The 60948-nt window shown below is 31.5% G+C and overlaps 7 protein-coding genes across 23 annotated transcripts; 5 read left to right on the top strand and 2 right to left on the bottom strand.

Moving 5' to 3' along the window:
* Positions 1 to 11491: 11491 nt before the first annotated feature.
* On the top strand, positions 11492 to 15486 carry LOC105630156 (PIN domain-like family protein). 9 transcript variants are annotated; one of them, XM_020677927.3, is made up of 12 exons: positions 11492 to 11738; positions 11853 to 11966; positions 12057 to 12139; positions 12856 to 12980; positions 13063 to 13128; positions 13255 to 13360; positions 13673 to 13715; positions 13971 to 14043; positions 14206 to 14293; positions 14759 to 14815; positions 14896 to 14974; positions 15095 to 15486. In XM_020677927.3, the coding sequence occupies exons 4-12, from the start codon at positions 12910 to 12912 to the stop codon at positions 15106 to 15108; spliced, it is 597 nt and encodes a 198-aa protein (XP_020533586.1). In that variant the 5' UTR covers positions 11492 to 11738; positions 11853 to 11966; positions 12057 to 12139; positions 12856 to 12909; the 3' UTR covers positions 15109 to 15486. The 9 variants fall into 9 exon arrangements, with proteins under 9 accessions (XP_020533586.1, XP_012067268.1, XP_012067272.1 ...); XM_012211878.4 differs by having other exon boundaries at positions 12902 to 12980; XM_012211882.4 differs by having other exon boundaries at positions 12907 to 12980.
* Positions 15487 to 20640: 5154 nt separating this feature from the next.
* Positions 20641 to 30729, top strand: ABCI11 (non-intrinsic ABC protein 14). Of its 8 annotated transcripts, XM_089720923.1 has the most exons (14): positions 20641 to 20830; positions 20911 to 20998; positions 21141 to 21220; positions 21310 to 21361; positions 21460 to 21593; positions 22240 to 22354; positions 22520 to 22606; positions 22746 to 22794; positions 23348 to 23432; positions 24024 to 24244; positions 28287 to 28362; positions 28506 to 28616; positions 30005 to 30210; positions 30308 to 30729. In XM_089720923.1, the coding sequence occupies exons 1-10, from the start codon at positions 20742 to 20744 to the stop codon at positions 24100 to 24102; spliced, it is 858 nt and encodes a 285-aa protein (XP_089577049.1). In that variant the 5' UTR covers positions 20641 to 20741; the 3' UTR covers positions 24103 to 24244; positions 28287 to 28362; positions 28506 to 28616; positions 30005 to 30210; positions 30308 to 30729. The 8 variants fall into 8 exon arrangements, with proteins under 8 accessions (XP_089577049.1, XP_089577052.1, XP_089577047.1 ...); XM_089720926.1 differs by lacking the exon at positions 28506 to 28616; XM_089720921.1 differs by lacking the exons at positions 28287 to 28362; positions 28506 to 28616.
* LOC105630360 (regulator of nonsense transcript protein) lies at positions 25072 to 29087 on the bottom strand. The gene is made up of 5 exons (XM_020677887.3): positions 28896 to 29087; positions 28749 to 28815; positions 27264 to 28012; positions 26440 to 26710; positions 25072 to 25280 (listed from the first exon to the last, which is right to left on the bottom strand). The coding sequence occupies exons 1-5, from the start codon at positions 28899 to 28901 to the stop codon at positions 25261 to 25263; spliced, it is 1113 nt and encodes a 370-aa protein (XP_020533546.1). The 5' UTR covers positions 28902 to 29087; the 3' UTR covers positions 25072 to 25260.
* Positions 30730 to 32613: 1884 nt separating the features above from the next.
* On the top strand, positions 32614 to 35649 carry LOC105630158 (neuronal acetylcholine receptor subunit alpha-5). Its single transcript, XM_012211885.3, has 2 exons — positions 32614 to 32902; positions 35403 to 35649. Exons 1-2 carry the CDS (start codon positions 32735 to 32737, stop codon positions 35448 to 35450), a joined length of 216 nt encoding a protein of 71 aa, XP_012067275.2. The 5' UTR covers positions 32614 to 32734; the 3' UTR covers positions 35451 to 35649.
* A 2486-nt stretch (positions 35650 to 38135) lies between these two features.
* Positions 38136 to 42526, top strand: YSL6 (YELLOW STRIPE like 6). Its single transcript, XM_012211886.4, has 7 exons — positions 38136 to 38770; positions 38852 to 39024; positions 39123 to 39220; positions 39502 to 39639; positions 39943 to 40132; positions 40581 to 40713; positions 41393 to 42526. The coding sequence occupies exons 1-7, from the start codon at positions 38428 to 38430 to the stop codon at positions 42328 to 42330; spliced, it is 2013 nt and encodes a 670-aa protein (XP_012067276.1). The 5' UTR covers positions 38136 to 38427; the 3' UTR covers positions 42331 to 42526.
* Positions 42527 to 50097: 7571 nt separating this feature from the next.
* TCP20 (TEOSINTE BRANCHED 1, cycloidea, PCF (TCP)-domain family protein 20) lies at positions 50098 to 51989 on the top strand. Its single transcript, XM_012211887.4, has 2 exons — positions 50098 to 51554; positions 51656 to 51989. Exon 1 carries the CDS (start codon positions 50397 to 50399, stop codon positions 51336 to 51338), a length of 942 nt encoding a protein of 313 aa, XP_012067277.1. The 5' UTR covers positions 50098 to 50396; the 3' UTR covers positions 51339 to 51554; positions 51656 to 51989.
* A 3962-nt stretch (positions 51990 to 55951) lies between these two features.
* Positions 55952 to 59727, bottom strand: LOC105630161 (dehydrodolichyl diphosphate synthase CPT3). 2 transcript variants are annotated; one of them, XM_089715891.1, is made up of 3 exons: positions 59415 to 59727; positions 57155 to 58273; positions 55952 to 57023 (listed from the first exon to the last, which is right to left on the bottom strand). In XM_089715891.1, the coding sequence occupies exons 2-3, from the start codon at positions 57552 to 57554 to the stop codon at positions 56509 to 56511; spliced, it is 915 nt and encodes a 304-aa protein (XP_089572017.1). In that variant the 5' UTR covers positions 57555 to 58273; positions 59415 to 59727; the 3' UTR covers positions 55952 to 56508. The 2 variants fall into 2 exon arrangements, with proteins under 2 accessions (XP_089572017.1, XP_089572015.1); XM_089715889.1 differs by having other exon boundaries at positions 55952 to 57056.
* Positions 59728 to 60948: the final 1221 nt, after the last annotated feature.

Raw genomic sequence — 60948 nt, forward strand, 5'->3', positions numbered from 1 at the left:
CTTCTGATGTGGATGATATAAATGTTGAGGTAGCTAGTAGTGTGCTTGAAGCATAGGGAAAGTTAAAAGGAATTTCAAATTTATCAAAAGTCAAAAAGGAAAAGCAGATACTAGAACTTGGAGATTCAACAACCTGACGTTTCATACCAATATGTACAGATATCACCTCTCTTCTTTTTGTTAATGCTGCTTGACATCTGTATAGTTTACTGTATACATATAATATATATATATATCCCTAATCCCTAATTTTGTGGATAGAGGATTCGTTTTCCCATGAAAATAATAATAATTATTATAATAATACAGTGCCGCGCAATATTTTTTTTTTCTTTTGAATCAGGAGACGTAATCCATTTCAGATTGCAGAGTGAAAATTTTTTTTTTCACTTATAGCAAATGCTGTTTCGAAAAAATTCAAAAGATAAACTGACATGATAATCATAATTGATAAATTAGTTGACTTAGTATATTGATTTGCTAATCTTTCAATTAATTAATAAGGCTTTTAATTTTTGATTTGTAGTATTCCTCACAAAATAGAAAGATTAGTTACTAGTGCAATATAACACAATTAAATTAAATAGAAAATTTTACAAATAAATTATGGGGTGACTGAAATTTAATTTACTTATGATGATAGTATATATGACTGTAGATGAACCTAATTAAGTCAACCAAAATATTTGAGATTAATTTGGTAGGATATGATTTGAGTTCGAGCTAAATTTGATCTTCATATCAACATTATCTGAAAATCTATTTTATAAAATAATAGTTGATTATTTGACCTTGTATCAAATATAATAATAGCTATATTTGACCCTCTATGCTGGTTTTGCTTTAATGAAAATACTAAATTTTCTATTTCGAATGGTGAGATGGGATGCAAGAATTCTTAACCAGAGGTCTTGAGTTTGAACTCTGAATATAAATCCCTTAAACTCTTGACAGGCTCCTTTTGTAAATCTGTCCGGAACGAATTCGAATTAGTTGAATCAATGGACTTCGAGACTTCGAACACCGGATGATCAAAAAAAAAAAAAAAACTAAATTTTCTAATATGTACGAGATTTTGATTGGTTAACCTAATTACTCCTTATTTGATCGAAATTTGTGCCACAGATTGTTATTTCAGGCACACGACATGCAATCGTACAATCATGCTATGGAGAAAAGGTCAAAAATGGATATAAGATTTACGTGGTTCGATTGTAAAATTTATGTTTGTTTACTAGTACGTTATTAGAAATTTCACTATAATAATAATAATAATAATAATAATAATAGCCAACGAATAGGCATTTCTTGAAGGCGATCAAAATAGAAAAGCAATAGAATTTTTTTTTGTTCAAAAACCTAATTAGATAAGAGGTTATAACCCATGAGGCGAAAATATAGATATAGGATTACTTAAACTTGGATCAATCAATGCTAAAAAGTTAGTACTAACCAATTAGCTAGTTAGTTTGCCACACTTATATGCCTATTGTGAATTTATTATTTAGTCAACGTGGGATTCTTAACTCTCATTTTGGTCTTTTGGTATTTTTAATAATTTTTCATTTCATATTTTTCTTCATACTATAATTAAATAAAGAAATTGATTTTCCATGAACTACAATTTTTATTTCATGTTGAATATCAAACATTTACCTATTTCCATTCCCATTCTATTTTGTCCCATATTATATATATTTTTTTATTTCTTTTTATTGCGCTTACAAAATGTATGCTTACTTCTTAATCAAGTAGGTGTCTAACTTAAAATTCGGATATGTGTGAAAACTAGTTGGAAATTATTCCATATAGAAATCTTGAATATATTTTCTGGGATCTCGATTTGCTTGCTTCAAGCATTTTTCAATATTTCATGAATATCATTATTCATTAATCCATATAGAGCTCTATAATATTAGTTAAATAAATTTTTCGAGAATTTAACTTTATGCTTCAAGTAACTAGAATCCTTTAGAGATTTCATATAGATATCTACATCAAGTTAACATATAAATAGGCAACTATTAATTCATTAGATGCATTTAAAATTTTCATAAATTGTTAGACTAATCAAATATTAAATTATAATTGCATCCACCACATGAGGGTATTTATCCTCATAATCAATACCGATTATTTGCGGAAAAAAACTTGTGCAATAAGTTTGCTTTATATCTCATGACCCATTTCAATGTCGCATAAATACATATTTGTATTCTACTAGCTTGACATCTCTTGATGCCCATATTAAAATTTCAAATTTTACTTTCCAAATAAATTAAATGCCACATGCGTCGTCCTATTTTGGCCAATCAATTCTACGTCTACATTCGCAATAGACAGTTTTCAAGATCCCCATAATCTTTCAGAAAATTTAGCACTGTATCATAAAAATATTATCGGCATTTTTTTTATATTGGTTCCATCTTGTCCTGACATGACATAATTTATAGAGATCACATAATGTTCATTCATTTCAGATACCTAAGTTTCTTCGGCAAACTTATTAGTAATGTCTAGGATCTCTTCTAAAATTTACTTTTCTAAAACTTGACCATCTTGAATATTTGCTCCATTTCTTTCAGTTCATGTTTTTTATCTTTTGAAACAGATATACCATGCTTCAGGCATACCGGCATACCGTAGATTCATTAGCATAGACAATTTACAGCTAGTATGTGAGGTTTAGTTATCTCCTTTTGGATTAGTGAATATATCTAGCAACTAATTTGCAATATTTTGTGAATGAATTATCTTTTAAATTTTTTTAAATCACACTGCCTTGAATGAGGATTAAAATATAATAATAATAATTCTTTTACAATCAATTATTCTTCTAACTACTTATTTTCTCCCCCCTATCCATAATAATTAGCAAATTTGGTGTTTGATAAATGTCTCATAAAAAAAAAAATCTAGACTTTCAACTAGAGACAGAAATTTATACCCGATATATTTTCCAACTCCCTTTGAGGACCCATCTTACTACGTTATGGTGGAGCAATTAGAATATATACTGCACATTTAAAAATTTATTAATGGGTAACTGATCCAAAATCAATTATAAAGGGGAGAACATACAGTAACTTATTGGCCTGATGCGAGTAAATGCTACTTATATAATAACATGTCCCTCTACAACAATAAGGAGTTTTGTTCTCATAATAATTGTCTTGCAATTAATTGCAATTATTTAATAAATGATTATACTAAATCATTTTGAGCATAAATAAAAGCAACAATTGGTTGTCTATAATTATAACACATGTCATAATCATTAAATGTCAGATGTGTAAATCATTCTCAAGATTAATTAGCTTAATAGCATAATCTGAAAATTGTGTGCTTAATCAAATTATTTTCGCAAATAATCTTGCAAACTTCAGGTTGCAAGTTAAGAATAATATTTGTGACCTCCAGGTTGCACATTAATAATCATGTAACTATCTTTTGAATGCATCCATAATATTTCCAAATAAATTGATCAATAATTCTGTTTATATATTCTAGAAAATACAAACAGTTCAATTTGAACTCTTGGTGATTACTCAATAATTAATTTGCGTTGAGAACAAACTAAGCATGGATAATTCAATAAATTTGAAGGAACTTATGGTTTTTCAATAAATATCTACATAAGGATCAAATTTTCTTTTTTCGCATCATTGATCGAAATGATCTAACCGATCATGCCAAATAATATAAGTACTTAGATTTATAAACTTCCAGTTTACAATCATATTTATTTCAATCATTATCTCGACATGATATGCATTTTGATGAATATCTTTAAAGTGATGTATTATGCATAAAATTCATTCCTCTAGGTAGTAATACTTGCTCTTCCGGAACTTTTAAATATTTTTTACTACCAATGCCAAATTTGCCTTTCAATATTTTGGTGTACAACAAGTACATAATCAATATCCATATATGCCACCTTATTTGTATCACTTCTGGTGATAAAATCTTTACTTAATTTTGTGGTCACTATAATTGTTAAGATCATCACTTCAATTGTGATCTTATTGATATTCTGAATGACAAGTACATCTCTTTCATTGTTCATGTGCACACCTAATATAATATATTATTACATTCACTTCAAGAAACACATCAAATCTAGTTGGGTGGATTTCAATAATCTCATGTCCAGTATTATATGTCACTCCATTCACTTCAAGGAATAGAGAAAATTTAATTAGACAAGCTTCATGATATTAATTAAGAGCTCAATACTTTGCTCAATGATAAAAGGACATGAAATAAATTCAAAGTTTATTGTAAAACTTTTTCTCTCAGTATTACTACTTCAAGAACATGTTCGAGGTATAAATATCATTGACAATTCTAGATTAATGGCCAGTATAGCTCCAAATATAATTATGATAATATCTTAATTATATTTAAAAATAAATAAATCAATTCTCAAAATTTATAAGACATTAAAAATATATGCCAATATATAATAATAATTATAATAATAAAATAATAATTTTAATGTTGCATAATCAAAATAACTTACAATTTTACGATCTTGCAATAATACATCCATTTATGTGAGTTTTTAGTCGTTGTACCTTTCTTTCAAACCATTCCAAAGAAAAAACGGATTTTTAATTATCAAATATACAATGAAAGAAAGTTATTGCCTTTGTGATATTTTTTATTAGATCCTTAACTTCTTTCTTTAATTATCTATAGGATCCATCCCATCTAAATATAATAATTCTTGCCCGAAATACAAAAGGTCATAAATTCAAGATCTATATATTTAATATCATGAAAGTTATTATAATAAAATAACATAATTATATTAGATAACAAAATCATAAAAAAATAAATAATTGAATAATAATAGATCTTATTGGAAATTTAAATTCAATAAATTAAAAAAACAATAAAACTTAAGATCTAAATATAATAAAAACAATATTATTTTTATAATGGACAAATAAATTATCACGATGTATTCCAATATAAATATACATATCAAATAATATAAACTGATAAAAAATAAAACATCAGTTTATAAATTAATATATGCTAAAACTGTCATTATTTATCAATTAATTCAAAAACTTTACAAACTGATGCAACGAATATGTATTTTCACATCAGTTATATATTTGTTCTTGATCTTTATGCTCTATATAAAACTTTATAAATAAAAATATAAACTCGTAAAACGTGATCTAACCATGACTGAGGATTCTCAAAGCAAGCACGCAGAATAACATAATTATGTTCAATCAATAGTAATTATTCATGCATGTCAAAAATAAGTGTTTTGGCGTAGAAGCAATCGAATTTTCATATTCCGGATTTGAATGTAATTCTAAAAAAATTAGAGGACACATACGTAAATATGAACTTATAAATTCTAAAGAAATCGATTCCGTGGCTTACAGTTTCTACAGTCTCAAATTACAAGATGAACTCCGTTTTCTTCAACCCATATCTAATAACGCCACAATAACTTAATAAATCTTGCTATCTCAATGATTCATAATATATTATCATTGGATCAATTCATAATAAATATACCTTTAAAACTTAACAAATTAAAATACTTCGATCTTAATTTTAGTTGTTGCAGATCATACGTTATCCTTTTAATTATGAAAATGGTAAAACGAAATTGTGGTAAAACAATGATACTGATAACATGTTATAAAATAATAGAAAAAGAGGGAGAGAAGCAAAGAGAATAGAGACAGAATACAAGAGTATATTTATTATTAATGATTACATAAGTGGAACTCTAGTAGAGATCTATCCAAAACAGAAAGATAGAGTTCGCAGTAATTAAGAATACAGATTTCTAGCTCATACAGTACATCTATTTATTTCATAACAATTTTCTAATTTTCATAACTTAATATTATGTAGATAAAGTCTTATAAAATGTTAATTAATCACATAAAATATTATATTTTTTATTTTTTATATATTGATGACTTAATTTTTTAACCAATCAAGTATTTTGGCAGTTTTCATGAGTTAGTTTACTTGACATGTCTGCCACATGGGTTGCAACAAATATTTGTATTTCTTCACTCAACAAAAAGCATCCATATGTGATTATCTTAGTAGCTCTTTATCCTTATCCACTCCAATACTCCATTATTATTTGTTGGAGTGAAAATGAAATTGTCTGTCAATGTACAAGAAAACAAGTTATCATATTCATGAATCCTATTTTCCACAAATTTTTAGGGAAACATGAAAAATATGAACATTAAAAGAAATATGAACGTGCACATTAGTTGTCCTTTTTTTTTATGCACTATCTAGTTGAAGAAGTATATGCTTTTTTCACAATATTATTTGAATAGTTATAGAAAAAAATAAGTATTATGTCAAAAATATTTATTAAAAATAGTTAAAATTCATTTTAGAAATAAATTTTATGGGTTTAATTATACAATTTTTTAAATGTTTCAAATTATTGTTTTTAACTGATTGTCATTTACTGAAAAAGATTTTAAGAACAATCTCTCTTTAAACCGTAAAGTGTAAAAGTTTTTTGTCCTTCCATCCCAACAAAAGTATTTCTCAAGGATCGAACTTGTGTATTCACCCTTATAGATATTGAGATTGCTTATCACCCAACTAAAATTGCTTTGGTCGGGATCGTTTATCCCCTTAGTAGCTCTCCTAGCTAAATGTGCTTGTCGAAAATTAAAATCGCGTATCAACCTAATCAATAGGTTCTTGGTAACTCTTAGTTACACTAATTACATTATACATTATCAAATCAATGAGTAAAAATTAATTCTAATAAAGTGGCACTATCTTTTTTTTTTTTCCTCTTAAACAACATTTATAATTTTATACCGTCGATATCTTAATATTAGATTAGACGTACGTGAGATTTTCTCTAACAACTTATGCCCTGTAATATTTCTTTTGGTAAGGTTAGGCAATAAGTGGGTCTCACCACAATTGGAACCTTTTTGAGGGCCCAAACAAACCCAGCTGGCTCTTGAATTTGGGCCTCTAGAGTGGTGTAAGGTAATGTGGCATCTTTTCGGCAGACTATCCAGTTGAAAAAAATAAAAGAAAAGAAAAAGCTACTGAAAGCAACGTATCATTCCCTGATTTCCACGTTTGGACCCCACAATTTTGTGGAACGTCAGTAACCATTAAATTCATCCACTTATGACTTATCTAGCAGCAGCCTTCCCTTTTGTTTTTATTATTTTTTTTAATACTTAATATACTATCTATTCAATAAAATTAATTATTTTAATATTATTTAATTATTAACTGTTTTAATAAATTTTTTTTAATACTTAATTCATGATCTATTTAATAAAATTAATTATTTTAGTGTCATTTAATTATTAGCTGTTTGAATAGTTTTCATAAAATATTAAAAGTTAAATGTTACACGAGTTAACTTTTCACAAAGTATTACTCTGACATCTAAAAATTAGTCTAAACACTATGTTATCGGATTGATTTGATTAGTCAAAACAATAAAATTACTTTGTCAAACATAACCTTAATTTTACATCATTTAAAACCAGTTAGGAGGATTAAAAAAATTAAATTGGTTTAATATGATATTTGAGAGCTCTTTTCTATTAACTTAAAATAATTGGTTGACAAAATGTGTAAATATATTCATGAATTTCTCCTGAAAGTGTATAGTCTCTTGCAATTTATAGTTATTAACATGTGTCAACTTTAACTATTAAAAGAAAGTTAGGTTCATGAATAGAGCTGGATTTAGAGATGTTTGACAATAGAAAGCAAGAACTAGCCTTACATTGCTTACTCATAAAGCGATTCATGTCCCTTCTCCTTAAAGAGACCCTTTCTATGCATCACAGCAAACAGAGGAGAAAAAAAAGGAAGTAATCATTGATGAACAAAACCTATATATGTATTTCCTAATAATTGGTGAACAAAACCTTTATTTATTAAGAATGAGAGTTATTGTTTTTTTCATCAATTGGAATTTAACTTCAATAAAGTGTCTTTTAGAAATAATATGCTGAGTATAATAAGTTTTTGGTATTATCAATGGTATTCTACTATTTCCATTTAATGATTGGACGAGAGATTAATCATTTTCAGATCAAGAAACAATCTATATTATATATAAACTAGACGGTACAAATATGTGATATTTTTATTTTATTTGAATTATAAAATAGGTGTAATAAGAAAATACAAATATTAATAATAGTTATCGTTTTGAAAACAATAACAATAATAATAAAATGAACTATTTTAATAACTAATAATGTAACAGCTGCATTTTTCGATATGTAAATTTCTTTTTTTTGAGAATATATATATATTACTTGAATTTCTTTTTTTTTTTTTGGAGAAGAATTTATTCAAATTTCATGACTTGAAAATCAAAATTTAAAGATTTTAATCAATACAAAAAATAGTAATATAATAAAACATAATACAAAATAAAAAAAATAAAAGTGCACTTTGAATTGTTCAGAAAAATAAATTGAACTTAAGAATCGGTATGAGATAAAAGACGTGATAGATAAAGAAAAGAGAGGGAGGAAAAATACGAATGGAAGAAATAAAAGAGTTTCATATATTCAAGCAAGACATAATTTGTAGACACAAAAAAAAAAAAAAATGAAATGCGAAAAAATTATGGGTTAGAGAAATTATAAATTAGAATATTTATAGAGGCTAATTTGTAAACAGATCATAAGAAGAGGAAGAGGTTTTAATTTTTAATTTGATGAAGGCATATTTTTCTTTTTTTGAATTTTAATTTTAGTGATATATACATTAAAAAAGACATATTATATTAATTTTTAATATAGGGAATACCAATAGCCACATAAAGACATAATTTGTGCTTAAAATTCATGAAAACTAAATTCATAAACAGCCATAAATTAGAGGATAATATTTGATGAGAAAGCTATAATTTTATGCATTTTTTTAACCTTTCAATTTTAAAGCTCCTTAGATTTATAAATTTTAATTGAATTTTAATATGCATATAAATATGTTTATATTTACATGTTATACTCCGAAACACAATAAATAAAATTATCCCAATTGATGCACAAACCATTATCAATTTAATTAAATGAGATAAAAAAAAAAAAAAAGTGGAAAGGAATAAGGCACTCGCAATGTGTAATGCATAAATCATCATTAATTAATTTCATAAAAAAAAATATGAAAATCTTTGAGTAATTGTATAAAATGAAGAAGGTGAGAAAAATAATAATTAGGTAACATTAATTACTATCTCTGTTTCATAATACTTATTACATTTGAAATTTCATGTCTCTTAAAAATATCATTAAATTTATCTAAGTTACAGTAAATTATTGAGTAAATTGTATATATTATCTTAATTTGATACTAAATCTCTAAGAAAACTATTTAATTCAAGTGATAATTATTGGTCATATACAAAGGGTAAATACGGAAAAAGAATTTTATTACTCTTTGAAACCACAAATGTGATAAGTATTTTGAAACTAATTATTTTTTAAAATATGACAAGTATTATGGAATGAATGTAGTATATTTTATAATGTTGAGACAATAAAAATAATATTAAGTAAAGAAGTTACATTTTCTAATTTACAACTCATAAAATTTAATTTTAAGAGCCAAATTTTTTCTAGCCAACTAAAAATCAAATACTCAAATTCTATGAACTTTCTTTCTTTGGTGGAGACGACACATAAGCATACAAGAGAATGACCATGATTCTCCTTTATATATATACATATATATAGGCGATTTTCCGCGCTTTGCGTGGCTGTATAATATATTTAATTTTGAGTTGTAAAATATGTGTATTGAATAAATTGTTAAAATTTAAAGTGCATCCGATGCATAGGCAATATGATTCAATTGTATTATGTAAAATTTAAAATTTTTATTCTAACTAATAAATGAGTTATTCATGCAAAGAAAAAAGAAAGCTAATTTAATATTTATATGATGGTTTCATATGATGGATGGCTTTTTCCCTCAAATGAAATGGAATGATTTTTATTCTTGTCCAAATTCAGCTATCTAAATGAGGAGTTTGTGCAATTGTTTATTTTGTTTATGCATTTTGTTAATTGAATTGAAATGAAATGATTACATGTGTATTGAAGTGATGATTTTCTTTTAGGCATTTTGTCAAACAGTTACAGTGCAAGATGTAATGGCCTTTGAGACTTTGTTGCTTTTCATTTTTGGAATGCAAACACAAAACGTATGAAAAATTTTTTAGGCATTTTATCAAACATGTGTAAGAAGTGTAAGAATAACAAATACAAAAGAAGCAATTCCATAATTTGTCTCTTTTCCATTCCATCACAATTTATTACAAAAGGCAAATCTGAGAATCATGGTAAGGCTTCACTGAAATCCTACGCTGAACATCACCAATCCTAATGTCAATTACAATAGTTTACTTACAAAAAAATCATCACTACACCAAAACAACACTTATCATCGCCTCCCATGATCATTACTACAAGCTATTACAAGTCAGATCACTTGAAAGTGCTAATGAGCAATGAGATGACCACCCACAACTAAAGTAGCTTCTCTTGCCTCTAACTTCTCTGCAATTGCTCCTTAATAGGCATGGTATAATTCTCGATGCTCTATCTCCCATTACCGGGTCTATCCACTCAAAATAATCACATCCTCAACTACGATCCACCTTTAGGGAAGAGAACTAGAAGAAATTAACTAAAATTTTTAAATTTCCACGCATGAAAGATTCAATTTTGGAGAACAAACTAGCATACTTACCAATCGAGTCTCACAAGCCACGAAACGCCTTCCAGGATTCCATTCTGTCCATGAAGTTCTCACAAGGCATCCTAATCCACATCTACATGATGCGATAATCCATGGAATCCTCTTTTGCATTATCTATATGCAAAGAAAGACTAAAACGATACCCTAAAAATGGTGCTAGAGCATGTTAGGGGAAAATAATTAAAGGTATTTTTGAGATTCCATGCAAATTCGACCTGTATTTGTTTTTTTACATTTTGTGTGCCACATCATTAAAGTGGGTCCCACATATGCGGAGTCAGAAATTTGGTGACAGGTGTCTGTTGAATATACCTGATTGCATTTTTTAAAATTATTCAGACACTCAATTGAAAAAGTCTTCCGGTTAGGCACTCAAACCAAAAAAAAAAAAAATCAAAGAGTTCAGGCACTAAAATTATCAATATCCGAAAATTACTATAACTTCTAAAAGCTAGTTCAAACGTTATGTTACCTATTACCGAATTATTAATTTTTTTTAAAAATTTGTTGCCGAACACAACCTTAGCAGAGAAAGCAATGTTGGGCTGGAACTAAACCGGTGCTATTCAGTTCAGCCAATCTGACCAATATAATTCGGCTCGACCCCGTTTATTGGTTTGGACCCAATTTTTATACAAAGAAAACCGAATAGGTCTAATAACTTGTATTATCAAAACGCTGTGGTTTAGTCGATATAAATGAAACATGAAAATGGAAAAGCCAAAGACCTATTGTCCTGCCTCTTTCTCTCTCCAACCTCTTGCAGTCCCAGTACCCAATACCCCTTCCTCTCTCGTATTCTTCTTCTACTCCAAACCTAATTAATCCATTAATACCCATCACCAAACAACAACAATATCTGAGTTACTATCCCACGACAAGACGACCACAAAGTTGATTATTTCTACAGCGGCATTTCTCATCGTTAAAGGATCGCTAAAGACTGAAAGACCGAACGATTAAAGGTTATTTATTTGTTTTTAAGATTATGAATTATTAGCATACTATACATCTTTGCTTCTGGAAATTTATAGTTAGGATTTTTATTCTTTTCTATCCTTTCGCTTTTTAATTCTCAGCAAACCACGGCCCAAACCGCAAAGCCGAACCGAAGTGTCCCGGTTCGGTTTGACCGAGAAGGAAAGAGTGTCCTTATACCTTCTACGCCACCGCTTCACAAATTGGGGAGAGAGGTTTTGGCTAGGGTTTTTGAGTTAAAAAAAGAAAGTAGTTGGTGCTTAACCGATTATTAGATATTTCTATTAACCTTCTCATCTTCACAGGCAACGAGGCAGCCGCACTAGTTCATTAGCCTCTTCCTCGGTTACGATTCTGCAGATTTCTGAATCAAAACATTTCCAAGCTGGTATGAGTTATTCTATTCTTATTTTAGACAAGATTTGATTTTGAAGGCAGTTGTTTAGATATGATGTTTAATTATTATTAAAAATGTTAATTCAAGCTTTATTAGCTTTTTTGTTTTTGTTTTGTGTTTCTGCATATGGAACTTCTTGTTTTGACTAGCTATTAAAGGATTCTAATATTAGCAATCCTGATTGAATATGCCCGACTTTATTTAATTATGCCGAGATAATCAAGGATGATGCTCAATATTCTTTGAATTGTTATTCAAAGGTTGACAGTAGATCTGAAATCTAAATTCCCATTTTGTCTTATTATCGCTAATCAATTTGCAGAGTTTATCTCATTTACTCATAAGAAATTAGAGAGAATTATATTTTGGGTGCCTATTCTGTCGTTACTTTTGATGATTTTAGGGTACTAATGGCGTGTCACCACACGGTGTGGAATCCCTGCAAGTCTTTTTGGCAATGCATTGAATACGTTTGATAAATGACTTTGAAAGTAGATTATCATTTCCATTAATCTAAAGCTCCCTCTATATTTTTCTTCTCTCTTTTTTTGATATATCAAATTGGTAATTAACTATTCCTACCTCTTAATTAGCCTGTTTAGACTAGAAAAACCTAATACCCACGGAATTGCATCTCTTTCTTTCTTGGTCAACTTTACTGTCAAAATAACCTAAGAAAAGCTAGTTATTTCTATCTATCTTTCCAGGACATATTTTTCTATTGTATCAGAGTCTTACATCTGTACTTTCCAGTCCAGACAATGGGGAAAGCGAAAAAAGGCCCTAAATTTGCAGTGATGAAGAAGATAGTCACCTCAAAAGCAATTAAAAAGTAAGCTCTTTGTCCTTCTTCTTATGCACTCACCTATTAACTTGTATCTTGTGTTGATTGTTTTGTTTAATGGTGTATCTAGATACAAAGAAGATGTTTTGAATCCAAAGAAAAAAGATCTCTCTAAAGACAAGCTCCCTCGGAATGTGTAAGTCTTTTTATTTTATGTTACAGTTGTGATTTTCTTGTATAGAGTTTTTTAAGTTAAGAAGTTATGTTAGTTTTTATTTAATTATTCAATTTTTTGATTCTATTTTCTTTTATTTTGAATTAGGCCACAAGTTTCTTCTGCTCTTTACTTCCAATATAACACAGCATTGGGGCCACCATACAGGGTTTTGGTGGATACCAACTTTATTAATTTTTCCATCCAGAATAAAGTGAGTGGTTACTGCTATCATTTGATTATGCTTCATCCAATCTTGATTTGATTGTAGTACGATTATATTGATTATAATAGGAGAGAGAACTTAAAAAGTCAAAATGGAGTTAAATATATTTGTAATTTAGAGCTGATATGTGACATTAAAAAAAAAAAAAAAATGAAAATGAAAAAATGAAAATCTTGAATAGTGGTATACTTTTGCATTCACTTGTTCATTCTGTTGTATTTTGAATTGGTTACCCTTTTATTTAGCTCTTACAATCTATTGCTTCTGTTGAATTTCCTTTTTCCATTGTTTTCTTTGCAGTTGGATTTAGAGAAGGCAATGATAGACTGTTTGTATGCGAAATGTGAGTTTCTCAGTCTCTGATATCTTTCGTATTCTAAACCTGGCTACTTTTTCTTTATTTTAGTGATGCCTTAAGATGCAATGGTGATTGTTCTTCTATTATCTGTTTCAAAATTTTGGTGCTCTTGTTAGTATGCATGCGCTCAGTAAGAAGGATACATTGATCATTGGAGTAATTTAAAAAATGAGTAATAAGACCAATTTCAGGTTTTGTTGTTCCAATTTTGTTAATCTATTCCTCCTTTTGGATGTACAGGTACACCTTGTATCACTGATTGTGTGATGGCTGAGCTTGAGAAGTTAGGTCAGAAATACCGCGTAGCTTTGAGGTATGCATCTCCTGGATCTACAACTGATTCAAATTAAATTGGGAACATCATTACTTTTGGTTGTTAGAATTTTATTAGAAATTTTAATGCCATTCCTATTGCCAAGTTCTTCATTTTCTGCGGACGAACATTGATTTCATATTTCTATTTTTCATTTACCAGGATTGCTAAGGATCCACGTTATGAGAGACTAACTTGTATTCACAAAGGAACTTATGCTGATGACTGCATTGTTGATAGGGTTACTCATGTAAGTACGGTTATGCGCATCTCTTTTATTTTCATTAAGAATTTCAGTTTTGTGTTCGCCTGGCATGCTTCCACAAAACACCCATGTGGCCCACCCAACAGACTCCCATCAACCCATCTCTCAACAAAGGGGGTTTAAAAAGGGAGAAATATTTTTATGTGAATCATAACATCCTAAAGTCTTTGGTAGTGTCCTCCAAATACAATGTTTTTCTGGTTATAGTTTGAATTTGTAATATTAGAACTTTGCTGTGATAAGATATTATGCTGGCATCCATTTGGAAATGACTTCTTTTTAGATTGTGACATTGTTCTTGGTTTGTGAAATTTATTAATTCCATTATATCACTATGCATTTTGGTTTTATGTTGAGAAAATTTAATGTCTTTAGTGGCTACAATCAGCTATGTTGTTGCTTTTCATGATAACATTTTTGTGATTGATTGATTGTGTTTGATGTAAACAGCATAAGTGTTACATTGTTGCTACATGTGATCGAGACTTGAAGCGAAGGATACGCAAGGTGACTTTCAACAGATAAGACATTCACTGTGCATTGATAAAATTGGTTCTGAATTCTGATAGGGCCCTGTTCATGTGCAGATCCCTGGTGTGCCAATTATGTATATTACTCAACACAAATATTCAATTGAACGGCTGCCCGAAGCAACAATGGGTGGAGGTAAGCTCTATGTTATTGTTGTCAATTTGTATATGCTCTTATAATGGACAGATTTTAGTTAGCCATTTTTTGTTAGATGACTGGCAGTTTATCTGACTCACTTGGGTGTTTTTCTTGCAGCTCCAAGAATTTGAGACATATGCAAGAATGGGATATTACGTGGTTGGATCACAATCTTGTCCGTTCTTTATACGTTATTAGAAGGAAGTTCCTTTCCCCCAAAAATATCATGCTTTCTTTTTTAATATTTCTGTCCGGTGATAGGCAAGGTCCTACTGAATGTTTAGCTGAGTGCCTGTCGTGAGTAAGGCTGTTCCCTTCCATCAAAAGACGGCATACAAATTTTGTGCTAGCTCTGTAATTATTCAAGTCGCCAGTTGAAATCATGTTACTTGTAATGAATTTGATGGTAGTCAAGATTTAATACACAATTAGCAGCAATATGGCTATCAGTTTGATCAAAGTCAGGATATTGATGAAATGGTGAAATGATAAAATTTTTTTAGGGGTTATAGCTCTTTTTTTTTTTTTTTTTTCCGTTTGCGGGAGAGATGAATGCATTTTGTGATATCATAAATCAGTCTGTCTAAAATTGATTCAATTCAATATATATGATAAGTTGCACGACAAGGTAATGTTCTTTCAAAATTTTTATTATTTTAATGTACAAAATTCATAGACAAGGTGATAAAATGGTTGCAAGTCCTTGCCGAATGAGCAATTAGACTAGGAAGACAAAATTCAAAAATTGTTCTGCAACAAAATTCAAAAAATACATAGATAGTCGTTTACGATGTTCTGTAACAAAATTTTGATCAAGTTTGTGAGGGAATTTCAGTTTATAGCAAAACAAATTCCGTAAGATCTTTCTGTTTGAATTCTCAGGGATTGAAAGAGAAAATAAAATAAAAAGAGAATTTATGTTTTTTTTTTTTGGATTTTACCGTTAGATGTTTTATACTGTTCTTTAATTTTTATTTAAAATTTAGGGGCCATGTCTCTTCAATAACCCATTAGTACCTAAGCATCATTTTGCTTATTTTCTTAACACCTTAACAATTATTTTGCTTTATTTAGGTCGCCATTATTATTTTTGTGGTTTTTAGTTTTCCGTTTAATTTTGATAAAAAAAAAACATGTTTATGTTGTAAAAATATTTAAATTTACTTTTTAACTTTTTTTTTTAAAACAGTTTAAAAAATAAAAAACGTGTTTTATGAAACTATAAATCATGCCTCACGCGATTTTATTTTTTTCTGTTGATACGCTTTCCTCTTCTCTCTCTTACATATCTCGCTCTTCTAGAAATATCTCTCCTACATGTCTCTTTCTTTTAAACATGTTTTTATTATTGCATCTCTTTTCTATCTCTTTTATATATATAAAAATGGTAATAAACTATCCCTTAGTAATTGGTCTATTTCTCGATCATCTCTTAGCTGATGAAGTATTTCCCCAAAATCTATAAGATATTTTGGAAGAAATCTAAATTAGGAAACTGAAATATCCCGAATTTTTATTTTCAAAACTTAGGAATTTTTATTAAATCAAAAATCTGAATTTTTGATAGTATGGGTTGTAAAGATCGAGCAATTCTAATTTGAGTCCAAAGTTTTACGAGTTGGGCCCAAGCCCAAATAAAATGTCGAAAATTTCGAATCGTAAACAGTTAAAGTTTTCAAGAAATAATATAAAATCCCAGCGATTAATATATATATATTTACCCTAAAAACAAATCTCCTTACTAATTATAGTTTATTTTTATTTTTATATTTTATTTTGGTTAAAGGAGGAAATGTTACAGAACTTAATTAAAATAATCAAATGAATTGAACCGGATTCAGAAATCAAATTGATTTTTCAAAAACCACACGAATAATTGGAAAACCAAGTGAAAAACCCGAGAACCAAGCAAATCGAGCCAAGACATTGAATTAGACCAAACCGGTTCGAATCGAACCGGAATGGTCTAGAAGCCCCAAGATTTTTTTTTCTTTTCTTTTCCTTCCTTTTCTCTTTTCCCTTCTTCTTCCTGGCGCCAGCGCCATGTGCGCGACCTCCACCCCCTCCCCCTTTCCCTTTTGCCTTTCCAATCACCTGAAGCCAGCGCCATTCCCATCGCCTCCCGCTGCCGTTCCCGTGCCGCTCTCCTTTCCCCTCACCTCTGTTGCCTCAGGCTAGCGCAGCAAACTAAGGAGCTGCGAGATGCGGTCTTAGGCGATCGGGACAGTCGACTCGCCGATCTTCTTTGCTATTTCCGGCGAAACCAGTCAAGGGCTGGCTGGTTACACCTTCTAACACCTCTGGCGACTCCACCGGCTACCGTCTTCCTCAACTCCGGCAGGGGGCAAATGTAGATAGCTGGAGCTGTTTCCGGTCATCCTAACCGGAAAATTCATTTTTCCGACGCTAATTGTTTAACTAGGTAATTAAATTCTAACCATTTATAATATGTTTATAGTTCCTTTAAATTTTATTTAAAGGGTATCATGAATTAAATAATATGGGTATAAGAATGTACATTTCTAGCTACTGTCTGTGTTTTGCTCAGGAATTATATAAGCATAGCTACTTAGGAATTATTATTTGAGTTTCTTGATGAAGTTGAGTGGGTTATTATGGTTAACAGTTTTGGTCTAGGAATGAGAAATCTAGCTATTATCTATACATGTTAACTTAGAATTTTTAAGAGACATTGCTAGCTATAATATAATGTATAAATTTAGTATAATTCCTAAGTATAAGCATAGCATAAATTTTACAACAATTAAATTACCAATACTTGAGCTAAGGTCAGTTAGTACTCGATAATATTATTCTTGCTAGATAAACAATTTGATCATGGATTTGCTTTAATTAAAATGGAAATGGTAGAGGTATGCCAAAATGGAGGAAAATGAAGCTTTAATTGAACTATAAACTGAAGTCTTACCTATATGAATCAATTATTTAGTTTACAGCAGGTTTTGGCGAAAGAAGTTGGAAACTTTAGATGGCAGCGACCATTTCAGCTTTTCCCTTGAGTTTTTGCTTTGATATGAATTATATGTTGTTGTTAAGTTTAAATTTTGATGGGAAATGAGTTAGTTGTTTACTGTATATAAGTTTAAGTCAAGTTGAAGCTATTTCTCTTGGTGGGCAGCAGCTATTTCAGGTAACGGGTGCCCTTTTAGATATACTAACGTAGAAATATACATATATATATTGAATTTTTATTTAGGTTAGCATTGATTTTTAGTGGCTAGTTTAGAATTTAACTTATCGACGCAAGTTTTATTTATAAAGTGTACATTTATTTGATAATTAGTTAGAGGACAATTAATACAATCATTGGAACATGTTGTAGGTTATTATAATTTGTAGATTTATTTAGTGAACGTTGACATACTTGTACTGAAAGGAGGATGGGACTTAAATTTGTTGATTGCCCGACGGATGGGCTGTGTACATTGATTGATAAATATATATAATATTGCGATATTTGAGCAGGTAGATAGTCCAATTTTTAGGGGAGGTGCTGCCGAAATTTCGATAGAACTTAGACTAGTTTTAAGTAATGACATAATTAATAAGTTTATTTAGATTAATTCTATAACTTAATAAATATTAAATAGAGTGCTCTAATTATTTAATTATTTTCATTATTATTCATTGAATTATTCAATTATTTATTTATTTCCATTATTATAATTTATTTTATTGTTTGTTTATTCTTACTATTATTTGTTATTTATTTAATTGCACTTGAGAATGGTTGTCTAGTTGTGCATTTTATTACGTTGTCCAACTGATCAATATGTCTGCACTTAATTGCAATGTTTGATTAATTGTGTTGTGTTTATGCTATGCTTTGTTTGTGTGGAGTTGGGATGAAGTGGGTCACCATGGGTTTGTGAGACTGTTTCTGTTATACGGATCCTGATTCTGATTTCTGTTATATTCTGATTCTGTTATATGGATCCTGATTCTGTTTCTGTTAGCCGGGTAAATGGGAGATCGGCGCCCCCGTGTGCACCTACTGTTACCGTTACTATTAACCACAGGTTGGCTTCTTTATTGGGCGCACCGGATAATCTAGATTTGATCGCAGCTCGCAGGGTGGCCTCCTGTTGTGAGCGCCTGATGATCTAGATTTGATGGAGACGACCGGGTTGCCTCCTGTTGGTATGAAAAAGAAAAGAGAGGATAGAAAAACAATGAGAGGGCTGGTCAAGTGAGGATTAGACCGGTCGGCCAGTATGGGGGATCGGCTCCCTGGTGCACATGTGAGAGGATGAGCCATGTGGGAGGACGGCTCATCGGGGGTTCGGTGACTCCACTGACTAATTTTCACGTGATGTGATTATATGAAGATGTTAATGATTGTGAGTGCTGGTGACATGTCATTTGTGTGACTGGCTGCGTGAGCATATAACTAGTCAGATGACTAGATTGATATATTTACACATATGTGTGAATGTGTGTGTTGTGCAATAATAGTTACTCCTTAGAAAGCTCACATATCTTGTTTAATTTTTCAGGAAGTAAGTTTCTCTTTAATTCGGTTAAGCTATGTTCCTTCGTCGCAGAGCTAGAAAGAAAATTTTTCCTAGACCAATAAATATTTTGCTATGTATCTAGATATATAAAAATCTATGTATATCTATTAGTTAGTGACTCCGCAGTTGTAGAATTTGCGTACAATTAGTCGTGTATTAACATAGACGATATAATTATGTGAGCCCATATTAAAAATGTGATGTACTATTAATTGGGTCCGAACCGTGGAATGTTGTAGCTGATAAATTTGGGCCGAGATTTAATAAAAAGGATTGAGGTTTATTTTTTTTATAATATGGGCTGAATGTTTGAAATTTATATTGAAATAATAAATTTTAGTGATTCAGGCTTACTACGGGCCTCGGGAGCCTTAAGCTTACCTGGGCTCTAGTGCCGGTCCGGCCCACGGAAACGGGTCGTGACAGAAACCCTAAATATAGAATCATAATTTAGGATTTTTTTTTTGAGTATTGGGGGAAGGAGATTCGAACTCAAATCTATTAACGAGTCCTATATGCACTTACCATTAGGCTCTGCCTTGGTGTACCATAATTTAGTATTCCTTCTTATATCTGTATTATAAATTATTATACTTTCTAATTCATTAACATTATCTTAATCTTATTATGGTTCCTTTCAAAAAAAAATCTTATAATTATATTTACCGAAAATTGGGCAACATTTCCTTTGAGGCCGAAACTATCTATTAGTCCAAATATCACAAAGTTTTTTCATACAACGAGTAACCATATAGCCCATCCATCCGGATACATTTTATTTCTAATTATTTAAAAATAATAAATAATTATTAAATATTATTATAAAAAATTAATTAATATCTTTTATTTATATAATAATTAAAATAAAATAATATTTACTTTATAAAATATTACATATAAAAAACAATTTATAAATATAATTATACTTTTATTGATATAAATTTTTATTAAATAACCGTTTTAATAATTAACAACTATCAGCTACAGCGGCCATTGGTAACCGTTGTACATAACTAAGAAACTAAAATAAATAGAAAAAAGGATTCAATCTTCATGGGTTGGGCCTCATCGTTGGGCTTGTTTGGATCTAAAACAAGTGCTTCTCAGAAGATTTAATGATCCATAACGTAAAGAATTTCTCCTATCCGGGGTTAAACCTAAAGAGTGTATAATCTAGCTCCGAAGCCTCATCCACGTCGGTCACCGTGGCTCATAATCCGGCATCCGAAATGGCCACCTCGACTTCGACGATCGCTTCAGTTATTAGTCGGAGACCACTGCTATTGCCAGCCCATTTGTCAACCAAATCACGCTACAGGCGAGCATTTCTCGATTTCAATATTTAACTGTTATTTATTTTTTATTCACTTAATATTATTTCTAATTCATTTCATTCAGCCTTTGCTTGATTTTTATTAATAGGAAATTGAGTTTCAACAGACTTCATCAATCTCCCACAATCTCCTGCGATTTTTCTTGCTTCGAAGTTAGTTACCAAATGATGATGATGATGATGATGATGATGATGATGATTCCCTGCTTGATTTTATTCTTCTTTTGGTCATTTGTTAATTTATTCCAAGCATAATTAGGTTAATACTGAGACCATTATTGTTTGGTAATCTAAGGTTAGGGATGTTAGCTATAGGCCTCCTGGAACCCAGCTCAACATTTTAAATGAAGTTAGTTTTTCTTTACCGGAGAAGAGGTAGTTCTTGTGTTTCTAATGTAGTTATTGATGGTTATAAAATGAATATATTTCATGGGCTTAATTTTTTTGGGTCCATTACGTTTCAGTTTTGGCTTGATTTTTGGTCAGAGTGGAAGTGGAAAAACTACTCTCTTGCAGGTCTGTGGCTTTCTGCTTCATGTTTGATCTTCTAGATGTGTTTAATGTTGTTACTATTAGTTTTAGAAATCTTTAACTTGGTATGTTCTTTGTGTTAGCTTCTTGCAGGGTTAAGTGAGCCAACTTCAGGTTCCATTTGCATCCAAAGATACAGGAATGATGGTAATCCATATCAATCTAGTGAACCGCTATCTCCAGAAAGAGTTGGTATTGTCTTTCAGTTTCCTGAGAGGTATCATTAAGAGCTTTTTTTTTCAATTGGAAATGCACACTTGAGGTGTTGGCATTAATGAACATTCACTCGGAGTTCTAAATTTTTAATTCTATGGAGTTGGTTACTCAAGAAAAATTCAACCAAAATAGAAAGAATTTGCAAATTGAAATGTAAACTTAAAAGGGCTAGCTAATGAACTCATGATTCATGCTGGTGTTGCTACATATTCAAAATGAATTTTACATTTAATTGCAAAGTCCAAATATGAAAAATTAATTTGCAAATGAACCTTTTTAGTTGAATATATTAATTCCATATTCATGATTTCATTTATTCCTAACACATATACACTGCTTTTGAAGTTGAATTTATATTGAAGAAAGATGTTTCCTAACAATATTATTAGCATCTTTTAAATATATATGTGATTATGTAATCTTGCATGTCATTGTAGATTTCAAGAGATTTCTGTTCTTAAGTTAGCTTTATTGTTTATTAGCTCGCAATCTTGGTCTGGGAACACACTATTCCATTCATGGAAGAGGGTTAAATATCTCATGTTCCTTGATAAGTGTGATTTCCTAGACTAATATATGAAAATGTCCTGTACTCTCTCAAGGTTTTGTATAGTCAAAGTTTCTAAGGATTATTTCTTGCTGTCTAGGTATTTTGTGGCGGATACTATAATTGATGAAGTTATATTTGGATGGCCAAGGAAAAAGGGCAGCCTTCAATTGAAGGAGTATCTTGCTCTGAATCTTCAGAAAGCTGTTACTTGGGTATGAACGCTGTTTTCCATTAAGCAATTTGTGAGCCTTCATCCACTTGCCCTCCTCTTCTTAATTAAGGCATATGTGTGCATGCTCACTCTTGAGGTCTTGCTTGTTATATTGCTTTCCACTTCCTATTCTTAATAAATTATATTTCTAATTTAATTACCTCAGGTTGGATTAAATGGGATCCCCTTTGACAAAGATCCTCAATCTCTTAGTGGTGGCTACAAACGCAGGCTTGCTTTAGCAATCCAACTAGTAAGAACGTACTATTAGTCCATGATTAGGTTCATTTCATCACAGGCTTCAACCTAAAGTCATAATATTTGATGCTTTTACGACTTTTCTTATCTATTTCATGCTATGGTTGACAAAAGTAATGTATTTTGATATTCAGGTACAAGTTCCTGATTTATTGATATTGGACGAACCTCTCGCTGGTCTCGGTATGAGTTCCATCTTTTTCTTTTTGGTTCCTAATTCACTTGTTATCTTCCTTGTTTAATTGATGGTTTGTGAACACCAGAGTTAAGTAGATTTTAATCAATAATCAAACATGAAGCCTACAGAATTCTGCTGCACTGTTTTCTAAGACACTGCAATGATTTTTCTGTCAATTCTTGCTCTGGAATCTATATGAAATCATTAAAAGGATGGCTGAAGTTTCACAATAAAAGTTTTACCACTTTAATAACCCTTTATGCACTAGTGTTTGAACCCTTGATCATACCTTGTCGAAAGTGCAGGGGTTGGTCGGATCACTTCATTCTACTTCAATTTAATACTTGCTCCCATTTCAAATGAGTCTTTAGCTTGAAATTCTAAAATGTAATGCTAATCTGCAGCACACTGACACACCTCACTTTTACAAACTTTATTGTGTATATGGTTAGTGTGCTCCTGTATGCTTCATACATACCTTGGCCTTTTCCTTTGGAATATTTTCCAGCTGGTTGAAATAACTATGTTGAATATTGTCAATAATGCTTTCAATATCAGACTGGAAGGCTCGAGCTGATGTCGTAAAGCTTTTAAAGCAGCTGAAGAAAGAATTGACCTTACTCGTTGTCAGTCATGACCTCAAGTAAGTACTGTAACTTAAAGGCTTTTGTAAGTTCCAAAGAACACAAAGTTTTTCTTTTTCTTTTACATTTTACTTTGATTTACAACTAGTAATCTAATGATTAAGCACTATAATTGATGGGGAGAGATGTCTGTTTTAAAGCTTTCTGTTGTTGTCCTATGTGTTAAAATTAGATTTCACCTATAAGAAGTCAGGGACATAGCCTTACAATTCCCTATTGCATACACTTTTTAACAATTTTTGAATTTAAACACCATCAGAACCAGATAGACCGTGTTCTAAACAGAAATGAAGAAAGAGAAAAGGATCAATGCTGAGCTCCAAGAAATTATTGTACTATGATATTATCTTTATGATACCGTCTAGTGTGATGGCTTGGACTCAACCCATGCCATTCTGCATTTTATTGTTCTATAGCTGAATCTGTTTTCTGCATCCAAGATCGATTTCATTCTTGAATTCCATAAACATGAACTAATTTGCTGAATGTAAACTGTTACAAGGCACCGCAACATGTATTTGCTTATCTCTGTTTCTTTGACATAATGCATATGGTAATTCTTTTCCTTATGGACCTTCTGGTGTCTCCAGAGAGTTAGCAGCTCTAGTTGATCACTCTTGGAGGATGGAAATGGGTGGATTTCTCAAGGAAGAGCTGCTTCCAGAATAGCGGCTATTCCTACCTATCACCATCCGATGCTATGAGGTTTGACTCTGATGAATCTAGTGGCTAGGTGCTTTTACTCTCCAAAAACTGCACTTAGTTGGAAGAAAAGGTCCATGGAAGAGAATTAAAATGGAGATATCTCTAGGTAATATATCCTGAATTCTCAAAATTGTTAATGATGGGATTACTGGATGTGAAGTCAATCTCATGTCATAAATCCATTTCAACCCATCTAATCACTATGATATGTTTTGGTTTTAAATTGGACTCAATAATAATTTGTTCAGTTGGAAAAAGCAGGCTCAGTTCTGGAACAGTTTTGAGGTGGCTGATAGCATTAAAAAAAAAAATTGAAAGGTGTTAATGTAAGAGGGACCTTTTTTGACCATAATAATGGAGGAGGTAGGGGCCCTGCTTCGGCATTGCTTTACTGGTTTAACTAACTTCTAATGGTATATAATGTTATAGAAAGGTAGGGCTATTGAAGCTCTATTACAAGCATCACTCATGATACTTATCAGAAAACAAAAATTCTTGGTGTGAACTATAGTAGCCAGTAATCTTGGGACTGGAAAATAGTGTTAGTATGTGAATGAGAATACAACATCTAAAACCAGACTCTAGTTTTAAGTATCTGCAATTTTTTGCTTCTGCTTTGTCTTCTGGAAACCTCCCCTTCCTATTCTTGTTCCTTGGCCTTTTTTTTGGATCTTTTAAAATTTAGCAGCCTAAATTTTCAATCGTTAGTCCTTGTCAAGCTTCTGAAACATTTGGCCAAATGAATCATTGTTTACCTTTTTGGTTAAGATTTGGGATCAAATGTTTTTGCTAGATTTCTCATACTAACTGTAGTTCTTGCTATGTATTCTCATAATAAACGAGGTTCTGCCCACCTCACAACATTTGCTTCTGGATCAATTAATTGTTCATGGAGACAGAATAATTCTCTAAAATTCAAATAACACTTGCAAATAGAACAAATTATGTTTACTGATTAGAAATGTTACACAACATTTTACTGCCCACACATATTACACAGAAATAATATGGATACCTCATTACTTCCATCTTTTCGATTTCATTATTACTAAATCACCCACACATGCATAAGAACGTAGATGATATTATCAGACACCATGAGCAAGCATTTCCATTCCTTTGCTACAGCTCCAGCACCAAGTCTACAGTCCAATATCAAGGGTCAGATACATTCATTCATAAATTAATCATCTCAAAGCTACTGCTCGAAGATGACAAGGTGGTCAACGTTGCATTATGGAAAAAAAGGAATAATGTCTCTTCTTTATAAGCAGTCAATAATATAATTGCATATATGGAATAAATTGTGGGAAGATTATGACTGACTTTGATATTTGCAGTTTAGTTATTCTGGAATTTAGATCCTGCATTCTGATACTAGTGACAAATATGGCATGGGTATTAAAGTTTCTTTTGTGTTTTTTCTCTAAAAAATTGTTGATCAATGTGTCCTCATTATACGATATCTCAAATATTGCCTATATCTATTATTGTAATTTTTTTTTTCTAGTAAATAGATTGTATGGAATGGAACAGTTACAGATGGCATTATGTGACAAAATGGAATGCTAAAAAAGTGGTTACAATGTGTATGGGCTATGATATTAACAGTTTGATGAAGAAAGGTAACTGGAGATATACTGGAATATCCTATAAAAATGACGTTTCTTTTGCAGTGTGACAAATGTATTATCAATATATGTTCCTTTTAGTTGTTAGTGGATATGTAACCAACCAACTAGTTGGTGCTAATGCTTAGTTATGTTAGCGTTATTATGCATTGATGGCTGCGGCAAATCTGTTTGTCATACTGGTTGACATTGTACAGTCCCTTGTATTTTTCAAAAATGTTGTTGTACTTGGATGTTGCAATAAACACATGGATATTAGCTGTTGGGTGAATAATTTTTGCAAGCTCAATTTTGCTGTTTTGTAATTTTAATATTCCATGCTTTTAATAGAATCTCTTGTATTATAATTAACTAGTCATGGCATTTAGCATCCATCACAACATTATTTCTAAGTCTTGTGCTTTATTCGAAGTTCCTTACAATTACATTGACTTAAGGTGCCATTAATCATTTATGTTTCTGAATCTTATCTATGGACATATGAACTTACAAATATATATATATAATTTTTATGCATTTTTCCTTTTTTTGTTTTTTTTTTAGATAAGAATTATTCATCTTTCCTTATTGTAACAAATTATTGACAAGGTACCTTACTAAGAAATCCATAATTAAATTAAAATTAAAATAAATTTCTATGTTATTCAAAAGGTCAAGATTCAGCACTTACAGTCTGCATCTGTTTTGATCCAGTGTTCCCTGTTTCCAGATGAGTTGCATCCACCCAGTGCATATTGGGAAAGTTTCAAGTTGTTCTTGTACCATTTTATCCCTTCCACCGACTTGAATCCTGGAAGAAATTTTCTGTTGTCTTCATCCTGGTGCACAAGGTCTGCTTTATGATGCAGATCCATCTTAATCTTCTCTTTACGGGACGTAGTGAACTCTTTTTCGGCTGTAGGGTTTTCAGGATGGACTTTTCTATGTAACATTCTAAGTACCTGCATGCCAAAGATGAAAATAAATAAGAAATCTAGTAGGAAATATGATTTAATTTATTTTGGGCAGCAAGGTTCCTACTATAGAATGTTCCAGATAATTGTTCCTGAGCGATGTGTTTTTATTTTGATGTGGATTTGTTGTCCTGTGGAGAATTTTCTATTGGAAAGTATACTCTTTGGTTATGAATACAGGTTACTCAGATGGTCTAAATTGGTTATTCGAAAGGCACTAATGAAATGAGTAGTTTGTAGTTCTAAGATCTAGACAGGATTATGTTTCCCCCGAAGCCTATTTTGTGTTCAGCCATCGATGGCTTTCTCTTGTCAAGATCCCTCTGGTTGAGTCACAATAGATTTAAAAATCTGCTCCATCCCATTATTTAACTTGACAACCAATTGTCCAGAAATTCTGATAGCATGATTCAAGAAACAAATTAGCTTTCACCATATTTGACCATAGATTATAAGGGTGTAGCAATAATATCAGAGGTTTATGGATAGAATCATAGGATCTCTTTCCTTATCTTAGGAAATTTAGAGCTGGTAGACACACCTTATTAAGCTTTTTCTTTGTTGGAACAGAATTGGAAGCTCCCTCACTGGAAGGAGGGACAGGATTTCTTGAAGCATGAAACTTTCGTAGGATCTTTTTGATGAGGTGTTTAGCAGATTTATGTGCTTCCCTGGTGTGCGTCTTGCCTTTCCCTTCAGTTTCTGCAGAAATTTCATCAGTAATCTTTGTCTTACGAAACATCTCCCCTAGAGATGTTTTTTCTTTCTTTAGTTCAACTCTTGTTTCGGGCAGTTCTATTGATGATCGAAATAGATAACCTTGAAGTGGACATATTGCAGTCTTTTCATTACCATCAGTATCTGTTCCTTCCATTTGCATGCCATTGAGTGTAATGGTGCTAACATAACTGCTCCTTGCCAATGATTCATTGCAACCTTCTTCTTCAGCTTCAGCATCAAGAAACTTTTCTAGTTCATCGTTTATGAGCTTCAAGTCATTCTGTGTCACCTCTGTTTTTTCATCTGCAATATTCTCTAAAGACATGTGAAATGTTGCTGGTGCCGACTCACTGTTAACTGGTTTTGAACCGAGAGTTCCAATTGCGAGAAAACCATGATAAAGCTCAGACATAGGAATAGATGTTTCATCATTATTCTCATCTGCTCTCGTGGCTTCAGCTTTGTATGAGGTATTTTCACATTTCTCATATCTGGAGCCAAACCTTGGCCTTTTTGGGGAAACTTTGTCGTCAGGGAGTGACTTTGCTGAAAGGCAAGCACAATAGTTCTCTGGAGACGAGAGTATTGAGAAAAATTAGGACATGGGAAGAAATTGGAGAGTTTAAGCAGAGAAAGATAACATTCGCCATGACTGATTTTGGCACTTAAATGGAAATGCTTACCACTCTAGCGGCTAAGCAACCATCACAAGAGCAACAAAGTAGGTTAGAGGATCATTTATTTATTCAACAACGTGGTAATACTGCACACAACACATTATTTGAATTGCAAGGTGGATGCTATATATGTTCTAATCTACCAATTTCTGACTGTCTCACTGTAGAGAGAGGTCAAGTTGCACTGTAATATTAAGGGTGTGTTGTCTCAAGATTCAACTAGCGCTGGAAACTCTGAAACAGGTTAGGTGGCAACACTTACACTGAGCTATTTTCTCTCGTTTATTTTATCTCTCGTTGCAAAATTTTGGAAAAATGAGACGATTGACAGTATTTATGCCTAGTTAATCTTTTTGAAAAATTAGCTTATTTTGGACATAGTTCAGCTGGTTGTGACTACAGGTGGTCAGTGGTCTCACTCTGTCTTTTGAAAGTTTCTAAAGTAGAGATGTTTCTTCCATGGATGATGGTCTGTCTGAGACTTTCAGTATCTGGTGGTAAAGGCCTCTGTTTTTTACTGTTGTCTGGTTGACCTCTTCATGTGATCATACAGAGAACTGTCCATATGTGTGGGTATCTATGTATTTATATATAAAAGAAAAGAAGAAGAATGAAGAAAGTTGGAATACCTATTGTAAAATCTTTGAACGGCTCAATGCTGGTATGCCGTAGCTTATTGTGCATCCAACCTAATAACTGCAAAAATGAAATGCAAATATGAAGTTGAATGATAATTAATATCTGCTATTCTAAATTTGGTAAGAGTATGGACTTACAGTCATATTGATCTGTCTCTAAAGGACTTGGTTTGAGATTGCCTTTGTTGTCATAAGGGCTATATTGAGATAGATTTAGATACGCTACGTAAACAGGACTTAAAAAGAAGATATTAGGATCAACTGAAAGCAAAAGAACAAGCATCTTATCATCACGATGATTCAGTAAGTTGGAATCAGTGGGTGCTAGAAGGGTCTGGTTTGGTTGTGGGTAGAGAGAAACATTGAGATATAAACAAGCCTTTGGTTGGCTGTTCTTTGTCAAAATCAAATCAAGTACAGGACTTGGGGAGTAGTTGGGAAACCCCCAGAAGGGGTGGGGGGGTGTTACACTTGCCATGTATGCTTGAGGCGTTTGTATGGTTTCATAAGTGCATGCACATTACCCATGGAGCAACCACATCAACTTGTTGTCACGGATGCATTTATCATGTTGTCCATAGATTAAGTACTACCTGAATCTACATGCAGATAAACATATTCCTTTGCTAATGGAGGTATATACCATAAGCGAGCATGGACATGTTAACGTAATCAAATCTCCGTAAAGATTACTTTCTGAATAATTTTTTTTAAATATCATGTCTATTGTACAAGGTAATTAGTGACATCAAGGACACAATTTCTAGTAGGACCAAAAGAAAAGTGTGGGACAAGAGTGATTACATTACAATATTATGGGTCAAAAGTGGTAAAGTGATAAAATCTCTTAGCTCTGTAGCAAATGCTTCTGTTAAGATACTTCTAACTGAATGGTTCCGATATCGTACACCAGCACTACTGTGCTTGCTGCATTAAAGATCTTTGCTTTAGTGTATAAAATTGAGAGTGGGTCATTGTGTGTACTTATCACTGATTGCCAGCTTGTTATGTTGTGATATGCTGTTATTATTATTATTATTAGCATTGCTATCGTCAATAACCAATTGTCCCCACTCGTTACCACTTTTCGCCCTGTGGAATTCAGGTTCTTGTTTGTACTTTGGTTAAATGGCCATCCACTGAGAATTTCATATCATTGGAGCTATGATTATTTTGATTTACTAATCTGTAATTCTTTTTCAACTAGTTATGCTATGGTTTATGTGTTCTTTTTTGCTTCCTTGCAGGATTTTGGGACCAAGTAGTAATAGATGTCCAGTTTCTATAAGGAACTATAATATAACAGGAGCGACATGTTTCATCCCGATTTCCTTTTTCTCCCTCTCTATTTGAAGAATGCTTTATATTCCGAAAATTGAGTTTCTGCATTGAGCTGTGATTTGTCTTGGAAGGGCAAATTTGATGCAGGCATGATTTAGATATCATTAATGACGTGAGTTCAACTTCTGAAATTTCTTGGTTGCTTTTTCTTTTTTATATATTATTGAAGAGACCACTTGAATAATGTTGCTGGGTGCGATATGTTATAGTTTAGCCCACAAACATCTAGTGCACAAGAAGCCATGTAGACAGAACTGTTGAAACTCTGTTGACAAACGCCACGAGGGTTTTCAAGTATGGATAATCTTAGTCCAACTGGATCCGACATTGACAAAGAGGAGGTTCAGTTAACACGAAAAATTGGTTATAGTAATACTGTGTATAACAGTTTCAGTGATGTCGATGGCGACACATGATATGATGATGATAGTAACACGTTTGGTACTGTTCGTGCTTTGCCTCTTGAGTTTGTATGCCTCTCAAATTTTGGTTACATGTAATATCGTTTCCCGTGAACTGAAACAGCTTCATTTCTGTTAAAAATGAGTACATTACGTCAAATTGCTGTGGAATTATTAAAATTGCAAAGAAAGTCATTTACATAATGGATGAACATGCGATGTGTTTACTATTTCCAATACTAATTATTGGATTATACAACAACGAGGAAATAATTATCAGTTCAAATTGGTAAAGGTTTAGCTTTCCTAGTAATGTGAAAATGATATCATTTCGTTTTGACAGATTCGGTAACAGGGTCAGGGCGAAGCTAGGATTTATGCTTACCTCACATAAATAATAAGGGGTATATCTTTTCAGCAGGTTTAATTCCCTCGAGCCGTGATGTATAAAGGTTTTTGGCTTTTCCGAGCTGTAGAGCGTAAAAATTTTTGGCTCTCTTAGCAAAATTTTCAGGGATCGAACTTGTGTCTCATCCTTAAGGAAATTGAGACCGTTAACCACTTCAAGTAATATCTTATTGGTAGCTCACTGCACGGTTTTACTTTTAACTAGTGATTAGAGTTCAAATTGTTTTTCTTTTTATAGAAAAACAATAATTTAGGTAATGTTAAGCTCAATCCCATAAGTGCATGTCTTGAAAATTCATCAATTATATCCATAAAAGATGATAATAATTAAGTATAATTAACTAATTAGCAAAATTAGCACCACCAGCCAGCCAATCAAATGTGCCAGGTGAGGCTGTCCCATATTTGTTTGTAACACCCTAAAAGCAAATACACTATAGTCGAGAGTTGAGACAATCTTACCCAAATCTATCAAAAGACAGGATTAGGTGCATGTTGAAGGATCCTCTTTTTAGCAATCTAACCAAATACTATACAACAAATGTTTTCCCCCGAAAATTCTACTCTTTTCCATGCCAATTCATCCTACCAAAACAAACACTAACCAGTCATTTTGTGGGGTTAGTGGTGAGTCACGAGAAATTACGCACATGATTAGATAGCGACCATGTGAATCCCACGTGCATATTTGTGAAATCAGTATGGTTTTTTTCATTTCTTATTGGCACATGAATTCTAAATTTCCTATTTGCAATTGATTCATATTCATAGGCCATGGGGCACCTAATAAAGGTCTGTGGATATTCCATTATGAAGTGAACATGCAGGTGTACGTGTGCAAGTTTTAATTCTAGCTTCTTCTTCTATTAAAATATTGATGAATTTTGCAGCTCAATTACTTCGGAAAAAAAAAATTACGTTTTTGATTTTTATAATCATAATTTATATTTAGTTTTGAAAAACATATTTAAAAAAAAAAAAAAAAAGTAGCAGCAGCGATAAATACCATCAAAATAAATATTATCTTCATTCTTAAATACTTGTTACATTGCTAAAGTACGATATTACAAAATACTTGTCACATTTGTAGTTTTACCGAATAATAAGTTTTTTTTTCATATTTTATCTTTAGTATATGATCAATAATTATTACTTCAATATCTAAAAAATTTATTGTAATTTAAACAAATTTAATGATTTTCTTAAATGACGTGAAATGTATAAGCCTTTAGGAATGGAGGGGTATGTATTTGGTGAAGAAACTGATAAGCTTCTAAAAGGTGAAAAAGGATGCATAAAATAATAAATTTTATTAAAGTACATATTTTATAATTACATGTGATATCCCAAACCATTTAGAAGAAGTTGAGAGAATTGTCAATAAATATGTTTTTAGACTTATATCCTAAAACAAAAAACATGTCAATTTTAAATATAACAATTAGACGTTTTGTTTCTTAAAAAAAAAAAAAAAGAAAAATCGACATTCCACAAAATTGAATCAAGTCCCGAGTGCTATTCGATAATTCGTCTAGGCTTTGAGCTCAGCGACCAGCGTCTCATTATTGTGTGTTGGTGCAACCCTTTGGGAAATGCCTATACTAGACCAATTCATAGGTCCATTACCGGCCCGATTCAGTTCTTAAAATCAGCCCAAGAATTCAGGATTCAAGTTATACATTAAGGAACATGGTAGTCATTGTAACCAAACAGCCGGCATATTTCATACCCAGCTTAACCAAACCAGTACCATCAAAATTAAGAATCGAAGAGACTAACAAAGAAAGCAACACAGACGAGAGCAACGAGAAGAGAAGACGAGACAAAATGGGAGGAGGAATGGAAACAAACAAGAATAAATTCATAGAGGATTGGGGTGCTGCTCGGGAGAATCTGGAGCATAACTTCCGCTGGACTCGCCGCAACTTTGCCCTCATCGGTTTATTCGGCATAGCTCTTCCCATCTTCGTCTACAGGGGCATCGTCAAAGAATTTGTAAATTCCTCTTTCTCTGTCTCTCTCCCTTCACATCTACATACCTTACCATATCGATTTTGTTTGATCTTCTCAGTGTTGCTAATTTATTTCGATCTATTTGAACCTTTTTGGTTAATTGGGAATCAGATCCCATTTTAATTCCATTTTTCTTAAATTAGTTTGTGGAACTGTAACCCTATCTTACGGGTGGTGTTGTGCTTAATATCTGCTGTATGACTCTGTTCATGGTATGTGTTAAGTGTGGTTCATTTTAGAGATAAGAAGAGAGGAATTGGATATAAGTACTATCAATTTATAATGAAATAGGCATGCGTTTGATGGCTTGTTCTCATATTCATTCTCAAATGTTTCTATGCTTTTCTTTGGCAAAAAAAAATGAACTTATCAGAAGTATACTTAATGATTGGAGGGAGGAAATGAATCAGTTTATGTACATATAAACGATTGGAGAGGAGTAGGAGTGGTGATTATTGGCTCCAGACTTCCAGTATACATAATGATTGGATTTGGAGATAATAACGGAGATCAGAGGGTTAGATACACTTTTGATGTGAACTGCGTACTTAATTGGTGGATTAAATTAAGATTCAAGAACTTTGCTTACTTCTCTTAGGACTCGTGAGTCTTGACTACAAAATCTTGACATGACACAAGACATCTTACATTAGTTTAGACTCCTTTTGAGAAAATGTTAGGTCCCTTGTTCCTTATGTTCTTTATTTAACCTTCTGATGTATGAAGTTAAGCTTGATAACGGGTTTCAGTAACAGAGGCCTGATTTGATTTTCATGAAACACTTGAAAAATTTAAGGGAAAATATGATATTCCTAGGTTCATACTTCATACTCACAATTGTGTAGTATTACATCTATGGTTCTTCTTGACCCCAAACTTCCTAAAAGAGAGCTAAAGACTTCTGCAAGTTTTGCAGAATAACATTCATTCTTCTATAGGAAAAAAAGAGAATTGCTTGTATATTTAAGTATTCAGTGTAATCTTTCATGCAGAGATTATTTCTTTTTTGTGCCTTTTTTTTTTCTTTTTACTTTTACTTTGACTATGAAAATTAAACAAAAGCCTCATTCTTGAACGGTAATATGATGCCAGTATAAAGTTAGAAATTTGACTTTTACTTTTTGCTTATTTCCAACAAATATAGAAATTGGAAGTCTAGTATATTGGCAGATTTTTGGTTTTCCAAAGCTGGTTATTAAAATTGTAATTTCTAAGTTGGCAAACTTTGACATTGGCTTTACTGGAATTTTTCTGGGACTATAAGACATATGGCCTCTTGAAAGGTTGGTGTCAACATTGAATTTGACACCCCTTTTTATTTAATCATTAGGGAGAAGGACTCAAACTAAGGTCCATTCCATAAGAGATGAGTTATACTAGGCTAAGCTTGCAATTGCTAGTATTTAACATCTTTAACTGCATTAACGTCCTAAATTCCAGGAGCACGTTCTCCACAAATTTTACAGCCATATGATTACTTGTTGGTTGTTAATTGTATATAATATTAGGAAGTGCATCGCTTTAGGTTTCTTTTATTTAGCTGTAAAGTTATGCAGACTCAAGTTGTTAATTCAATTATTTTAGGGCCAAATGCATAAAATTGCCCATGAAGTTTAGGGTTTATTCCGGTGGCACCCTTAAGGTTTTTTATAGACCTACCATGTTCTTGAAGTTGCAATTTTTAGAAACAGCCTTGCATTTTATGTTGCACAGAAACTCTCTTCGGCTACCATTTCTGCATTTTGAAAAATGTTTACTGCATGGAAACGTCTAGAAACTCCTCGAGAACGTTTCAGGGTCATTTCTGTAAATTTGGTAATTTGGCAACACATTTCTTCTTTTAGAAATACGTTTCAATAAATTGAAAAATCTCAGAAACTCGTTTCTCCAATTAATATAAATACAATAAATAAATACAAATTCACAAAATATGTAATTTTTTAATATGAGTATGGAATTTGTAGATGATCTTTTTTATTTTGGATATGCTTAAATGTTGATTTGGACTTGACTTATCGTTGAATATATTTAATGGCTTATGATAATTTATTTTTTATATTTATAAATATAACCCTATGTTTTGTCATATTTATGTGTTTCTCCCACATTTCCGTTTCCTATATATTTTAAAATGCTGTTCTTTCGTGTCTGTTCCCACGTTTCTGCGCTTCCACGTTTCCGTTTCGGTACAACATAACTTGCATCTTGTGGTTGATAGGTGATATTTTTAGTAACAATTTTTAGGACTGATCATGCTCCTAAAGGTACTTTTTTATAACAAAAATTACAACTTCAAGGGCATATGATGGGTCTCCCAAAAGTTCAGGAGCAATTTTTTATGCATTAGGCTATTGTTCTATGTTACCATTCATTTAGTAATTTGGATGATCTCAATGTTGGAAGTGATTTTGAGTTCCTTGTATGTTTTGTTTCTATTTCAACTTGTTGAGTATGTTAACATTTTGGTTATCTGCACTAACAGAATATGCAAGATGAAGATGCAGGCAGGCCGTACAGGAAGTTTCTTTGAATTTCTTCTTTATTTATATTTTGTATGAATCAATAATAATTGTGCCTGAAGCAAAACTGGTTTTCCGTTCGGACCTCTTTCCGCATAACTGGGGATTGCTTGCTTTTCATTGTTGACCTGTAGTGTTATCTATAACATTTGAAATCTGCCAATTTGCTGAGAATGCTGAATGTTCTGTGAGTTATTAGTTCTGCTATAACGGTATGTTTAATTCATTACTGTTCTTATAGAAAATATTTAGTATGCCAAAATAGTCATATGAAACGTCCTATAGCTAAATAAAAGGCGTTAATTTTAAATGCTTAATAATCCTTTTTTTTTTTTTTTTAATTAATTAGGCTACAGCTGAAGTTTAAATTTGCGTCTTCACTAGTCATTTCAGCATTACTGGGTTGAGCAATCCTATGTATTGAAATTCTACACGGGCTATGAGCCCATGTTATATTTCGGAAAAATGAGCCCAACTTGGTTTGGACTCGACTAATTTTGAATAGTCTTTATCTGATTCAATGTGGCCCATTGATATCCCTGTGTGGAAAAATTGATGGGAATAGCGGTGCGCAAGTCACCCATTGCTCAAACATTTAAGAACTGCATATTGTTACTTGTATTTAAGAACTGCATAATTTATATTAATATTTTTACATATGGTTTTTTTTTATTATTATTTTAATGAATAATGAAAAATATAATATGTTATTGAGAAAGAAAATTCATTCGATATTTTTTATTTAATATTTTACTATAATAGGACACATTTATATAATATTATATATATATATGGAATAAAGTGTTAAGTGTAAGATAAGATAAAATTTTCACAAATATAATATAATATTTTTTTGGTAATAAAATACAATATAATAATATTATTCATATTATAAAATTATAAACTACAAATTAAATTTATAAGCAAACTAGTTTAAACATTGCTTCATTAGCTGCAATTAATGAATTATAAATTGATCGGCGGTTGTCAATGAATACGATCGGCGCAATTAGTTACTATTACTCGCTTCGACAACAAATATACTTTGTCTCACGTTTGGATATTTCGTGTTCTTAAAAAAAATCATCATCTAATTTGTCTAAATTTTAATAAATTATTAAGTGAAGTGATTATATTATTCTTAATTTATTATTTAAGTCAATATTATATAAAAGGTAAAATGAAAAAAAAATTATTATTTATTAAATCTACAAATGTGATAAGTAGGTAGAAGTATAATATCTTCTCAAGTGTAACGAATACTTAGTAACGGAAGAGTAAGACTGTTATAATTAATTCTCTTAAAATATAATAAAATATTTATTAATTTGATGAAATTATCCTTTAAAATATTATGAAAATAATAATTGCTTTTAATTTAAATAAGAGATAATGAAAAAATATTATTAATTATTTATTGTTATTCTCTAACAATTTATTTTTGTAAATAAAATAAATATCATAAAATAATTTATATTTCTGGAGAAATGAAATATATATTAATGAAATTTAAAATAATATAAGTATTTTACTTAATTAAGCAAAGCACGCTAATTAACCAATATATTTGTTAAAGGAAGTTTATTTTATTTAATTTATTGGGAGACTCAATTGGCTAAAATAATAGGATGGATTAAGATTTAATTCTCCTTAGACACTTGTAATCAAGAGGATTTAAATTCAATCACACTCGTTGCTTACGTTAATAAAAGTACCTATAAAACAATATTTAATTGGAATACAAAATAAATTTATTGATGGCTTATTTGAATAAAATAAAAATAAAATAGGAATTGTTTTTGCATGCACTTGGTTATTTATAATTATTTAATATTTATGGTTTCGTGAAAATTTATGCAGTCGTAATAATTTAATTGTAATATTCTTTAGATATCTCTATATAATTGTTTGAAAATTTAAAAGATTATTTAATAGTTTTATGAAATAAGAGGTAATTTTATTCAAATAATTATTTTAAGCGGATATTAATATTTATATTACTTCATTTCTATAATATTTGTCACATTTGAAAAATAGTTTGTTTCATAATACTTGTCACATTTGTGGTTTCAAAGAGTAATAATTTTTATTTCTATATTTAGTCTTTGTATATGGCCAATCATTATTACTTCAATTTAATAGTTTTCTTGAAAAATTAGTATTAAATTAAGGGTATGTAGTCAATTTATTTAATAATTTATAGTAATTTAGACAAATTTAATATTTTTTTAAGGGATGTAAAATATCAAATGTGACAAGTATTATGCAACAAAAATAGTAATTCAAAAAATTAATTGCTTAATTTACTTTGTAAAAGTCTTTAAAGTGCTGTATTCACAATAAATTATTTAAAATCGTTACAGTATAATTAAAAAAGTTCTTTCACATTTCTATCTTATTTATATGGTTTGAGAAAACACGCATATTATGGATTTAGTTAACAAAAATTATTTTGCTCTTCTTCACCTTTGATAACTCATTAAGATACTAAAAGCCCTTCATTTAATGAATAATTATAAAAATTATTATGAAAAAATAATTATTTATATGTCTAAATTTAAAAATTTTATAAATATTTTGAAATATTTAAAAAAAATAATAAGTAAATAAAATGAGATAGAGTATATATTATTAATTAAATTTAATTATTCTATAAGAGATAAGTTCTGTTCAAACTGGTTACGATCATTGTCATCGCATCATTAATGGCCGCCCACGTCCAGGATTCAGAGTTTCAGACAACCCAACAAAGTAACAAACTCTCCGTTCATGTCCCATAACAGTTACCGCTAAACCCAGACCATTAACCAAAACCACGTGGCGTATTATTATTGAACCAACGAAGCAACCAATTGCCTTTCGCTTGCTTTTCCAACCAACTTTCTACACTTTCCTTCTGTCTTAATTACACCTTCCAAACCGGAATCACAGATCCAAATTCCCTTTATCCTCCTCAAGTATCTTTGACTAACCCAAAATTCTTGCACGATGGGGACGGAGATATCGGAGCCGTTGTTGCATCTCGAGTCCAAGCAAATTGAGGCCGTCGGTTCTGAGAGGGTCCCAGAATGGAAGGATCAGATCACGATCAGAGGGCTATTAGTCAGCGCCTTGTTGGGTACTCTCTTCTGCATCATAACTCACAAGCTCAATCTCACCGTTGGTATCATCCCATCGTTGAACGTCGCTGCTGGTTTGCTCGGCTTCTTCTTCATCCAGTCCTGGGTTGGTTCCTTATCCAGGTTGGGGCTTAATGTTGCTCCGTTCACCAAACAGGAGAATACTGTTATCCAGACCTGCGTCGTCGCTTGCTATGGCCTCGCCTTTAGCGGTAAATTTCCGGCATTGTTTGTTTTAGTAGTAAAGCTTGCGAAGTTTTTTATTGTGATTTTCTTGGAATTCTCAATGACAGGAGGATTTGGGTCTTATTTGCTTGCAATGGATGAGAAAACTTATAAATTGATTGGAGCTGATTACCCTGGTAACAGGGCACAGGATGTTAAGAACCCTGGATTAGCGTGGATGATAGGGTTTTTGTTTGTTGTCAGTTTTTTTGGGCTTTTTAGTCTTGTTCCTCTTCGCAAGGTAATTTTTGTGCAATTAGATTTATGGTTTTTAAGTATTTTGCTTTGTAGTACACATGCTAATATTATTTATTGTTGTAAATGTGAATGAAATGATAGGTTATGGTCATGGATTATAAGCTTACATATCCTAGTGGAACAGCCACGGCAATGTTGATAAATAGCTTCCACACAAACACTGGAGCTGAGCTTGCAGGGTGAGTGCTGTACTGGCTGTATTCACCATTTCATCCTTATTATATAGTTCCTCGTATTTTTTAAATTACTGGAGAATGGTACTGGAAGGAATATATGTGAGCGAGGAATGTTGACACACAGTCGACAGGACTTGTAAAAAAGTGAAACTTTTTTATTTACTGCAATCTGTTGTTTAGTAGTTGACAGTCAGAACAATTTGGGCATCTCAGATTGACAGGAAGGAAGATTTTTTTTTTTTTTTTTTTTTTCTAATTATCATCTTTTTGTCAACTTTTTACAGGAAACAAGTCACTTGTCTCGGAAAGTACTTAAGCATTAGTTTAGCTTGGAGCTGCTTTAAGTGGTTCTTCAGCGGTATCGGAGATTCATGTGGATTTGATAATTTTCCCAGTTTTGGTTTGACATTATTCAAAAACACGTAAGCCTCTAAATGTTTAGTTTCTAAATCAGGGAACTGAGAATTCTGTTTCTAAGCTGCTGTTTGATTCATGCTTTTTTCGTGGTACTAGAGAAACATAATTTTGGAATGAATGAGACTTCATTAGTTTACATTTGTGATTACTTGATTGTAGGTTTATCTTACAGTTTTAAGTTTGTTTTTTTGCCTGATTTGTTTCTTTGAGGATCTCTGTAATAAGGCATATGTGGCATTCTGGATTGTTAATGTAAATGCTGATACTTCATGAACTTATTAGTTTACATGATTCCACTCTTCTTGCAGGTTTTATTTTGATTTCAGCCCAACATATGTTGGATGTGGTCTAATTTGCCCTCATATAGTCAACGTCTCAGTTCTTCTTGGTGCTATCATCTCATGGGGTTTCCTGTGGCCATTCATCTCCCAACATGCTGGGGACTGGTATCCAGCTGACCTGGGCAGTAATGATTTTAAGGGTCTCTATGGATACAAGGTATGGTGCAATGTCAGTATTTTATGGCAATATCTAACTGTAGATTTTGATTCCTCATGCTTCATATATGTCTCCATAGCATACAGTTACTTTAATTGGTCTGCATTTCTGAACTGGATGTGCAGACACAGAATACACTATATTATAAAAAATATTAACAGTGCTGGAGCAGCTTGAGCTGCATACAAACCCACCAAAGTTTATGGAATTTTGGTTTCACCCTTCAAAATTGGCAAACTTCTTAAAATATTATAGATTTCCAATTCTCATCAATTATTGTCCTTATCCTCCCCATTCTTGAAATGTGGTTCTTTGTTGGCATCAGAATGAAATAGTTTATTCTAGTGCATTTCAGCTACTTTTGTAATGCGTTTTTACACCTTGGTGAAATTATCTTTCATTATTTGTGTTCTGAAATTTTTCCCTCAACCATTGGTTTTTTTTGCAGGTCTTTATATCCATTGCCCTTGTACTTGGGGATGGCCTTTATAATTTAATCAAGATAATTGCCATAACTATTAGGGAAATGTGCAATAAAAGCACCAAAGAGGTTCACCTTCCTACTGTCAGGGAGGTGCAAGGTGAGATCTGTTTTGTATTTGTATGAATTGACGGCATGATCTTGTTTTCTGCACTTGTTTCACATCTCTTAGGCATTATATATCTTATACATATTTTTCAACTGCTATTCAGAACTGTTGGAAAAATGGACACATACCTTGTGCATAATTAGGCAGTTATATATCTTATGCATATTTGAAACTGTTAATTTAGCATTAGCCAATCAATTGCAGTTCTACAATTATCTTTAGCATTAACAGTAATCCAAAGGTATTTGAAACTTTTGGAAAAAAACAGATAATTAAGTGAAACTTTGTATCATCATAACATTCTTCAAGTATCATGCTTAATTTGAAATGTCAATCTTGTTTTATAACACAGGCAATTTGGAGGTTATTAGTTTGAATGTTCAAACAACTAGAAGTAACTATGATTATATTTCATGCCTTCAAATAAGGGATTGTCTATTGGAACAAATTAGGTGGTTGTTAATCTCAAGAAACTGACTTTCACTTAATGTTGGGATGTTGTTAATTCAACTGATTCATTCTATTAATAAGCATCAACATGTTTGCTAAATACCTGTTCAACATTTACTTAATGAGAATTGTGGGAGGCTTGTGCAATTATTCCTGTTTCTTGCTTCAATGGAGTGGCACTGCTTTTTCTTTAGATTAATGATTCCTTATGGTCCCTCAGGAGATGGCGAGCCTTCCAAATTGCAGTTGGAAGAGAGAAAACGAGATGAAATATTTATGAAAGACAGGATACCCTCTTGGTTCGCAGTTTCTGGGTATGTGGGACTGGCTGCAATATCAACAGCAACAATTCCAATCATTTTTCCACCCCTCAAGTGGTATTTGGTTCTCAGTTCGTACATTATTGCTCCTGCACTTGCCTTTTGCAACTCCTATGGAACCGGGCTAACAGACTGGAGCTTGGCATCAACTTATGGAAAGATTGGTCTTTTCATCTTTGCTTCCGCAGTTGGAAATAATGGCGGGGTTGTAGCTGGATTGGCAGCTTGTGGGGTGATGATGTCAATTGTCTCCACTGCAGCTGATCTGATGCAGGATTTCAAGACTGGGTACCTCACACTATCATCTGCCAAGTCTATGTTTGTGAGCCAGTTGATAGGCACGGCCATGGGTTGTGTTATAGCCCCATTGACATTTTGGCTGTTTTGGACTGCCTTTGATATCGGAGCACCTGACGGTCCGTACAAAGCGCCATACGCTGTGATATTCCGGGAGATGGCCATATTGGGTGTCCAGGGGTTCTCTGAGCTGCCCAAACATTGCCTGGCCATGTGTTGTGGGTTTTTTGTAGCCGCTTTGGTCATAAATCTTCTAAAGGATGTGACTCCTAAGAAGATCTCACAATTTATTCCTATTCCAATGGCCCTAGCGATCCCATTTTATATTGGAGCTTATTTTGCAGTTGATATGTTTATTGGGACAGTGATATTGTACATTTGGGAGAGAATAAATAGAAAGGATGCAGAAGATTATGCAGGGGCGGTTGCATCGGGTTTAATATGCGGGGATGGGATCTGGACGATACCATCAGCAATACTGTCTATTTTCAGGATCAATCCTCCCATTTGCATGTATTTTGGACCTTCGTCAGCAAGGTAACTGCTAGCTCTAGCTGTATTGTAAAATATGTTTTTTCATTTTATTCTGTATATGTGTTGGTTGATTATTCAGATGTGTCATCCATGGATTTGACGAACTGATAAAAGAAATAGAAGAAAAAGAAATGTAAATAATGTAAGGTTTTACAATATCTTAATGGATGGTGTACAAGTTTATGAATAATTTAGTTTTTCCATGTTCTAATGGCCGAGAACAACTTGAATTTTTTCAATCTTTCTAAATACCTTTAAGGACCAAATTGACCTTTATTCTTATAAGGTTTTACAATTTTTTAATGGATGTCCAAAGATGCAGCTCTATTTTTTATGGTGGACCTGTCAGAACCTTTCTGGGCAACTGAATAGCAAATGTTTGTTTGTGCTCATTTTGTGGACTCTGTTTCTCTCTTCATAATATGCAAACGCAGAAGGAAATGACCATAACCAATTCTTGAAAGTGATTGAACCACTTGCTTTAAATGATTAAGACACGTCTAAGAGAATTGAGACAACACTAACCACTAACTGCTTTTTCTAAGCACTTTTGAACATTTAGGTTGCTTGCTTGAATGCTCAATGCTTCATCTTGAAACATCATTATTTAACATACTTTTCTATTCTAATTCTTAAAATTTGAACAGTTCGCCCTTTGTATTTTATTATAAGACTGATATTCAATTAGAACAGTGAAATCTGGATTACAGAAGTGCTCATAATATTGACTCTGAATTTTTTATTTTATTTTATTGCTCTCTTTTTACCCATACATTGTATTGATATACCATGTTTATATTTATCCTAAATAAAAGAATATGAGTAGCGTAGGGATTACCAATTTCTGTTTAATCATCATTATTGCCTGACCAAAAATGAAATTCCTACATGAATCTTCTGTGTTATATTTATGAAATTTCAGCAAATACTGATTTACTTTTTTTTTTTTTTTTTTTTTACCCTTCATTTGTACAAGTAAATGGGCAAAAAGAAATCAATTGAGGGATGAAAATGCATAAATTAGGGTTTTTTTGACTTTTCAATTTAGAATAACAATGTGGCAAGAAGAAAGAAGAAAAGGACGACACATCTGTGTCTTCAAGTAACTGAAAATCCAAAAATTTAAAGCTAGCAAAATTAGATTCTCTATTGGAAAACGAAATATATATAATTCCCTCAAACTCAAACACCACAACCGCCCCATTCCAGTAATATTTTTTTTTTCTTTTTTTGGCATAGATTGTGACATTTAATTACTCCAATATTAAATTTATTAATCAAAATTTTGATTAGTTAATGATTCTAAACCTTGCACCAATTTCTCTATTCATATGTTACTTCTTATCATATTTGAGAAAATAATTTGTTCTAAAATACTTGTCACGTTTATGATTTCGAGGAGTAATAAATGTTTTTTTTCATATTTGTCCTTTATATATGCCAATAATTATTACTTTAATTTAATGATTTTCTTAGAAAATTAATATTAAATTAAGAGTAATATAGTCAATTAATTCAATAATTTATTGTAATTTAGATAAATTTAATGATTTTATTAAGAAACGTAAAATTTCAAATGTGATAAGTACAATGTAATTGGTATTTATTAATTTTTTTTCTTTCATTTAATCTACTTAAAATTAAAATTAAAATTTGAAGTACATATAATATAGAAAGGGATATGTCATAGCTATAGATGTGACATAAGGATAATAATGGTGAGGTCCATATCTTATCAAAAGAGGCATTCAGTTATAGATTCTGGCTTTATCGGAGCTAGCTAAGCAATTGGTGGGTGTGGCTCTTCTCTGCTATTTAATGTGGTGAGTGGAGAGTGGAGAGTGGAGACCCTTTACCCCTTTTTTGGGTTTCTTCACCATTTTCTTCTCTTTCCTTCTAATCTCTACAGTAACTCCACTATTTTATCATAAAAGACAAAGACAGAAGATTGATTTTTATTTTTTGGGTATATTGAAGCTTTTTATGAATTAGTAACTTTTTTATAGAGATTTCACTCAAAACTTTTAAAGTGGTAACCATCATATTTTATGTTGTGATCTAAATTGCAGTGAAAAAAGACAAAATTTTATTTTACACAATCCATTCTACATCTGTACGAGCTTGTTTTTTTATTCAATAATAAGATACTATTTTTTAAAAAAAAGGATAAAATTATTTCTTTTTTTATTTACAATTCCATCTTTAATTGCAGTTATCGATAGAAAATTAAAGTAAAATTGATAAAAAGATCAAAATAGCTAAGTAATAAATATAATAGCTTTTAATCCATCGTGTAGTTGATGTAAAATATAAGTTATTCTATTCATTTATTATGAGTGATGTGCTCATGTACTATGAATTTTATTAACAATGGAAATTTGTTATTATGATATGAAAGTATATCAAATCCTCTAGTGGAAGGATGACAAAGCATAGTGACATTTCCCTGACATATATAAATATAAAATATATGAATATTAATTTGAAAATAGTCTATATTTAAACTTAGAATTTTCTAAATCGTTGATGTATGAATCAACTGATTTTTTAAAAATTGATAACTAATTTAAAAATAGTATTAAAAAAATAATACTATTAATTTTATATTATTAATAAATAAAACTAAACCTAATGAAATGAGTGTAATTGGTAAGAAGATAAACTCTTATTCTTTATTAACCATGATTCAATTATAAATTAAATATTTAATAGCTATAATTTTATATAAATTGAAGTGTTAAATATTGAAACTAAAGTTAATCATGTGATGATTTAATTGATTTTTTTATTTATACGAGGAGCGACAAATCTCGAATTTGATTGAATTTGATTGGAGTGGACGGTGAAGCTTCGCCAACTACATATTGTCCTTTTCAGGAAAGAAAAAGGAAACTAAAGCTAATGAATTATGAGTTTGTGACTTTTTGTGCATCCCTTGAACTACATTTGTCCGGTGGCTTCTTGTCTCATCATCTCCAATGATGTCTGGGTCCAACCCATCTAATCAAACTATATCCTATCTGCCATTTCTGATGAATCAGCTGTAACTTATTAGCATTTTTGTGTTTTTAGGGCAACACAAAGCTAGTTTATGTTCAAAGTATGTGAGAGAGAGGCTAGAAAAGGGGGATTCATTTGACCAAAGAAATAGAGATGAATCTCTAAGGCATTGGTTTATGTTAAAGCTAATCTGTTATTTATAATTCAAGCGTTGACAATCTCAAAGCAAAATAATACCAGCCAGCGGCAACTGAAAATGCTTCAACAGTTGATGCTAGCGGTGGCTGTAATAAACAGAATCTACCATGACGCTACCAAGAACAGCCCCTCAAAGTGTAGAGAAGCTGTAATAAACAGAAGCTGAGAAGTGGTTAATGGAACCGCCTCTAGGATTTGTAATATGTAGTTTTCCATCCTTTTATATATATATATATATATATATATATATATATATAGTTTTACACGTTGGTATGTTAGAAAGAGAAAATCTGGTTGGTCTTATGAATTAATATAGAATTATCAATGTTAAAAAGACTTTATTTAAATATTATTTTATCAAATGTGGAGGAACATGTAAGAAGAATAATCATTTGATAACACTAGTAGTTTTGAGGTAATAATTCATTAATTTTTAATGATAATTTTGTTGATAATTAATGATAAAAAGAGAGAGAATTATTCTTATTGGATAACTCAATGAAAAAAAAGAAAAGAATAGATTTATATTTAAAAAAATATATAAAGAATAGATAAACTCACTCAAAGTGCAACAAAGAGAAAAAAAAACACAAAATTAAAAATATTAAATATATAACATATAAATATATAGAAAACAAAATAACATAATTGTCTTTATCGTGTTTAGGTGGCAATCTTTTTGTTTCTTCACGTCCCCAAATTTCTTATCACCAATGGAACTGGATCATCGTCATGAAATTATAAGAGAACAAAATATCTATCAATCAGCAAACTGAATCTTTACATCTTTATTCAATGGAAGAAATTATCAGAACTCAGAAGCAACTTTCTTTATCTAACGTTTATTTATGTAAAAAGAAATAGAATTTGCTGTAATATTGATCGAATCTCTGAATTTTGTTTGCTTCATGAAAATAATTTATCTAATTTAAAATATATATATATATATATATATATATATATATATATATATATATATATATATATATATATATTCATAATTTTTTGTAAGAAGATAATCAAATTTATTTTATTATTTGTAATGATTCCCTTGATATGAGCAAAATATAATTCAGTTGAGAAAAGATAAGAGGGATGATGAAAGATAAAGACAAAGGTAGATCCAAGCTTATCTGTAATGGGGAAATAAGTGTTGAATTGAAGAGAGAGGCGAAGAAAAAGGAAGAAAAGAGTTATTTTCCCATTGAAGGTTTGAAAGAGGGACTTCCCTTGTCCCCATCATGGGGAGCACAAATGACTCCTAAAACAATCTCTAACACACACATACCCACTCATCATTTTGGTTTTCTCCACATCAAACCAGACTTCTTAACTTGTACAACGAAAATCAAAATCAAAGTCATTTTCCATTCTTTTTATCATCCTTAAGTTACTTGGTAATCAAGTTGGAGCAAATGTGAAAATTAATATATATGTCTATATAGACCAACTACTTCAATTAATGTGGAATTTTCATGCGATAAATTAATGAAAATGAAAGGAGTGAGTATTAATATTTGGAGTGTGATTTGGATCTTCATAGATTGAAAATTTGTGTCCTTAAATACAAGGACGCGCAAAATTACCGACAGAACTGACTCATTTCGGTTCGGTTCGGCCTGGTGTTTAAGAGAGATTTAGTTGATCGGTTTGTTCGATTTTGAACCGAATTTGTTGTTCGGTTCAATTTGGTTACGCAAATATTGGGTGGTTGGATTTAGAACCGAACTAATTGATTCGATTCGATTGGTTTGATTCATATATAAACTTTGGTTCGGTTCGATTTATTGTAAAGAAATTTCGATTTATATTTTGTGGCTTCAGTTCAGTTCGACCTGGTGCCCAACAGAGATTTGGTTGGTCGGTTTGTTCGATTTTGAACTGAATTTGTTGTTCAGTTCAATTTGTTTACACAAATATTCGCCTGCTGGACTTAGAACCGAACCAAAATAGTAAAAATCGATAAAAATAGACTAAATTGATTGGTTCAATTCGATTGGTTTGATTCATATATAAACTTCAGTCCGATTCAATTTATTATAAAGAAATTTCGATTTATATTTTGTGGCTTCAGTTCAGTTTGATTTGAACCTAACTGACTATTTGCTCTGCCCTACTTAAGTATCATATGGGAGGCAATTAAGTGAATTCATTGAAAATATGACTTAATCGTTTTCTCCGCTCGATTATTATGGTTGTTGAAACTCAATTTATAAGCATTTAAATTAGGTTCTATTTTCAAATAATTCCAGTTGCACATTTTTTTCACATCAATATTACTCTTTTTTCTCCCAAAATATAAATCGTTTAAGGTTGTTGCATAAGAATTGAGGAAACAATTAATTTTCTTAGATTATAATAAATTTGATCAAATTATCATTTATATCAAAACCAATAGTTAATTGTAAAAGTATTTATTGTAACTAATCTAAATAAGAGGAACAGTGGAAAAACATCATTTATTACTCTTTAAAATATACAAAGCGATTTATATTTTGGGACAAAATAATCACCCAAAAATAATTTATATTGTAGGATAGAGGGAGCATATACTACCTCCGTTTCATAATACTTATCATATTTGACAAAATAATTTATTCCAAAATAAATGTCACATTTGTGGTTTCAGGGAGTAATAAATCTCTTTTTTTTTCATGTTTACCTTTTATATATGACCAATAATTATAACTTCAATCTCTTTTCAAACGTGACAAGTATTATGAAACAATAAGAAATATGAATAAAATGAGAAAAAAAATTAATACTCTCTTAAAATCCTAAATGAACATTTAAAATGGAATAAGGTAAAATGTCCTATTAAAGTGGAACGGAGGTAATATTAATATAATTATAAGGCTTAGGTTTAGGATGTTATTTTTCTAAAATTGTATTTGACGGTTATAAAGGATTAATCATAATTATAAGTATTAATCATAATTTATCTAATATATGTAAATAGATGGGATAATGACAATAATACAATGTCTTGGTTGTTTCACTAAAATGGTTACTTGAGGGGAAATGATTGAATTTTTAACCACTTTTATGAGTGATAGCATTATATAAATGTGTATATGTACATATATATATATATAGAGAGAGAGAGAGAGTTAATTTCCTGTATTAGGTATCCTCTTATTATTATTATTATTATTTTTTATTTTTTTTGACATAAGGTATCCTCTTACGTTTCTTTGTAGAAAGGAGGAAAATTATTGGTGGTACAAATCATAGGTACACATGTAGGCACCTCAATAATTCACATTCTTCTTTCTTGTTAGGTTCATATATATAAATTATGATTACATTCCTATATAATATATATATATATATATATATATTATTAATAATAGAGATTAAGACATAACAAATCACTTTCAAGGTAGGATTGAAAATTGGGCATCTTTGTCATAGGAGAAATTCAAGGGAATTGCTGTCCTTTTCTTTATATGTTAATAATAGCCATCCACTTATAAAAGTTGAGATTAATTGCTTTGCCAAGTGTACATTTTCTTTTGCACTATTTCCAATATATAATGCCTATCTTAATTTCTTTGATTTGCATTTACATGTTTTATGTAAAAGTAAGTATACAATCAAAGATCATAAAGAATTAATTCTTGTTGTGCAATTCAAAGTAGTAATTATTTTATGAACCCATCTTCAATTTTTGATCCATCAAAGGTCATAAAATCAAAATCAAACATTATAAAAGTTATAAAATTTTCATAATTGCATGCCTACATGGTATTGAGTTTGAAAAATTAACTTGCAAATAACAATTTGAGTAGTTCTTACTTATAGCTCTAATTCAAACTCAAAAAAGCTCACATTAATCATGACATGAGGATAACTTTTAGAAATGTTATTTTAATTTAATTTAAAGTAAAAGAAATAAGAATGTCATTTCCTAGAGAATCTAAATCCTATATATGCATGCTACATTTGCTAAATTGAACTTGCTGACAATGGTATATTTTCTAAGAACCCTTTTCAAAATGGATTGGACCCACCAAGATCCCATCTCCAATTCAATTCAAAACCTTGCAACACCAAGATTACTATTTCTTCTCATTTATTTATTATTGATTTTTTTAAATTTGATGACCCCATTCTTTTTTTTTTTTTTTTCTTCAATTATATTCCTCCTTCAACTAAATAGTAATAATATCAAGTATGGGCCAAGAGTGGGTTAGAAGCAACCCCACTATGTACTCAAAGGGCATCCAGGTGTCAAAACCACAGGTTGCCACGTGAGCAGTTAAGTTCCTTGGAAGAGATGGCATCATATATTGCTGTTGCAATAATGGCATGCAAGAGAGAGGAAAAGAAATAATGAGCATAACACATGGTAAGAGTGGAAACGTAGAATCTATCCATCAGTGATCTATTTATCCATGGTGTTAATAAGAATATAATAAATAATTCCTTTGAAGTGCTTGTCTGAAATGGTGAAATTGGCAATTCAATCTGAAAACTTTTTAGTCAAACTCTGAACAGCCCCACTCCAGAAAAAAGGCGGTAATCAAAGGTACAAGTATAGACAGTCACAGATATAATCTTGGAGAGAGAGAGAGAGAGAGAGAGAGAGAGGGGGTGAAAAATAGGTGAACCTCTCTAGAGAGTAGAGAGGGGAAGATTAAATTTTTAGTGTTTTTCTTTTTTTTTTTTTTCTTTTTGACAATTGGGAGTGCATTGGGATTTTAATATTATAATTGGTTTTTTTTGTCATCTGAGTCTCTTTCTTGCCAAAAACAGTGAAAACTAAAGAAAGTATAGGACTTTTCAGGTCACCTTCTTCAATCAAAGAGGACCCTTTTTTTTTTTTGGCTTTTTTTTTTTTGAGCTTATTATTTTGCCCATATCTTCCTGTTCATGGATCCCAAGGGCTCAAACTCAAAAAACCAACATGAATTACCTAACTTCTTGACCCACCCTCCTCCTCAAACCCTACAACAACAGCAACAAAATCAGAACCAAAGCCAACAACAACAGCAGGGAAGCATGGGAGAGAACAAACCAGCAGAAATTAAAGATTTCCAGATTGTAATTGCAGATAAAGAAGAGCAAAAAAAGCAGTTGGGACCGAAAAGAAGTTCGAACAAGGATAGACACACAAAGGTAGAAGGAAGAGGGAGGAGGATAAGGATGCCAGCTCTTTGTGCAGCAAGAATCTTTCAATTGACCAGGGAATTGGGCCATAAATCTGATGGAGAGACAATTCAGTGGCTATTACAACAGGCAGAACCATCTATAATTGCTGCGACTGGAACAGGAACAGTTCCTGCATCATTTTTGGCAGCTGCTGGTGGATCAGTTTCACAGCCAGGGACCTCTCTATCAGCTGGGTTGAACCAAAAGATTGATGAATTAGGTGGGTCCAGTAGTAGTAGGACCAGTTGGGCGATGGTAGGTGGCAATTTAGGGAGACCCCATCATGTGGCAACAACAGGATTATGGCCCCCAGTAGGTGGGTTTGGGTTCCAGTCATCATCTACCACTGGTCCAGCAACAACAAATTTGGGGAGTGAAAGTTCTACTAGTTATTTGCAAAAAATTGGGTTTCCTGGTTTTGACTTGCCTGGAAATAATATGGGTCCTATGAGTTTTACCTCAATTTTAGCTGGGAGTAACCAACAGATACCTGGGTTAGAGCTTGGTTTATCACAGGACGGCCATATTGGGGTTTTGAACCCACAAGCTTTGAGTCAGATTTATCAGCAGATGGGGCAGGCTAGAGTTCACCAGCAACAGCAGCAGCAGCAGCACCAACAGCAAAATCCTGCCAAGGATGATTCTCAAGGGTCCGGACAGTGATACTACTAGTTTAGAGGAAGCATTCTTGATGTTGAGAGAAATTGAGTGATTTTTGTAATGGTTTTTGTTTGTATAATTGGTTAAAAAATTGTGAGGGAGAGAAACAAAAGAGAGAGAGAGAGAGAGAGAGAGAGAGATACATAAGAGAATTCAATAGGGACTGGATTTGGTCTTGCCTCTTACTCTCCCTTCCATCACCGAAGTCTCCATATACAGGTGCTTTTGGTTCTTTCTATAGTTCTTGTTTTTTGTTTTTTGGTATGAAATTATTCAGGTTTTAAGTGTTGTAATGGCTCTTTTTGGTATGCAATGTGCAGGTGGAATTGTTGGCAGCCAAATAGTTTGGTTTTGGGCTTAACTTCTTATCTAATTCAGAGAGGTGTGGTTGATTATGGTGTAAGGCATCTTTAATTATTTGTTCTTATCTTGGTCTGGATGAAATGGTTATCAGTTTGTTTGTGAGATTAAAATGGTCATATAGTTGTCCTCCAATTTCCTTCTCGGATCGAAAAAGCTTCTTAATTATCTGGTAGATGTATATATTCTGCAAAGAAGCTATCTTGCTCTGGTAAATGTTCTTTCTAGTCATCATCTTATATTCCTTCAAAAATGTTTTGCCTTTTCTTTTCCTACGCAGCTTCTCAAGGTCTATCTATGTCTCTCTTTATGTCTTGATTTTTTTCTCCTAATTTTGATTTTAGGTTGTATGTTAATTTCACTCCTGATCGTGTTATGTTCTTTTGTTCATTCAAAATAATGGTTATTCCCATAATGTTTGAAATGTACGCAATTTTTGTTTATGCTGGATTTAAAATTGTAAATACGAGCAGTCACTAAGGAGGATTCTCCATATTACCACTGTTTTTATGGCAATGCCCTTGAATCATTTTTCATTGCTACAACTAACTATATATATATATATATATATATATATATATATATATATATATATATATTCTGACAGTACTAACATCATATGGTTCTTTCTATAATTTTTGAAATAGTTATGAGTTCTAATTACTACTAGAATTGAATTGTAGTCTTATCTGTCAACCTTTGGTAGGATCGGCTATTGGTTAATTTTCTCATGGTTTTGATATTTCACGGTTATGATTAGCTTTTCTGCTTCCCTCTTCAGTCTTTACAAACCTCAAATCTTTGATTGTCCTTGTGTCAGTGATGTGAGACTGTGGGTCAAAATCAATTTGCTGCACTGTTGCCTTCCGGTTATTCATAAGATTAGAACCTCTAGAACTAGAACTTGCAACAATACTAGCCTATGGTGAGCTAGCAAATATGAATTAGACTTTCCTAGGAAGATGTTTAATGTAGACTGACTGATTTTTACTCAAAGAAATCAAGTATCTCATTCTGCTAAAGCTTATGGGCCATGATCTTTAAAGCTTTGATCTTGCAAAATCACTTTATTATATATTGCAATCTGAGTGTATATCAATGTTTGCAAATCTCAAGATGTTACCATTGCACATGGTCTGGAGATTGAGATGAAGTGCGTATAGGCACGAGTTCCCTGAATTATGGAAGTCTAGATCTATATGTGCAATATCAGTTGTGATTTATTGGAAGTGTAACATCTTGACCTGGAGTATCAAGAGGAAGCAAACATGAGACTGTACGATATTGTTATATGGAGTATCTTTCCCATGTTAGATGGACTGATAGAGTGATTCTAATGTCAACATTTGAAAATGGATTGGTCACAGGTTCTACTCTGTTTTGAATATCCTCAATTTTCAAGTGGTTATTTCTGTATGATGAGTTTTCTGTTGGCAGTTTTACGACTTACCTATCATACTTTTCCACCATGTTTCTTCTGGTACCAGAATGTTTTCTTTCCACTATAGAAATCAGGAAGGTTTGCATGTGCTTCCCCAAGTTTAATGTATCTGGCATTATATAGATTTATGATCGTTTGTCAATGTAGGATGGACAATCTAGTGGCTCTGTGTTCATATTTGTTTTCTGTTGTACCATTTCGGACCTATTGTCTAGTTGATCTTACTTTAGTTTTCTAGTGTGGGAGCTTACAGGTGAAGTATAATACAGTAATGATTTCTTTATTAGTGAAAATGATTCACCTTCCTGAGAAAAATTATGCCTAACTGACAAAACCAATTAAGTTTTTCTGAAAGGGACTAAAGAGTGAGAACATTGAGAACTGGAAAAGAACATATATGGAAGCTGTACAATGGCTACATTTGTTAAAATGTGTCACAAAGGCTAGATATTTAGTATATATATCTATCAGATTAATATTACTATGAAGCTTACACCTTTTGTATTTTGCATGTTTTGAAATTTGGATCTTAAATTGATGTTCATAGTTTGAGATAATGTTCGTTGTCGACTTTATCCTCTCAATTATTCCTGTGGTTGGCAATGAAATCTATGTCCACATCCATTCTTTTCAATGTTGTCTATTTCTGTTCCTGTTTGCATTAGAACATCATTTCAAGTGTGTCAAGGAGCTTTAACTCAGTAAAAGTGGAGTCATCGTATTATGATTAAATGTTTCATCTCAAGCAACTTACTTGAGGCATTGATGTATTCTTTGCATATGTCATTTTTTGCTTGTTGATTAATCTTAATTTTCAGTTTAAAACCAGCAACGGGTGAGACTGATATTGCTGTTTCTAGAACAGGTTCATGCTGCATAGAAATGAGAATTTGAGAAATATTCTGTGACAGTAGAATTATCTAGCTTAAGTTTAACTAGTCTATTATGGAGAAATGATTTTTATTGGTTTTGATTGTGAATCATACATCAAGTCGACTTTTCCTTTGTACATTCAAATCGTAATTCTTATCAATTATTTTTACTTCTCTTTCTATCGATTAAGATAATTATATGCAACAGGTTGGTTCCACCCAGACAACTACCTTAAGCAATGTTAGAATTATTGGTTAATGATAATCTTTGCTTCTGTGGCCTGTTTGATGTAGAAGTTGTTTTTGACCATAGATGTTATGTTAAACATTTGGTACAAGTTGACATATTTGTTGACCGTCAATAATGTATGGCAGAGATTTAATTTTTGCATCAAGTGCACAAGGACACGATCTAATCAAGTAGTTGAAGGGTCCTTGCACTGAAGCATATTGGCATTTTCAAAATTTATGTCTGCCTAGTGCCTAGCAGAAATTTATCTTTGACATGAAAGGAAATTGTCAGATATGTATGCAAAAACCTCATCATTTCTCTTTTACAAAAGTTGGGTTAATTCCTATTTTGATTTACAAAAAATAAATTGACATTTGACATTGTCTTTGGTCCTTTTTAGTACATGAAATTTCTTGTAGGACTTGCATAATAAGAGAGGGAGGGATCCTTTATTAATGTGACCGTGAGGAAATTAGTGACTGCTGCAATAAATTGTTGGCTATGTTTGCTTTGAGGGATTTTAATGAGAGATTAGAAGAATTTATGGGTTTGATATTTTTTATTTATATATTAGTAACAACACAAAATATCTAAAAACTATAGAGTGGGAAGCTAATCAATCCTTTCGATAGCACATGCGATTTGATAATAGATTGAGATCCAAGTATCAGTTTTTCAATATAAAAAAAATATATATATATTATTACTTTTGGTGATAATATTGGTCATATCCATAAGATTGAAGTGAACATGGAGGGACATAGAAGCACCACTAATTATGAAATATCCAACTATCAAATTAATGTTGACTCCAACCTCAGCTTCCGCTAAAAGAGACTTTTGCAGCTACTCTTCCACCTTCCTCCCATTAACCAAAACCCCACTCCACTTGAAAACCCTTCATCTGAATGTTAATGGAAGACTTCTTTCTATAGGTAATTTTCTTGCCTGAAAGCCTCACAAAAATTATACTCCCTTTGATGCAAAAAGATAGTCAATCTTTTATTTTTGGTTTGTTTAAAATATAGTCCACTTTCTTTTTTTTTACTATATTTAATCTTTGAATTATCTAATATATTCTTATTAAATTTTATCTTATTTTCAATAATTCTCATTAATTCTTACTTATTATTCCAATATTTGTACATTTTTAAGATAGATATAATAGAAAATTTATATGAATAAAATTGTCCTTTAAGTATATTTTTTAATCTGTGTGAAAATAGAGAGTGGACTATCCTTTTAGAACGGAAGGAATATAATTATGTGTAATTAAATTTTATTTGACATCATTGACATGCTCGTGGTTTGTGATTTTTTAGATTTTAGATGTTTTTTTTAGCTTGATATTTGAATTTATGTATGAAAGTCACTTTGAATGGCTGTTGCCTTCAACAAATGGTAAAATAATATTATGTCATTTCCAATTCAAAAACGAATCAAACAGAAGAAAAACTAAGCAGGGAACAATGGGTTTCAAGCTGCAATAATCTAACAAACGGAATACTTTAAAAGGAATCGGAAATGTTCAACGCAAATATCGCATTATAGCCAGTGAGAACGGAAGTAATATCAATTGTACCGTAGAGAAGCATATTGAAGCATGTTCCATGCAATTACTAAATAGAAACGACACGAAGATCCGATCCTTTAAGATGCCTTAAAAACTATGTTGTCAAAAGAATGCAAATGCTCATATACAATCTCAGGATGTACAATCAACAGGCCATTTACTACCACAAAATGTCTGACTGTGGTTCATAGCATATATATTCATCTAGAAAAGTGCGTGTCACAAACCAGAAAACTCAACAGAAAAATGGTATTTGAGAGCTCAAATTTAATGGAGGGCGGTAGGCTAGACAGGGATGCTTTCAAGATTACACTAAAAAACTTAAAATATTTAAAATGGGTGGGAGTAAGCATTTTTGTGGTTTCGTACTTCACTGGTTATGCTTACTTTACGCCATGGCATCCCTGCAACTGAAAAAACGCCCATTCTTGAAAATCTAAGGCTTCTAAAGCTTCCTGACTTCCAGAGGAATTTAGTGGCAAACGCACAGCTATTGAATTCAATATGAGATAAGATACTGTCCTTCAACATTAAATTTGTTACAACTGCTTCTTTTTCTTCTCCAAATAATTGTGGTTGCGTTGGAAGTCCAATATTGCCCGAACCAAGTGCCATAACCCATTTTTCCCATCATGTAGTGATTATTTAATGTTTGTAATTGGGAAATTATCTACCTAGCCTAGGAGATTTTCTATTTATGAACCAATTTCTGGCCATAATGCATCAGGAGAATACAACAGGCAGTTAGTAGACTGCCAAAGTAGGAAGTTGCTAAGACGGGTCTCTCCAGAACTTTGAATAAGAATGTCAGGCTCAGGAGCTACTGCCATATACATGTACTTCTCGATGTCTACCAGTTTTATCATAGAACACTCTCCTTGCATCTTCTCACTCTCTTCAATTGGAGACACCCCATGGCCAATTCTATTTGCCATCAATGCCTGATCTTCATAGGATGTGTGCACTGCATGCATGACCATGCTATGTTCAGTGTCAACCCCTCCAACTCCTCTAATCAAACCACTGCAGGTTGCACTTGTTGTTGTTGCTTGAGATCCATCAACTTCATCTTTCCGGAATTCTTGAAAACCATGTGGTGTGACACCATTCATCTTCTTACAATCGTCTATTTCTTGAATGCCACCATTAGTAGCCTTCCAAAAGCTCAATGGTTGAATTTCCTCCCATTTATTTTTACAAGAATCTTGAACTGCGTGTAAAATCTCATCACGTGAGGTATAAGCTACACAGATTAAAAGGGTACACTTGGTGTATTAGCTGTAGCCATCATAACCTTTTCTGCAGCAATCTGGACATTTTCACTCAAAAGTTTCAAATTACCTTTAAAATATACTCTGATTCCATATTGCTTCGCCATGCTTTCTTCCTTGAGCATCTCGTCAATCTTTTCTAGCATCAGATCCATCAGGTCCTTAACCTCATCTGGCCGCCTCTTAAAATTATCAATGCTAAAGGCATAGATAGTTACATACTTTACTCCCAATTCATAGCAGTACATAAGTATGGATATAAGAGACTCAAATCCAGCCTGATGACCAGCACCTAGTTTCAAGTTCCCCTTCTTAGCATACCTACGATTTCCATCCATTATGAAAGCAAAATGGCTGGGGATGGGTCCCATGGATACAATTTGAAATAAGCATATTCTTAAAAGACCGCCTAAATTTCCAAATAGCTCAGCCACTCTACTACTGGATTTTGTCATTTCATTGAAACCCATATTGCAGGAGCAAAACTAACCTGTTAAAAAAAAGGGAAAAAAGTGGAAAACAGTTAATATTGGAAGAGTCAGTTCCTCTAGATTCAGTTAAGAATTAAGAAATAAGTACCCATTTTAAAGAATCACACTTTAAGGAAGGTTGCGCATTATAGACGACAAGGGCTCATACGTGAGCATATACCAAATATACTGTCATCTATTAACGGTAAAAAATAAAAGCAAGAAAAAATGAGATAGTATCCATGAAACAAATTCTTCAAACAAAACTGCAAACTACAGGGAAGCGTTAAAGTCATGGAGGATTCCAAAACCATAATAAAACAGCTCTAATCTTAGAAAACTTTATATAGAGAATTTCATAATGTTCCTCACTCAAGCCCAGTAGCAACGCACCATTTCCTTTTTCAGTTATCAATGCACCCTAGTCCTCATTTTTTTCTTTAAAGATATCAATCAGCTTGTTACGAATCAAACTGTGAGAATAGACATCTGACCATCTATAATGATGAAAACTGCAAATAAAATTATCTTAGACACTAATTAACAGTACAAAGAAGAAAAATATCATCCACTGTCCTTATCAAAAGGATACTCTCTATGCTTGCTTGCGAATGATTGAGCTTGGCAAGCTTTTCCACTAAAATCTGAGGATTAAATGAACTTGCCATTGATTCTCCCAATAAATGATGCAGAAAGCAGATCTTTAAAACCGCAGAAACCTAAGTAAAAGAAAATAAAGAAAAGAAACGAAAACAACATATAACAAAATTAATCTTGATTGGACGGTCAGCAGAATAAATCAAAATGCAATACATGAAAATAGATCCAGATTAAAATATACCATCAAATCACCTAAAACTAGAATGAATAAAGTTTATTCCAAGGAACATATCATTCCACAGAGCTAAATTCTATAAATAACTTCTTCAAAAAAGCATATTTCTATTTAGCACACTAGAGGTCATTTCCCTCAACCCAGGCGAATGAAATCTCAGAATTTGACGATGCCTAATTCTTTTATAAATTCCGATGTGGATATAGAGCTTATTTAAAAGAAAATTCACAGGTTAAAGTGCTTATAAATAGACTGTAGATATCCAATTTGAAATATAATGAATCATCTCGAGAGAAATAGCAAACTGAAAGCCTGAATCTATGAAGTCAGAAATTTAGAACGTTCATATATTTTAGAAATGCAGCTTTTCTAGGTATAAATTAATTACTTTACGATGATTCCGGTTCCCAAAAAGGGAACTGAGAAAAATCATGTCTATTTCACCTTAGAAAAGATGAAACGTTAACATGTCAAGAACACAAAAGAACCCAAAAATTTACAGAGGGTTAGTTTTAGATTATTAAAGGAAACACGTATATGCATTTAAAATTTCTTACGGTAGCAATGTTTAGATGATAAGAAACACGAAGGGAACGACATGGCGTGTCACAAACTTTAAATGTCATATGGGAAACTAAACTCATCAAATTAAACAAGGACCAAAAGTGCTGCATTTAGCAGAGTGATGAAGAAAAAAAGCTTCAAACTTTAACTATGCATATAAAGAAAAAACTTGCATCTTTCACATTGGACACGATTTAGTCTTCACATTGATATATAAAGTTTGAAATATACTTAATAGTAATGCTACAAATTTGAAATCACTTCAAAAATTATTAAAATGCACAAAGCCCTAAGAGCTAAAATTCTTTACCTCTCCCTGTTTTATTAAGCATTGAAGTTACATAAAAAATTCACTCTCAAGAAATAAAATTTCAAACAAACAAAGCACATAATTACAAAGAAGGCCAACACTTCTTCAAGATACTACTAAATAACCCTTAAAAACCACACAGTTAACCTACCTATGTAATTAAACTGTAAACCAAACAAGACAGCGAAAATTAGAAAAGGAAAAGAAGAAGAAGAAGAAGAAAGGCAGCAACAGCCAAGGGGTCCAAAAAAGAAAATTGATAAGAAGAATGCGGGTGAGAGTTGACGGAGAATCAACGGCGGATAAAAATAGCGCTGTTCCTCCGGCACAAATTTTTCATCGATTGATGACTTGGGGAACTTGCATTAACAGAAAAAGGAACTGGAATTTGCCTTAACCATACGAATTGTACTTTCGCAAATTGGACCGCAAGCTGTCAAAGCTTGGAAGACCAAAAAAGAATTAAAAAAAAATACTGCAAGAAAAAATACGAATTTGCCTCTTTTTCTTTTTTTTCTTCCTCCTTTTATTTTATTTTTTATTAGGACAGTAAGATTAATATTTGTCAAGATAATATTTTTTATTTTTTATTTTTAAGTTTCAAATATTTCGATAGGAGTAAGATAAGGATGTAAATTTCAATATTCAAATTATAATACAATAGTAAATCATAATTTTTTTATATATGTATAGGAATTTTAAATTTTATTTGTATTTTATTAGTTGATTAACAATATCATTAATGATAATTTAGTCTCATCATAATTAAAAAAAATTTTAATTTTATTGGTTGATTAAAATTATATAATAATTTTTAATTAGATTGGCTAATACTATTCAATTAAACATATAAAAGTAGAAAATATAAAAATAGAAAACCAAATATTTTTTTATAACCTGACACTAAAATAAAAGTCAATTATCAAATAAAGTTGAAGATTCAGTTAAAAAACACGAAGTATTGATAGAAAATTATATAAATTTGTTTTATATTAATTTAAATTACTAAAAAAATTTAAAATAGTTCAAATAAAACTATTAATAAAATAATTAAATAATAAATGATAAATTGATATCTATGATTAACTTAACTATGTTAGCTAATTCTTATAATATACAATTCTAAAAAAATAATAAAAATAATTCAATTAAAAGAATTAAAAAATCGGTAATTATTATTTAAATTTATTATTTTACTTCTAATAATTGAATATAGGACGTATGAGTTATATCTTAAGTATAAATAATTTATAAATTATAATATAACTCAATTAGAAATCTTATTAAAATACCAATTTATTGTAGACTACCAATAAAAATGTTCAATACTTATAGAAAAAATACCATAACCATTTTATTTTTCTTTGGCTATAGGATTTTTTATAATATGTCAAAAACTTTTCTTCTTATCATTTTACTTCTTAATTTTAAAGATATTATTTTACTTGGGTTATGATTATTTTTACTTTTCATATCGTTTGGATCATAAAGTTTTATTTTTCCATTCAATTTGTCTACATACATATTATAATATTGAAAGTAAAATATTGACTAAAAAACACCTAATTAATATACTTATTTTTTTATTCAATAATTTAGTATCATTTTTATTATATTATAGAAAAATCAATAAATTATATTTAGAAAAAATAAAAAAAAACGGGTAAGTATAACGAGTTTTAACG

This window comes from Jatropha curcas, chromosome 1 (genome assembly GCF_041381405.1).
Source record: "Jatropha curcas cultivar XTBG-Jc1 chromosome 1, XTBG_Jcur_1.0, whole genome shotgun sequence".
Taxonomy (NCBI): Eukaryota; Viridiplantae; Streptophyta; class Magnoliopsida; order Malpighiales; family Euphorbiaceae; genus Jatropha; species Jatropha curcas.

Excerpts from the sequence above, each read along its gene's own strand:
- LOC105630360 (XM_020677887.3), bottom strand. Across the intron at positions 28,013-28,748 it reads GTTCAAAGATTTTACAATAG|AGAACTATTGTGCTTGCCTT; the intron begins GTATTCCAACTT and ends TCTCGTCTCCAG. Across the intron at positions 26,711-27,263 it reads CAAAGAAAAAGCTTAATAAG|GTACTTAGAATGTTACATAG; the intron begins GTGTGTCTACCA and ends TTTGGCATGCAG.
- YSL6 (XM_012211886.4), top strand. The coding sequence starts at position 38,428 with ATGGGGACGGAGATATCGGAGCCGTTGTTGCATCTCGAGTCCAAGCAA. Across the intron at positions 38,771-38,851 it reads CTATGGCCTCGCCTTTAGCG|GAGGATTTGGGTCTTATTTG; the intron begins GTAAATTTCCGG and ends TCTCAATGACAG. Across the intron at positions 39,640-39,942 it reads TTGACATTATTCAAAAACAC|GTTTTATTTTGATTTCAGCC; the intron begins GTAAGCCTCTAA and ends CTCTTCTTGCAG.
- LOC105630158 (XM_012211885.3), top strand. The coding sequence starts at position 32,735 with ATGGGAGGAGGAATGGAAACAAACAAGAATAAATTCATAGAGGATTGG. Across the intron at positions 32,903-35,402 it reads GGGGCATCGTCAAAGAATTT|AATATGCAAGATGAAGATGC; the intron begins GTAAATTCCTCT and ends CTGCACTAACAG.
- TCP20 (XM_012211887.4), top strand. The coding sequence starts at position 50,397 with ATGGATCCCAAGGGCTCAAACTCAAAAAACCAACATGAATTACCTAAC.
- LOC105630161 (XM_089715889.1), bottom strand. The coding sequence starts at position 57,554 with ATGGGTTTCAATGAAATGACAAAATCCAGTAGTAGAGTGGCTGAGCTA. Across the intron at positions 57,057-57,154 it reads AATCAGAGTATATTTTAAAG|CTTATACCTCACGTGATGAG; the intron begins GTAATTTGAAAC and ends TAATCTGTGTAG.
- ABCI11 (XM_089720923.1), top strand. The coding sequence starts at position 20,742 with ATGGCCACCTCGACTTCGACGATCGCTTCAGTTATTAGTCGGAGACCA. Across the intron at positions 21,221-21,309 it reads TTTTCTTTACCGGAGAAGAG|TTTTGGCTTGATTTTTGGTC; the intron begins GTAGTTCTTGTG and ends ATTACGTTTCAG. Across the intron at positions 22,795-23,347 it reads CGAACCTCTCGCTGGTCTCG|ACTGGAAGGCTCGAGCTGAT; the intron begins GTATGAGTTCCA and ends TTTCAATATCAG.
- LOC105630156 (XM_020677927.3), top strand. The coding sequence starts at position 12,910 with ATGGGGAAAGCGAAAAAAGGCCCTAAATTTGCAGTGATGAAGAAGATA. Across the intron at positions 13,129-13,254 it reads GACAAGCTCCCTCGGAATGT|GCCACAAGTTTCTTCTGCTC; the intron begins GTAAGTCTTTTT and ends ATTTTGAATTAG. Across the intron at positions 14,816-14,895 it reads TGAAGCGAAGGATACGCAAG|ATCCCTGGTGTGCCAATTAT; the intron begins GTGACTTTCAAC and ends GTTCATGTGCAG.